This window comes from Panicum hallii, chromosome 8 (assembly GCF_002211085.1).
Source record: "Panicum hallii strain FIL2 chromosome 8, PHallii_v3.1, whole genome shotgun sequence".
Taxonomy (NCBI): Eukaryota; Viridiplantae; Streptophyta; class Magnoliopsida; order Poales; family Poaceae; genus Panicum; species Panicum hallii.
In genome coordinates, this window is record NC_038049.1 from 14,749,971 (window position 1) to 14,822,059 (window position 72,089).

At 44.9% G+C, this 72,089-nt stretch overlaps 3 protein-coding genes and 1 long non-coding RNA gene across 5 annotated transcripts; all 4 read left to right on the forward strand.

The window, feature by feature from the left end:
• The first annotated feature begins 13,355 nt into the window (after nucleotides 1-13,355).
• On the forward strand, nucleotides 13,356-14,351 carry LOC112903629 (ethylene-responsive transcription factor 15-like). The gene has a single exon (XM_025972872.1). It carries the CDS (start codon nucleotides 13,356-13,358, stop codon nucleotides 14,349-14,351), a length of 996 nt encoding a protein of 331 aa, XP_025828657.1.
• Nucleotides 14,352-30,775: 16,424 nt separating this feature from the next.
• LOC112903630 (ethylene-responsive transcription factor ERF094-like) lies at nucleotides 30,776-31,877 on the forward strand. The gene is made up of 2 exons (XM_025972873.1): nucleotides 30,776-30,836; nucleotides 31,057-31,877. The coding sequence occupies exons 1-2, from the start codon at nucleotides 30,776-30,778 to the stop codon at nucleotides 31,875-31,877; spliced, it is 882 nt and encodes a 293-aa protein (XP_025828658.1).
• Nucleotides 31,878-33,689: 1,812 nt separating this feature from the next.
• LOC112903631 (wiskott-Aldrich syndrome protein homolog) lies at nucleotides 33,690-34,085 on the forward strand. The gene has a single exon (XM_025972874.1). The coding sequence runs from the start codon at nucleotides 33,690-33,692 to the stop codon at nucleotides 34,083-34,085; it is 396 nt and encodes a 131-aa protein (XP_025828659.1).
• A 67-nt stretch (nucleotides 34,086-34,152) lies between these two features.
• LOC112903253 lies at nucleotides 34,153-36,663 on the forward strand. Of its 2 annotated transcripts, XR_003230768.1 has the most exons (5): nucleotides 34,153-34,340; nucleotides 34,433-34,575; nucleotides 34,789-35,399; nucleotides 35,974-36,048; nucleotides 36,193-36,663. It is a non-coding gene; the product is annotated as an uncharacterized LOC112903253 (long non-coding RNA). The 2 variants fall into 2 exon arrangements; XR_003230767.1 differs by having other exon boundaries at nucleotides 34,433-35,399.
• Nucleotides 36,664-72,089: the final 35,426 nt, after the last annotated feature.

Genomic DNA, 72,089 nt, shown 5'->3' on the forward strand with positions numbered 1-72,089 from the left:
CCCTGCTGCTCTTCTCTGCAGCCGGCGCAGAGCGCCACCCCTGCTGCCGCTGTGCCGCCCGCTGCAGCACCGCCCCTCGACATCTCCTGCTTCCCCTCACCTCCACGCGTCGCCCCGACATCTTCCCGCCGCTCGCTGTCTCTCTGTTGGCCGTCCTTGCGCGTGCCACGACCGCCAGAAGCACTGCCCGGCCGACAGCTCGCCGCCTCCGTGGCACGGACTGAGCGCTCTCTCTTGGCTTCCGTTCTCCTGTCCACGAGCTTCTCCAACCCGTGCCCATTCCATTTTCCTTCTTTTCCCTCTTGCCCAACGCCCCTTGAACCCGGACCCCCGCTGCTCCTGTTGTTCTGCTCCGGCGAGCTCAGCTCGCTATGGGCCGCTGCCATCGCCCCTTCCGCACCCACCGACCCCCTAGCGAGCTTCCCCACCACCTACTCCGTTTCTCCTAGAGCCAGGCCGAGCTCCTGCCCGCGCGCCAGTAGCGCCACCGCATGCCATGGCCGCTGCCGCCCCTTGCTCGCTGTGGAGCACCTATCCCCGACCTTCCTCGGCTCCAATTGACCCCGCAAATAGCTTCCCCACGGTGCACTGAAGCTTCCCGACCTCTTCCCCGCCGCTCACGACCGCCGGAGCGCCACCGCCGCCTGGAGCAGAGCTTCGTGGCCGACCCGCCTCCGACCACCCCAACTCCACCCGAATGCCACCTGAGGTCCCTCTCCACTTCCTTGTGCTCCTCCACCCCTAGCCCCTCGCCGCCGGCGACCGCCGCCGCCGGAAACATGGCCGCCGCCGCCTCCTCTGTTCCCAAATCCAGCCAAGGGCCCAATTGCGAGCCCCCAATTCTTTCCAGGGTCCCCGGTGCTAGTTTCCAGGGGCCTATCTGTAATATTTTGTTTCAGCTCTAGTTTTCAAATCAGTGAACTTCTAAATTTCATAGAAATTTGTAGGAAATTCATAAAAATTCAAAACCAGTTTTGTTTGAATCCATAAGTCAAAATCTAAATTTTTAATGTTGTGATCTTGAGCTGAATGTGTTTGGATTGTGATCTAGGTTAAATATTAGGAAATGAGTGTTTTATTTGTATCTCATGTTATATGCATGTGATGCAGTTGAAATTTGAATCATAGGATATGTGCCTCAAGTAGAGATTTATATAAAATTTTTAGATCTAGTGCTGATGCCTAGCTAAGGATTTTAAATACCTTTGTGATATGTTGCTTGAATCTCTAGTATTTATTCTAGAATGATCCTGTTAGAATTTATGGTTAAATCTTTTACAGTAATTTCTGCTAATGGAATATAATCCATGATAAAATTTTCAGAATCAGTAGTACTGTCTAACTTAAGCTATTAATTTATGATTTAGTTCTAAGGTTAACTAATTTGTGCTAAATCCTATTCATGAAAAATGATGAAAATATTCTGGGGAGTTAATCTAAGGTAGTATAGTATATCCATGAAGTTTCATAGATAAATCTTCTCTGAAACTCAAGTTATTAATACAGTTTGATGGGTTGTTTTCAGTTTTGTTTATTCTTGTGACTATGTTCTTTTAGAGATAAATTATGGAAACATTACATTAGCTTAGTTGTGGATCAATCAGTACCTAGTAAAACTTTCAACCCCAGTATTGCAGTAGTTTGATCTATAAAAATGAGTTATATTTTGCACATGATTTACTTACCATATTTACCCTAATTTAGTTGGTGCATAAAATATTCTGAAAAATTTAATATAAATTTGTTTCTAATAACCCCTTGTATCCTGAATTTGATGGTATTAGAATCCATTGCTAACTTGGGACTTATCTAATTAATCAAAAGCTATAATTCTTATTAGTAATAATCTAAATTATTTTAAAAAAAATTAGCGGGTTTTACAAAGTTAATAGTGATGTTTAATATAATTAGTCTGGTTGTGTAGGTGTGACGCCCTGAAAATTCACTAAATCACGCGCTAGAGTAATTCGTGTAAAAATTTTCCGACGTCAAAACCCTAACCCTAACTGGGTCGCTGCCCATCCTGCACCGCACAGTGGCCGGCGATCACGCGCGACCGCTTTTTCCGCAATCAGCGCCGGCGCGATTCCGTTCGTCTCGCGCAGCGCGCGGATGACACTCGCGCGTGGCCGACCGACCGCGGTCGCCGCCGCGATCGGCGCCGACGCGACCCCCCCCCCTTCTCTTTCTTTTCTCTCTTGCTCTCCCCTTTTTCCTTTCTTTCTCATTTCTTCTCTCTTCTTTCTTTCCTTTTTCCTTTCTTCCTTTTCTCCCTTTTTTCTCTTTTCCCTCCTCTCTTCTTCTCCCTCCTCTTCTCCCCTTCCCCTGCTCCCGAGCACCGCCGGCCTTTGGCTCTGGGGCCACGCCACCACACCCCCCCTCTCCCCTCACGCGCGCGCGCGCCTGCCCTCGGCCAAACGCACCGCGTCGCGCACGCGCCCTCGCGCCCCCGCCCCTGACCGCGCATGGCCCTGTCCGCGCCGCGCGCGGGCCTTGCCCGGCCGTGCCGCGGCGTACGCGCACGCGCGGCGCGTGGCCGTGTGCCGCGCCGAGCCGCCCGTCGCCTGCACCCTGCCCCGGGCCAGCACCTCGCCGTGCCGTGCGTGCACGCGCACGCCTTTCCCCACACGTGGCCGCGCTGCACGCCGAGCCGCGACGCCGCGCTGCCCGTCGTTAGCCGCGCCGCTCGCCGCTGCTCCCCTGCCGCACCCGCCCTGTGCCCGCACAGCGCCCGCCCCACGTGCCCGAGCCGTCACGTCCCCTCGGTCTTGCCGTCCGCGCCGCCGCTCCGCGACACGGGCGCCATTAAGGTGCTCCGCACCGCTCGCCGGCCCCCTCACCAGCCACCACCCTCCACCGCCTTTCCCCGGCCTATAAGTAGAACCCCGCGCAGCCCCGGCCACCACCACCGCCCTCGCCACCGCGCGCCTCCTCTCCTAGCCCGCAGCGCCGCCGCCGCCGTGGCACCGCCGCCGCCCGCCTGCTCCCGTGGGCGCGCCTCCTCGCTCCACCCCAGCCCAAGGTGAGGCCGGGGGTGGGATCCCCATGCTCCCCTTCCCCTTTTCCCCTCAACCCCGAGCCGCCCCCGGGCCCCGGCCGCCGGGATTTGGCCGGCGCCAAGCCTCCCCTCCCCCTCCCCTGTTTCCTGCTGGCAAGGGGAGGAAGAAGAGGGCAATTTTGCCCATGGCCCCCCCCTTTTCCCTGTATTACCCAAACCCCCCCCTTTCCATGAACACCTCTCTATTCACTCCCTTTTTGCAAAAGAGGCCTCGCTCTTTCTATTAATTTAAATTGAACCCTCTAATACGTAAAGCTAGATACACTCGACACCCTTTAGCGTGCCCTGAGTATTCCTAGAAATTGCAAATAGGTCCTTGCTCTTTCCAGATAGTTACGAATAAGCCCCTGGACCCCTGTTTAGCCCCTAAAACCCCCTTCGCCTCGTCATTTTATGCGCCAAACGACCTCCGATCGACCTGAAACTTTACCACGCTCTTTCTAGTATAGTTCTAGCCATGCCATTAAGAAACCACCCAAAAATATTAACCCTATCTCCATAACTAAATTATTTCCGATTCAAGCTTAACGATAAAAGCTTTTAGTTCGTCTGCTTGATTGTATGCCTGTTTGTTTGCGTCGTAGGACACGGAGTGAATGAGGAAGGTCCCGACCGTGACCAAGTGAACGAGGACCAGTTCTGCGACCCCGAACCCGAGGGACAGTGCTTCGATCAGGACCTCCCGCAAGGGTTTGATGATGGCAAGTTCAACTCCACCCTTTGATGCATGCTTCTGTCCTAGTTTTTACGAATACAACCCTGTGGCCTGTTTTATAAAATTGCATGGTTTTGCTTACTGAAAACAAGGTAGGGTAGCCACCCTTGTTGGTGATGTCCATACCTTGACCACCTGGTTTTATAAAGAAAGTGTGTGGGGGAAGGGATAAAATGTGGTTTTGCAAGATGAGTCAGACGGGATGGATGGCATTTCTATGTGATTTGCCGTTGGTGTGCTCGTACCTATGTGGTTGAGCGAGGAAGGGAGATATCCATCTTGTCACCTCTAAGGACCGAGTTGATGTGTCGTCTCACCTAGCTTCCTGTCGTGCAAACCACTTGACCGTTGTATGGGCAACGGCTTAGCCTAACTCCACTAGTTAGCCTGATAGCCATCAGGAGAGCTGGGAGCAACGGGTGATCAAGGAGACGGGATAAGCTCTGTGTGACTTATGCCCCAGTTAAACCTCGGTGATAGGTCGAATGACCTCTTGATAGATCCCGTGGTGGCTAGCCAGGTCTAGCTAAGGTGGGTAAGGGCTTTGATGGGATCTGCACCGGCACTAAGGTGTTCGTGCTGCGGTACCCCACCTGTGGGTAAAGTTGCACACCTCTGCAGAGTTAAAATCTATTCGAATAGCCGTGCCCATGGTATTGGACAAGTTACGGTGTGGTCACATAACTAGTATTTCTCTGGGATTGGTGTGTGTTTTATTTGGAAAATGTCCGGCAGTTGTGCCGTGGGCTACGATGGACGGGGAGCCCGGTAGTAGCTTAAAGTTCGGATCCTGTGTGGATCAACAGCACGTGCTCCTTGGTATTTTGAAAACTTGTTTTGAAAATGTTTTGAACGAACCCTTGCGTAAAACCGAGTTTTCCGCAAATAAAACCATAACCTTATCCTTGGATTAACCTGTGCATTTATTTCTGTTATACCCCCTCCGCAGGTGTGATTGGACTTGCTGAGTACGTTCGTACTCACCCCATTCTTACTTTTACAGTGGAAGATCCAGACTACATCCCCGAAGACGTCGAGTAGGGTTCCGTCCTGCACCCAGTCTTGCCTGTGGGTGAGGTCACCGTTGGAACTCCGCATGGCGCAAGACTCTGACGATCCCCTTTTCGTAGCTAGTATAGTAGTGTGGGTTTTAGTTGTAATCCTCGCGATAGTGGCGCTTCACTGCCCATTGCCGCGAAGAGTTATACGGTGATGTACCATCTGATGTAATAAAGTGTTATCAGCCTCCTGGGACTGATAAAGTAACACTTTTAAGTCTTCCCTGATGGGGGAGACGCTTCAGTAGGGTAAAATGATCTATGTTGAATCTGGGTAGCATAATAATTTTAATGCCAAACTTTGTCTGTAGATTAGTAGTTGTTAGTTATAAACCATAGTTATGAAGATAAAATAAAACTAACCCTAGTTGGTTTACGAAGTTAAACATGATGTTTGGTGTAACTAATTAAGTTAGTCTATACTCGATAAATGACTGCCCAGTAGAAGAGTGAATGATATGTTTGGTAAATAGAATGTTTTTCATTTTACATTGTTGATAAGTTTGATAGTCTTAGCTCATATTTTTGTAATAGACATGTATGATGTTTAGTTCAGTTAACCCTTTCACACGAATGCTCGTGCCCTACTATCACGACCTCATCCTTGTCTAGTTTGCAATCTTTTAGGGTCCCTTTCTGTATCAAAACCCTTAGTTTCCCCTCTCTGTCAGCACACTTCTATCGGCTGATTCATCGACTGAGATATTGGGCCACACACCCCTCAGCTATACACCCATAGAACACACCCATATCGGCCACATGCCTTTTGGCTACGCGTGTGTAAGACACCCATCGGCGATATGCCTACCCACCACATGCCCTTTTTAGCTACACAGCTATCGGCACAAGCCCCTCAGCCACATCCTCTTCAGTCTAGCTCCGCACTTGTGGTCTCATTAGCCTAGTCCGATATTAGTGTTCTGTTCCACCTGGTTCTTGTAGCGGGTCCGGTTTAGATGACCCCATCGGCTGTACGTCAATTGATTGTTGTACTGACATAATCAAGCCAATGCAACCACACCTAGTTACCTAGGATAACACTTAAGCACATTTCAGTTAGGCACAGTCAGTGCAAAGTAGGACAATCAGCTACACGGCTGATATGCCCCAGTAGATATCTCGCATTAAGGATGAAAACTGGCTACACAGCTGACCCACCAATCGGCTGAATATGCCAAGACACAGACCGTACGGATACATAGTTCGACTAGTCTACCAATGCACTATCGGCTAGTTACTCGCACTAATCAACTAGCTATGCCGATACATCACTCGACTAGTTCTACCCGATGTGTAAATCGGCTAATGTGCCGATTCACAGATCGACTGGTACACGTACACAAATCGGCTCAGCCGATGTTCACTAATTAGCTAATGTTGCTAAAGCATGGATTAGCTATGCCGATACGCATGCGATCGGCTAGATACACCGATACTCACACAGATTAGTTAAGACACAGCTGCTTTAGGAAACACCCCTCTGCTAAAATAATCGATGCCTTCGTCGATCAATTAGGAAGTCGATGCACCTATCAATCGGCTACACGGGCCAAAGTACACAACCCTAGATCAGTAAGATAGCACAGTTGACACGCCTCTGTTAGGCACAACCAAGGCACATCAATCGGTTAAACCTGATGCACCCTCATCGACTAAGGCAAGCCAATGCACCAACCAATCAGCTAAACAAAAACATGGTAATAACTAGATCCAATCAGCAAGATCCTTCCTTGTTCTATCCTTGAAGCATTGTACCTTTGACATTCCTATCCATATCAGCCAATTTGACCCCAGGTGAACTCAAATCGGCTAATCTCTTCTGCTCATATGCAGAGACCGCTCCTGCCGATTTCTCTTCCAAACAGAAATCAGCAGATTTTCTAAAACTGTGTAGATAGCTCCCTTCTTTACCAATCCTATCGACTGAACCCCTGTTGTTTCCAATTGGCTCTGTTGTAATCTTCAACAAATAGCCGATTTTAGTTAGTTGTCCACCTCAAGCTCTATCCAAATTTAGTTTCAGGTCTTTTTGGTTGTTATATAAGTAATATGTTAAATGAGTGTTGGATTGCAAGTTTACCGTGAATTAAGATAGTTTTATGTGCACACTTTGAATGTAATATTGCATTGCATGTAGATACGGCTACTTCCACAAACGGTACCTACAAGATCTCCCAGGAGTCTACAGAGGATGTTTCTAAAGACTAAATGAATGTCACCAAGGGATTATCTGAAGCCCCGAACCAAAGTTCGGAAGATAATAATACTAACATCCCTGAATCCAGCCCCACCAGTAAAGGCAAGCCCCGGACATAAACCCGCTACTTTATTTACACTGCAATCTACATTTATATATATATATATATGTACTTGTGCATTAAGTTCTTAGGAGTTGTCTGGAAACCCTAGTTGCATATTCCTAGGAACTGATGTACTGAATATTAGAACCCGAGTCCGACTAGTGCTATGCTAATAGGACCAGTAGAAGTCGAGTGATTTCCTGTCACTCGTGCGATATAGGAATTGGTTGTTTCCGATCCTGCAATCACTATAAGGATATGACGGATGGGGTTATGTGTAGTTTCATGGAAGAAATGATACCCTATCTGTGTTGATGAATTTGGTTAAGGTTGCAGTGTGTGGTAGTGGTAGTTAAGCGTTTGAAAGTACTAGCCACATACCATGAAATATGGTAAACGGTAAGCCTAGTAACCAATCGGCCCACGAAGTGGACTCGTCCCCCACCACTCGACTTTTATTTTATGTTTACACGCACCGACGTGTGGGAGTACGTTCTGCAGAGCAGATGGGAATACGATCATGCAGTCGCGCTGTAGACGTATGTCCTGCACATTGGATGTACGTATGGTCCTGCAGTCGCTTGTGGTGGTATTGTTCCACGACCTGGAATGAAAGGTAAACAGTTGCTTCGGAATGACCTATCGGTGTTCCAAGCGTGTGAGTTAGGTTTACCTTGCAAGGGTTGAAATTAGATTCAAAATTGTCCGTTTCTCGCGAAGATTGAGACTGCTTAATACTTCTGCCACATAGAGTAACAAGAGCAATCTTATGATGAGTAATACTGAGGTATGCTTTAAAAAGGCTCTACCTTGCTTGAGTAGTTACAGGTGCTTACCTAAACTGGTTAAAGGAACTAGAACCTGAAAAGCTAAAATATGAAATTAAGGACCTATTCTTTGTTGCTTTTCAGCTGAGACAAAACCCAAAACCCCACTAAAGCCTTCATGGTCTAGTTATGGGCTAAGTATACCTAATTCCGGGTAAGCCTTGCTGAGTATTAGAATACTCAGCCTTGCAATATGATTTTATTTCAGGTAATATCCTTGAAGACCCTACCCTTCCTATGCCTTGGCCCTATGCTCTGCTTGATGTTGGTCCGTGGAATGGGACCCGTCCCCGGCCAACACTGAACATACCGAGTGATGTCATGTTAGGGCTTAGCATGATATCCGTATTGGCGACGTGTATAGTTGTCGTATTAGAAATTCCGCTGCCGTGAACTTGAATCTTTAAACTGGTTTGTAATAATTTCGATCAGTTGGAACCTATGCTACTTCTGGAAACTCTTGTAATATAAGTGCCTGTGATGTAAAATATGATGGTGATTGTATCTCTGGACTCACCTTCGTGCGAGGTACCTTGTTTGATCCTGCTTTTGGTGGTTTATCGGGACGTTACCCGACAGGCCAAGGAGTTACGGTACGATTGAAGCCCTTGAAAGAGGACTTGCGTACTTGAGCCGGTGTAATTCAGGTTGGTTCTGCCACATCCAATCCATATACAAGATAGTCCAAATTGCTATCAAGGTGTCCAAGTTGTAGTCAAAATGCAGCCGAGATGATTTGGACAAGGTTCAGCATGAATACATGCGTTAGTTAAACCGACGGTATCATATTTGAACCGAAGGTGCATTGGACTCTGCAATGGCAATCAAGTGTAGAAGAACTGAGTACCACCGGTTGAACCGACGCTATAAGTATGGAGGCGTCAGTGTAATGAGGAGATAACATGGTAATCAAGTGAAGAAATAACAGAGGCACCGGTTAAACCAACGGTGCAAAAGAAGGCGTCGGTGCAAGTATCCAAATGATAGCGAGATGATTTGGACAGGGTTCAGCATGAATACATGCGTCGGTTAAACCGACGGCATGAACTTATAATGGGTCAAGGCTTTGGTGAGTTGATATGGCGATCAAGAAGGCGTCGGTGCAAGCGTGCTGTGGTCACTCATTACGCATGTTTTGGTCACTCATTACGCATGTTTTGGTTCCAAAAGGGTTTCCAAGCAAAGTCTTCAGCATCGGTTAAATCAATAGTCATCGGTGCATTGCATCCTTGCAATGATGTCAGTAGAAGATGGTAGTTAGAGTTCAACGGCTAGTAGGCAGGCTGAGTGTGACCAGTTAAAACTGACGGTGGTGACCGGTTTAACCGATACTTTATGCTTTCTGGGTAAAAGCAAGCAACGGATATGAGCTGCCCTCTAGCCTATATAAGACCTCACCCCGGGTCATTTGAGGCTGCTGGAGTTCATGAGAAGCTACCCGGACTCTGAAGAAGTTCTCCAAGCCACCCAAAAGCTCATTGGTCACATCCTTAGATTTAGCACAAGCTTTTAGAGTGTGAGTGCTAGGATTAGCTCTAGAGAGAGTGAGAGAGCAAAGTGTTACTGCCTTGTGTGTTGGTTCTTGAGTGAACCACAAGTTGTATCTCGGTGTGCCGGCCCCTTGAAGTCTTGGAGGCTCACTGGGAAGTCATCGAACCCTCCGGCTTGGTGTCGAGCGGCGATGACGGCTTTGTGCGGGGGACATGGAGATCCCCTTCCTTCGTGGAGAAGCTCCTTAGTGGAGACGGTATCAAGGTGACCGGGACTTGGCGAGAGCCTTGGTGGCGAGTCAAGATGAGTCCCGGAAGAGACTCGGTGACCGAAAAGCAATACTCTTAGTGAGTGCTTCAACAACGTGGATTAGGAGTTGCTTTGTGCCTACCGATACCACGGGATAAATCTTCGTGTTGATAGTTTGCTTCCCCTCATCCCCTTCTTTTAAGCTTCCGCATTTCTTATTGCAATCTTGTGTGCCTTTACATTCTTAGTGTAGTATCTTGTTAGGATTAGCTATAGATTGCAAAACTCTTTGGGATAAGGTTTTCATACTAGTTGAACCCTAGTTGCACATCTAGATAATATGTTTTAGCTTATGTTTTGTGCTAACTAGTTTGAGCCATAGGTTAAGGTTTTAGAATTGCCTAATTCACCCTCTCCCCCTCTTAGACTATGAGCACCGATTCCTTTCAAGTATTTTCTTAATCAACAATGCATATGAGGGGGTGATTATATTGCTATAAAACTGGGATATAATAACATGATATTCTCTTATAGTTGTAGCATCTTCAATAGATTACTAATTTCTCTTAAAAAAACATTTTCTCTCTCTATAACCAATAACTACTTTTGGGATTTTCACAGCAAACTATCAAAATCAAATCACCAATAATGGATGAAGTGGAGTAACCATTAATATGCTGGAGATGCTCTTAGCATCCAATTTTTTACCGAATTGAAATAAAAGAAAAGGTGCGGAAAAGATTAATTTCATTATTTTAGAAAAAAACTATTACATTGGCTTCGTTGTCATTTCCTTTTTACTACGTTAACTTTTGTAAGGATTTCCTTTTTACTGCGTTACCTAGAGAAGTACATGGTTGTCCTACTAGATTCTACACTAGTAAAGGAGCATGCATAACATCGGCCAAGATGATGAGGCTAACCACACCAGAAAATATCAAGTTGCTCATTGTCCAATACATCTCTCAAGTATTGTTGTCCAATACTCTTATTAATAAGAAAGTTGCTCATTGTCCAACAATATGTACCGGCCCACAATTAGATTGATCATTGTCTCCGTCCAAAAATATACGGCCTATTTGATCATTATCACTGGATTGAGTACGTGCTAGTATAACGTGGATTGAAAGAGACATAAACATCACCGGTCACTGCTAGACAAACTAGCTAGTACCGGTCACGGTCGCAGGGCTCGGTACTAAACGCGCCACCTAGGAAAAACAAAAAAATCAAGTCACAAGTCACGCGAATTTTTCACGCGTAAAAGTGTGTGTAAGGTCGTAAGGATCAGAACCCACGACCTCCGGCCTCACGCGTAGCTTTCTTACCATCCCATCTTTGCATCATATGTGACTAGGTGGAAGATGCATTCCTCTTAAATTAACCTATGGAGGACCATTTAGTACCCAGCCAAGACACCTGCCGGCATTAAACGTCACCATTTAGTACCGGAGGGTGTCATTGACCGGTACTAAATGGCCGCGCCATTTTAGTACCGGGCCAAAACACCAACCGGTACTAAAATGCGACATATAGTACCGGCCGGTATCTTAGTCCAGTCCTAAAATAGGTTTGGAGGCTAATGGCTCCGGAGCAACTTTAGTACTGGACTAAAAGTTAACCAGTACTGACCGAAGGGACTAATGCTCATTTTTCTAGCAGTATTATTCTAGCGGTGAGTTGTTTCTTCCAAGAAGCTGCACAGTTCAGATCGTGAGCCAATTAAATTCAAATTAAACAACGAATTTTTTTCTTTCTTATTCTCCATACGTACAATGGTATTTATGATATATATTCATTTAGGAAGAGGAGTGGTTCATGTTAACCTGAACTTGAACTTAATGTCTATCTCTTATCGGTAAAAGTCCAGTTTACACCTTCAAACTATCACAAAAGTTAGACTTTCAATCCTATAATTATAAAATTGGATAACAAAAGTCATTCAACTGTCAAAACCGGACAAATTTAACCTTTGGGTGGTTCGAAGGGTGATTTTCCATTTTTAAAAATTAAAAATATTCAAGTTTAAAATAAAAAAATTATAAGTAATTCATGTTAAAAAAAGATACGAAACGGGTGCCAGTATTTTTCTAAAAATATAACCTATCTATAGGTATTCTACTTGTCAGTTACTCGAATTCAATTTTTTCATGTTCCTATTATTTATTTGTTTTTATTTGTGCCTATTATTTTGAATAAATAAGATACAACTAGAACAACAATAGATAAGCTACATTTTTAGAAAAAATTTGGTACTAGTTTCATATTTTTCTGGTTTAAAATTAATTAGTTTTGACTTTTTATATCTAACTAGAACTTTTTAATATTTTTAAATACAAAAACACCCAAAGGGCGAAAGTTGCCCTGTAGACAGTTGGATATCTCTTGTTATCCAGTTTTATAGTTGAAGATTGAAAATTAAATTTTTATAATAGTTTAAGAGTATAAATTAGACTTATTCCTTTCTTGCCCCTTTGGAACTGAACACAGATTGCAAGTAGTACTGGATCCTCCGATACTAGGCTTTACACTGATTCCTTTTAAATAGCGATATAGCTATATAACTATATGCATAGTCTTATTCAATAAAAGTTGCTCATTGTGCAACAAAGTATACCCACTATTGGAGTGATCATTGCCGCCGTCCAAAAATATAGCACATATTTAATTATTATCACTGTACTGAGTGCTAGTACATCAGTGTTGAAAGAGACAGAGACATCACCAGTTGCTGCTTCGACGAAGCAGCAGTTTAGCACACCGTTCAGATTGTAAGCCAACTAAATTCAAGCAATCATTTTTTTTTCTCTCTCATTCTGCATTTACAGTGTTGTGTAAATATCTATGATTCATTTGGGAAGCAGAGGGGATCATGTTGTCTTTATCTTCAACTTTAGTGCCCTATATATTTTTCTTATTAGTGAAAAATCTAGCTTTCCCAAGATTATTAGGTCTTATGTTTCATTTGTTCTTCTTCCTCATGTTTGTATTTTGTACTACCAAAATATAGTACATATTTTTTCATTGGCTACACCACTTTTTCTGGAGAAAACTATGGTAATGACTGAGGGATAATAACAAGATTTATGAGGCATCAACAGCATCCTGCTTGACTGTGCAAGGATATTGAAATAATGTACCCATTGGCCATGGTGTCTCTCAAGCATTTTCATTTGAAACAAATAGAGGCAGCCTCCCATGTAAGAGGCAGCCTCTTTTATATTTTTATGATAGGCTAGAAGAGTGAAGTGAGGTTGGTTACAGAATCAGACAAAAAATGGTGTGCCTGCCGCCTGCTACTTGCTAGGATCAAGGAGGAAGGAAGAAGCATGGAAGGAGCGGTCCTGACGGCGCGGAGGCCAGTCCCATATCTGGCCGCCGGCTCCACGTCACCTTTGGAGCGCCACCACTCCTGCTAACCAATACAATCAAGAACTGACGGCTTCCATCCGTGGAGGTCACAGGTCAAATGGAGATATCCATGGATTAACCCATCCACTCCGCGAGGCCAGAAGCCTCATTCATGGCGTATTTATAGCCTATAAATACGCCACGATCGAGTTGTCTCACTGGCTCGATCAAACCGGCTGCTTCTTTCTTCCTCTCTTCTCTTCTTCTATCTCGAGCACCAGACACACACCAGTCACCACAATCGGAATGGAACAGGAGCTTTACACCTCCTCCGCCTCCTGCTGGTACCCTGCCGCGGAACCAGCCGCGTCGCCCACCTTCGACTCCGGCGCGACGGACGGCGGCGTGCTACTGCAGCTCGAAGCCTTCCTCCTCGACGGCATAGACGCCGAGCCAGCCGAGGTGTGCTCCGACTGGTTCTCTCCCTCGTCGTCCTCCACGGCCTCTAATTCCTCGGAGGTGGGAGCGGCAATGGGATCATCCGCGACCATTGGCGATTCTCAGCATTGGATGCCGGGTACGGATGACACCGACGACATGCTGCTGCAGCTCGACGCCTTCCTCCTTGGCACCGACGCCGACGCCGCGGAGGAGTGCTCCGACTGGCTCTCTCCCTCGTCCCCGTCCTCCTCTGAGGCGGCCACGGTATCGCGGAGCACGCCGGGACAGCACCAGCTGCCGAACGCGGACGCCTCGCCGGGCGAGAAGCGGCAGGCCTTCATCGGCGTGCGCAAGCGGCCGTGGGGCAAGTTCGCCGCCGAGATCCGGGACTCCACGCGGAAGGGCGCCCGCGTGTGGATCGGCACGTTCGACACCCCCGAGGCCGCCGCGCTCGCCTACGACCAGGCCGCCTTCTCCGCGCGCGGCGCCGGCGCCGTCCTCAACTTCCCCGTCGAGCGCGTGCGGGAGTCGCTGGGCGCGCTCGCGCTCCCCGGCGCGGGCGCGGGCTGCGGCGGTTCCCCCGTCCTCGCGCTGAAGCGGCGGCACTCCAAGCGCACGCGCAGGCGCAAGCTCTCACCAACCACCGACAACAGCAAGAATGCAATGGCACAGCAGCCGCTGGCGCATCAGAGCTCTGATGTGTCCGGTATGGCTGCGGCCGTGCCGCTGCAGCAGACGACGACGCCGCCCACGACCAGCGCCAGTCAGTGCCAATGCGGCACTGTGGAGCTTGATGACCTCGACGACGAATACTTGGAGGAGCTCCTCCTGGTAGTATCGTCCGAGTTGGGAGAGTACTAGATGACACTTGACAGGTTACCGTTACCCAGTCATTGTCTCGAGTGTCATCGCCATCGCGACGACACCACCACTGTCAAATCAGCGATCAGCATAAAACACTGATCCTCCAATTGACTAATTCTACTGTTTGCGCTCGATCGTGCGCATTGTCACCGATTTTTGTACATACATACCCCACGACTTTGTCTGACAGCAGGAAGTCAGGAACTATGAGACCAAAGCCTGGAATTGTCCTAGTCATCATTGAGTACCACCTGAAATTAACCAATAGATTGGATAATTAGCGGAGAGGTTGTGTGTGCGCATAAGGATTTGCATACACTAAGTTTTGCAAAAAAAAAGGAGAAGGGAACAAATTAGGGAAAAGTGATCATAGATAGCGGCTGGAAAGCTGCATTAGTGTGAATTTTTAAATTATTTTAACTGAGCTGTGGGCCTGTGGCCCGTGTGACTAACGGATATAATTCTTATACTGAAATCCTCCCTCCTCCCAAAGCTTTCCTGGATTAAGAAAGGGAGAGGTGCAACCCTCTGATTCCAAGCACCAAGTCACGAATTTTTCCTTTTCCTTTTGTTTCTGCAGATCTACCACAAACCTAAAGCCATGAGCACTATCCGGTTATTTTCAAATCAATTCTGTGACGCCAATATTTCTGTTTCTTTTCAGATAATTTAAACAAATAATCCATGAGTGGTTAATTTAGCCTTTTTCTCTCTCTGTTCTGTGGCTGCTGTACGTGTGACAGTAGTTTTTCGAAAGTTCAGCTTTTCAGTAGTTCTTTGAGAGACTTGTGATTGTTGTTTGACAAGAATGTGTTTTTTTTTCAATATTTGCAGTGTTATTCGTACCCGCATAAGGGAGAACAATAAAAGGAATCGGTGCTAGTAGCGAGAGGGTGAATTAGGTAATTTTAAAATTTTGATCTATGGCTCAAACTAGTTTGCACAAAATATAAAATAAAGCATGCTATCTAGATGTGCAACTATGGCTCATCCAGTGTGAAACCCTCATCCCAAGATAAGTTTTGCAACCTATAGCCAATTCTAGCAAAATACTACACTAAAAAAAGTAAAAGGCACACAAGTTGCAAGTATGAAATGCTGAAATGTAAAGGAAGGGATGAGAGGAAGCAAACTCTTGATGCAAAGATTTATCCCGTGGTATCGGTAGGCACTAAGCCAACCCTAGTTCACGTTGTTGAAGCACTCACTAGGAGTATTGCTTCCTAGTCACTAAGTGTCTTCCGCGACTCCTCTTGTCTTGCCACAAAGGCTCGGCCACTAAGGCTCACACCAAGTCCCCAGACACCTTGATGCTGCCTTCACTGTGGAGCTTCTCACGAAGGAGGGATCTCCTCGTCATCGCACAAAGCCATCGTCGCCACTCCACATCAAGCCGGAGGGTCGAAGACTGGCCGATGAACTACAAAAACTTCAAGGGGCCGGCACACCGAGAATACAACTGAGGTTCACTCAAAAACTAGCACAAGGCATCTGCACCTTGCTCTCACACTCTAACTAGAGCTAGTCTAGCACCATCACTCACAAAGCTTGCGCTAAAGCCTAAGGATTTGATCAATGAGCATTTGGATGGCTTGGAGAACTTCTTCAGAGTATGGGTGCTTCACACGATCTCCAACAACCTCAAATGACCCGGGGTGAGACCTTACATAGGATAGAGGGCAGCTCATAGCCGTTGCTTGCTTTTACCCAAAAATGCATAAAGTGTCGGTTAAACCGGCCGCCATCGTCGGTTTAACCGGTCACTTTGATCCTGCCTATTGAACTCTAACTATCTTCTTCTGTTGACGTCATTGCACCAACGTTTTGCACCGATGGGTGTCGGTTCAACCGGTGCTGCAGACTTTCAGGCTTCTCCAACTCCAAACGTTTCTGTATCAGTAAACTACCAATGCTCCGGCGCTTAACTCAAAGGCGTCGGTTCAACTGATGCCTTTGTCACTTTTCCACTTGATCGCCGTGCCTTCTTCTTATTGCACCGACACCTCCCTTCTTATAGCGTCGGTTCAACCGGTGCTACTGACTTGATCACAGTAGCAATTCTCCAATGCACCAGTCAGTTCAAAACTAGGGGCATCGATTAAACCGGTCGCCTATTTTATACTGCACCTTATCCAATTTATCTCTGCATTTTCACTACAACTTAAGCATCTTGACCGTGGTTTGGACTGTTTTGTATATAGATTGGACTCTATCTATAGGATCTAGAAATCCTACAAACTTGAGCTCACAAATTCGTTAGTCCCATTGACTATGTTGTCACACAATCACCAAAATTACAACCATAGTCTAATAAGGCTATGTTCCTTACAAAGAACAAGGAGCATTTTATTGTGATTATCTCTGGACAAAACTGTAGTGCTCATCGCTGAATAGTAATAAATATCATAACATTGATTAAAGATCGAACTAAAATGATAAGAATAATCACTCAAGAAAGCTAAGTATCGAAGTAAAGGTTACAGCTTAGTTGAGAACGTCAAAGGCAGAAATTTCAATGTGCCCAAAAACATCTCATTTAATTTCTAGAGCAAGATCCACCGGGGATCCACTCCACAATGGATCCATGGAAGAGCTAGAAAAAATGGCGTTCAGTGTTTGAGCCACTGCACTCTTGCTTATTTCAATGTCTTATATCTCTGAATCACAAAGAAAACATTGTGACTGATAAACACATACATGTGTGGTCCATTCCGTCCGCCAACAACCTAATAACCATGGATCCTACTCCTTTAAAATAAGCCATTCATAAAGACCTAGTTACGTACTCTCGCGATTTCCTAGGACCATATATCATTGTACATAGACTAAGAAAACTAAGCATAAGACATTTCAAACTGAAAAAATTAATCAAGTGTACTAGATGTACAGCTTTTATTTGAAATGACGTACAAATCTTTGCTAACTATTCTACATCATCAAGATCTACTACCCACACATTTCAATTAAGGTCTGTTGGAAACAACAGAGAAGCCACCATATGGCAAAATATTATGAAACAGATACTACTCCTTATGCCAACATATACATGAAACGGAGCTGGTAGCGCTCTAGAAAGCTTCAGCATGCATCTGGACTAGCAAAGTGACCACATTCGCGTTCGACCAGCCGGCTGGGCCGGTCTATACCTATACCAGACCAGACGTCATTAAGATGGAATTGAACAAAGCAATGTAAAGGAAAGAGGGAGGAAAGCTCCGAACCCCAGGCTTATTTCGTAGAAAAGGAAAAGGACGGTTGGATTAAGTACTGCAAGTATCAGAAGTTCGTATATTAATACTCTGCCGGTATCAAAATTTAAGCCGTTTCAGTTTCTTTCGAGTCAAACTTCTCAAGCTTTAACAAACTTTATAAAAAAATATATTAACGTCTACAATGCTAAATAAATGCACCATCAAGACATGTTTTATGGTGGATTTAAATGAAACTATAATTTGATGCTGAAGATGATGGTGTATTTTTTTCTCTAAACTTTGTCAAAGTTTGACTCAGGTAAAGTAAAAACTAAAACATCTTACATTTTGAAAATGGATTGAGCATATATTGAAGATTAGAATGGATGCACTACAGCTGTAGATGCACTCCAGACGCAGACATACACACACCATCCACGAACCTTCCTCTACCTTTTAGCTATAGGATTTTATTAATGCTTCTCTGTAAATGCACGTCAGATGGATGTTTGTAGCGGCGTCTGATAGTTTTTCCTTTTGAGTAACATAACTCAGGCCGGCCAGAATAGTTAAGAGGAGCAACGTTTTGCTGGGTAATCAAGTGAAATGGTGACAAAAATGGCCGTCAGACATAAATGGTTGTACATTTCGTATGAGAGCCATGGATAATTCAAACCAACGAGGCCTGGATAAGTAATGCTTAGGACAGAACAGGAAAGAAGAGCTACTATATTGTGCGTGCAAGGGACATGGGGCTGGACTGCATGCTTCTCAAGATCTCGCTCTAACTTTCAGTATCATTCGGTTTAACTACTCTCACATGAACGATACAGAGAAAAGCATTCTCCATTTGTAAGCAACTGACACACGCATGTCTTCCATGTACTCAATCCGGCAGATCGATATAATAAAAAGCCACGTAGGTCTTCATGGAACAAGTAAAATTTATTGTGGAGTTGTGTGAATACCGTGGATGAGAAAGAGTATAGTTAGTTTGAACTAAGAGTTGTCTCCTTCCGGAGAATGAAACTAGCTATCTCTATGCTGAATTGCTGATCATTAAGAATGGATAATTTAGAAGGAAGAACACGTTGCCTGTTCCAATGTTATGTAACCCGGCATATGCACGTGTTTGAATATGTATTTGTGCGGAGGTGTGCATTTATATTATTTTAGGCAAGAATATATGTACGAAACTATGAGGGTGTTTGGCTCCAAGTGCTAATGTCTAAAAGTGCTAAACTTTAGCACTAGCTACTCCAAACAAGAGTGCTAATAGGGTGTGCTAAACTTTAGCCAAGATTCAAAAACTTTAGCATAGGGTATGGCAGCTAATAGGTGCTAAAGTTTAGCATCCAATTTTACCTCCTCCAAACAGGCCTCAGTAAGAAATTGTATATATTGTATCGGTAATTACACAAGAATGAATATATATGATAAAAAATACATCAATATATATGTTTCCCAAAAAATAGAGAGAAACATATTTGTTTTAAGAAATGTAACCATGGAAAGGTCGCATATGCAAGTTAGGTCATTCAAATGTATGATATTGAAGCTAATATTGCCACAGAAATTATTAGCACTAATAGGACAATAGATGTAACTTGCACTACTAGAAAACAGACCCTTAGTACCCGTAAAAATCGATTTTGGTCCTAGTTCTTCAACCGGTACTAAGGAATTAAGACTGAAAGTCTCGATCTAAGACACCGGGTACTGTACCCGGTGCCTAAGGCCACCTTTGGTACTGATTGAAAAGACCAACCGGTTCCAGACAGACTGCCACGCTAACGCAAGCTGGCGGCCCCTTTGGTACTAGTTGGTCTTTCCAACCGGTACCAAAGGGTTTTCCCTCTTTTTTTCAAATCTTGTTTTATTTTAATTATTTATTACTATTTATGCTTGCAAAATTGTTTCACGTACTCGAGCTATACACTACTATGGGTGTGTTTGGTTGGGCTGTGGCTTTTGGAAATGCTGTTGTGAGTTGTGGGCTGTGGAAAAGCTGCTGTGAAAAACCTACTGTGGGAAAAGCAGAAGACTGTTTGGTTACAACAGCTGTGAGCTGTGGAAACAATATGCTGTGGATGAAATACCTGTAATACCCCTGAAGGTTTGTAGGACTGTCTATATACCAAAATACTCGTACAAATTTAATATATTCACTATTTTGCATGTAAATGTATGTTTTGAAAGGAAAATATTAAATTTTCTAAGTTTTTCATCCATATGGTCCATATAAATAGAACTGTAGCAATTGCATAAGGTAATTGGTTCATAAAATTATGATATATGTCAACATAACTATCCTCCTCTTGCACTAACCAAATCATCAGCGATCTTATCACGAATGGTATTCATGGTATCCTCATTCTCTACATCTTCACTCCTATCTTCTTGTGTTTGTGCCGTGCCTCTTATAGATGGTACCAAGTACTGCTCATCAGCATCACATCTCTCAAACTCCTTATCACGCACATTGCTATCACGGATAAAATTATGCAAAGCAAAACAAGCTATAATTATATGCTTCTGAGTACGAGGTAAGAAACTTGGCATGCTCTACAAAATACGCCACTTCTGCTTCAAGACTCCAAAAGACCTTTCAATCACATTTTGAAGGGACGAATGTAAGAAATTGAACACCTCATACTTTCCTTGAGGAGGGCCTGTACGATGCCAAAATTCGGATATGTGATATGTGCTTCCTTTGTAAGGTGCAAGATACCCTGTTCGGTTTGGATAACCCAAATCCACGAGATAATATTTTCCTATAAAAGTAAGCAAGCGTTATCGCCATAATTTAGGCGGGCCAGAAAGGTGGGCTGAGGAGCAAGATGGACTCGAAGGATAGCCATAATGGGCTTGCGAATCGGACCTTATGCAGGTGTTTGAGGTCAAGGTTGGCCGTGTATCTAGATAGGCATGTGTGTTTAAATAGTTTAGATAGAGATAGTTAAGATTTGTGTCGTGTTTAGTTAGGATTGGTTATGGAAGTCAAGTTTACGAACTATAAATATGTACCCTGGAAAAACAATGAATCAATCAATCATTCACCAACAATTCTCGGTGCATCGCCACCCCTGTTCTAGGGTTTCTCGGGTACGTGCCGTGCGGCCCCGATCACGTGCGTGATCGGGGCAGCATCGTTCTTGCTTATTTACCTTTCATGTTTCTCGTTCCGAAGTGTTGTTGATGGTGAGTAACACTAGTTATCTTAGCGTTTATAGAGTAGCATCGGCTCTTCCATGCTTTAATTATGCATTGCTTGTTACCTGTAAACGTCCGGCTACCCCTGTACTCGATTTTGGGTATAAGGGCAGCGCTTTGCTCCGTTCTTATTTAGTAGATCCAATCTGTTATGGTTAATCTTCGTCAATCGAGGATTTAGTTTAATATCTGCATGATTAGGCCCTTCAAACGGATTGAATGTTCCGGCAGTATCTTGGGTACTTTATAACAGCTTAAAAAGGGATCGTTTCGGGAATCAACTTTTGGTTAGTTTTTAGGCCTCTGTTTAGGTTGTTCTTTCGTCACCTTCCTTATCTGTTAGGCTCAATTACGTGTAGAATGTTTCGATTACGCAGTGAAAGCTTTAATCATCGTAGATTGGATTAGCTTGATGTTTATGGAGCAAGATTCATATCACCATTGGATATATTTGCTATATTTATAGATCCGATCCGGTACTGAACACAATCGGCTCTTTACAGCCGATACTGGGAATCATCCGATGAGCCGATCACGGCTCAGACTAATGTTTATATGTGTCTGTGCATGCAGGAAACTAACATATAACACCTTTCTGATCAGGTACAAGGCCAGGTGGCACGCCTAGCAACCCAGAAGCCAGGACGTGTGCCGGATCTCGAGCCGTTGACCGAGGGACCGGGGCCCACCAAAAGTCCCGGGAGCCTCCCGGCTCCTCGTGTTGCCTGTCGCTGCTCGCCGTCGGGTTTCGACCGACAACAGCAAGTGAGGCAAAATAAATAATACAAGGACAACTAACGTAAAATGAAGGAAATGATGTACCATACATACCTTTAGGAGGCACGGGAAATGAAAAAAATTTGCCAATGCCTGATTGAGGATACGCGTGTCATGTGCAGCACCTAGCCAACCAGCACAACAAAGGTAAACCTCATGTCAAAGTCACAAATTGCTAGCACATTCTGAGATGTATATCCGTGATGACATGTGTGGTTAACCACTTCATCCACTGGCACTACCACTTTCACATATGAACCATCTATTGCTCCAATTGCACCTTTGAAGTATGGCCAAAAACGGTTCTCTCTCACCCTTGCATGGTCTGTAGAAAAAGTAGGATCTCTCGGAATAATATTATTTTTACCTAACTTGCGCATGCACTTTAACACTTCATTAAACATCATGTGAACTATCCAAAGCGACCGAGTGAAACAATTTTTAGCTTGTGAAAATGATTGCGGTCCTCCGACAATCCACAAGAACATCACCAATGACTCAATAGATGAAACATTGTTGGTAGATACTAGCAAATCATGAAGTGCCATAAAAATCTTGACGCTCATCCGAAACATCTGATAAAAATACCTTGGATAACCCATGCACCTCATCACCCATTGAATTCTAGTTTTTATCGTTTCCCTGTAATCACCTTTGTGCAAATACCATTCACTGTACAACTCCCCCATTTCTCCCATAATAGCAGCATGTTGGGCTAGTTCAGCTAGCATCAACAATCCCTTTTGCCCTTCTTTGGCGACATCTGCTAATTTTGTATCCATCTACAAAAGAACAACAACATTTTTGTTCAACACAACATAATAATAAAATAATAATAAAAACTAGTATTTTACATGCCAAATGGTTCAGAACATGAAAACATTAAAATATGAAAACAAGAAATCACTGGCGTCCATCATTCTCCCTCTTAATCAAATCGAGCCTTCCCTCAAGTGTTTCTAGGGAGCTAAAAACCTCCCTAAAATCTAGCTTCACAATAAGTGAGGTGGTTGTATACATTAGAGCAGTTCCTTCTTCCACCCCATATTCTTTGACCATCTTCATAGTCATTGTTATGGTAAGAACATGGTTGATTGGAGGAGTGGATAATGCTTCAACACTTATGGAGATCTTCTCTGTAGCAGTTTCTACCTTCTGACAAGTGCTCTTATACAAACAAAAGAAAGGGCTCTTCTCATCCTTCTCCTTAGCACCAGTAGATGCCCCCTTCCGTTTCCTTTTTCTTGTGTTTCTTGTCTTCTCAGCATTCTCTACAAGTTTTGGTACCAGATCCTCATCCTCATCACTTTCATCATCAGACGATATATCTCCAGGATATGATGCGGAAGATCCACTAACATGTAAGGTTGCAAGATATTAGTAGAAAAATACTAAAGTCAGATTATTCCACCTACAGCAAGGTGTTCATTCCACCATTCATCCGAGCAGTTCACAGTTTGTTTACCCTCATCCCATTCAAGTCCAGTTGCAAGATTCTTGAACTCCATAAAAAATGTGTAATCCTTTTTCAAAGCATCTATCTTGTTCTTCAATTGTTTTTTGGTACGTTTATCACCAGATTTTTCTGCAAACTTTAATACAAGATTCTTCCAACCGGTAGTAGTGAAAATTCCCAACGGCCCATTCCCAGCTTCTATCTCTTCTTTGCATACATCATACAAGTGGCTCAGAAAAAAATCACCCCAATCTGCCTTGTCACCCATTCTTGAGCCAAACAAAAATTTTCTAATCAATTTGCATGCAGCATGATTAAAATGTACATGCTCAAATGCTTGTTCAAATATGATACAGATAAAATGTAGATGCTCAAATATGATATTATATCTAAACTCTTAATTTCACACCTAGACAACCGATAAGATTGGCCATAAGAATACTATGAAACTCCTAATCACGGATTTGTGTGAAATACTCACGTCGGGGCGGGTGCGGCGGCGCGGCGTCGGGGTGGCCGGGGAGGCGCGGTGTCGGGGCTTGCTAGCTCCAAAACAAACCGAACCTCAGCCAGAAATTCTTCTACCGACGCTGGGGGGCGAGGTGGGAGGCGGCCGGGCGCTGGGCATGTGGCAGAACCGTCTGAATTATTCCGGCTCAAGTGCGCTAGTCATCGCTATATAGCCGATACTAACTCAACGCACTTCAAACGGAACAACCCATTGGTCTGTCGGGTCTCCGCCCGATGTAACCACAGTTCAACAGGATCGAAGCAGGTTTACCTCGTACGAAGGCGAGTTTACAATCACATAACAGCTCACCAACTTTTAATTCACAGAATATTAAATATTATTACAAACCATATCAAAATTAAGTATACTTATTCAAACATTGTTTGAAAACCACAAGCTATGCAAGCTTATGTAGAGTCACAGCGGAAGAGATTAACACGCGACTACACATGTCGCGAAGGTTGACACCAAGTTCAGCTCGAAACATGGTGTCATTCCAGAGGGTCACTGCCAGCCGGGGACGGATCCCACTACACGGACCAGCCAAATGGAACAGAGGTTGGCCATGCTGGGACATCCGTGGGGTTTTCAAAGGTTATACCTGAAAAATAGACTAGCAAGACTGAGTATACTAATACTCAGCAAGACTTAACCGGAATTGGGTATACTTAGCCCATAACTAGACCATGGAGGATTCGAGAGGCTCTGGTTTTCTTTTGCTGAAAAGCAACAAAGAGTATGATCTAACTTCCATGTTTTAGCTTTCAAATTCTAGTTTCGTTAAACATTCTAGGTAAGCATCTATACTAGACACGCAATGTAGAGATTAGCATCCATCAAGATTATTCCAATAATGGTTACTATTCTTACTCTATGTGGCAGAAGGAATAAGCAGTCTCAATCTCCGTGAGAAACGGACGATTCTGAATCGAGTTTTCAAACCTTGCAAGGGTAAACCTAACTCACACGCTTTGGAACATTCAATGATCGTTCCGAAGCAACCGTTTGCCTTTCATTCTGACTCGTGGATCAGGACCACCACAAGCGATTGTAGAACCATACGCACATCCAATATGCAGGATATACGTCTGTAGCGCGACTACATCCTGTCCGCTGCACGGAACGTACTCCCGCACGTCGGTGCATGTGGTGAGAGGTATGTCCACTCCTCGGGCCGATTGGTTACTAGGCTTACCGCTTTCCATATTTCATGGCATGTGGCTAGTACTTTCAAACGCTTAGCCACCACTACCACACACTGCAATCTTATCAACTTTTATCAACACAGACGGGGTAACCTTTCAAGTTATGATACTGCACATGACCCCGTCCATCATCCTTATAGTGATTGCAGAATAGTAAACATTCAACTCCTATTTCGTGCGAGTGATAGAAAATCACTCGACTTCTGAGCATCTATCCAGTAAGGACTCAGGCTCAATGCATAGGTTCCTAGTATTCATGCATCTAGGATTTCATTTCAACTCTTAGACTTAATGCAAGATATAATATATATAAGTATAGAATTGTAAAAATGTAGTAATTTGAAATACTGGATTATGCACCGGGGCTTGCCTTCTTGAGCGGGGCTGGTGTCGGGGATGTCAAGGTCTTCCGAACTTTGGTTCGGGGCTTCAGTTAAAGTCTCGATGATGTTCACAGGATCTTCAGAAATCCTTTGCTCGGTTTCTGGGACTAGCTCGTAGTCTCCGTCGTCGAGTGTCGCTGGCTCTATATGATATGCAGTAATTTGACTTAGATGGCTCTTAAGTTAAGAGTTTTATTTCACAATAAAGTTGCAATCCAACCAATTGATAAATGCAACTTCATAAAATAGGAGATTTGAATTCAAATTTACTAAGTATACTTTAATTCAATATCAAATTACTTGATTTAATAGAATTAAGTTAATAAGTTTGATTTTATTTTGAAATCCAAAAAGGCTCTAGCCTTGAAATTTTGTAGATAAGCTCTCTTCTAGTAGATGAGCTTACTGTGAATTTTTTAAAATTTTCTGAAAACATAAACTAAAGCATTTGAATTAAGTTCAAATTTAAAGTTTAAATGCAAACCTTAAGCATAATAGTGTTTTAAATTCCTAAAATATTTACTATGGACTACTTTATTGCAAAACATCACAGGGTAAAAAGATCTAAGCATGGAAACCTTAGTAACATGCTTAAATAAACTTTATCCAATTCAAGCTTGATTTGTATAAATTCAAATTAGTTCAAGTTAGAGTGCATAAATTAAGGTTAAATTTTTACACAATCTTACATACACCTTAAACATGCTGCTTACCAAAACTCACATGAAAATAAGCTGAAATGCAAAAGTTACACACAAGATACCCTTTTATGAAGCTTTAAAATAACTCTAAAAATATTTGGTTTCAAACTGAACTTCATTAATAAAAGTTGTAGAGCTAGATCTCTGGAATACAACAAAATTGGTTTTGCAATTTTTGGAGATTTCTACAAATTCTTATAAATTTTACAAGTTGACAGCTTTTGCAAACAACACTAAATGAGAAACTTGCAGAGGGGCCCTCAGGTTTTTGCATATGAGACCCTAAAGTGAAAACCTAAATTACAATGTGGCCCTTGCCAGGTCAAGATGGCGGCCGTGGCGTCTGGTCGGCATGTTCTCGCCGGCGGCGAGGTTTTGGCGAGGGACTAACGGGTCCTACACGATCTACGGGACGAGGTGCACACATTGGTAGGTAATGGACACAAGGAAGGGCGGCGGAGCATGGTCGTCAGTGAGGAATTGCGGCGGCCGTGGCGGCGCGTCCGTGTTCCTGGTGTGGGGCCGGTGAACGTGGAAAGGTGAAGCGTGCACGAGCATCGTGAAGTCATGGGGATGCTATTTTAGTACCTGCTTCGGCCGGAGCTAGAGCGGAAGGGGGTCGTCGATGTGGAGGTGGCTCAGGTTTCACCGGCGGCAATGGCGGCACGGGATTTACTCGATTCCGATCAAGGAGAGGACAAAGCTTGGCTAGGGCGGGTCGAGGGGCAAGCAGGGGCGGTGAGGAAGCCTTAGGGTGCTGGAATTGGGATGGAATAGGATGGGGCGGCGTGGAATTCCGGCGGACGGCGCGGTGCTCGGCTTGTCGCTCGTGAGGAAGAAGAAAGGGAAGGGAAGAGAGAGAGAGAGGCTTCGGTCGGGGTTTTATAGGGTGGCGCAGTGCGGTAGAGGAGGGGAGAGAGTAGGCGCATGGCCGGCCACAGATCGACGGCGCCGTCGCCATGCCCCGTGGGTACCCTCGGCCGCGTGGGAGCCTCGGCACCGGCAGCACAACGTGGTGGGGCGGGGGAGAGCCAGCAGGGGCGGTGCGAGCGGCGGGCGGGCTAGCCAGGGGCCACGTGGTGTGGAGAAAAGCGGCGCGGGGTCGACGAGCAGCTGGGAAGATGGCCGGCAGCGGTGGAGTCACGGGCGCGAGCAGAAACAGAACAGGGGAGGGTCTGGAGGTGGAAGACAGGACTGATCTGCGAATTATCAAAAGTGCAGGGACTCTACTGTAAAACCAAAATAACTTTCAAACATAGCTCAAATGAAAATGTGCCCAAAAGCAAAAGTGTAGAGTTTAACAAGATCTACAACTTTGCTTTAAGGTTCAGTCACAAAAGAGATAAGGATTTGAAACTAACATAAAACTTAGCAAAGTTTTAAACTTTAAAGAAATCCTATTTAAAATCTACACTACATTTGCATCCTTTGAGTAGTTTCACCTCTATTTGCGGTTTAAAAGTAAGTTGTTGACTTTTGCAAAACAACCTTCATATGTTTTGATTTTACCTCCCATTCTCACCCATTTTGCACCAAAGTACCTAAATTTTTCACAATTATATAAAAATATCCTTTTCCCTTTTCATTTAAATTTTGGCACACATATACAAGATCAAACATGCACACTTTATACTAGAATCTAGTATGTTTTTAATCGTAAATACCTGAATATCACAGGGCGGGCGGCGGTGGGGGCGGGAGGCCGGGCAGGCGAGGCGGGAGGCGGCCGGGCGCCGGGCGAGTGGCGGGGGTCACGCAAGACGGGAGGCGGCTGGGCGCTAGCAGCGCGGGGGGGGGGGGGGGTGCGGGCTGCGAGCGGATGGGGATGGGAGGTCAATAGAACGAACCATTTTTCTCCATAACCAGTGGCAGGTGGGTAATTTTTTATCTCAAAAGCCGCTGAAAGCAGGGGGAGGTGCTTTTGCATTGGTACTAGGATGAAAGCTGTTTTTGGGCAAAAGCACCTAGGGCATTTAAGCCCTTTGGTTGGCTTTTGGCTTTTGCAAAAACAAAAGCAAGTGCAAAAGCCCAACCAAACACACCCTATACGTCCTTTTTAGTCGCGTTTGTGTAAAAATAATGTATGAAAATAACTAAATATCGTTGACAATCATGTAATTAAGTTATCTAGATATAATAATATTTATAAATATACAAATGTCTCTATTACAAGCACTTGAAATTATTGTAACGAGAAATCATTTTTATCTCGACTACAGGTTCTAAGCCCATCACAACATCGATACGGATGCTCTAGAGACCAGATGGCCATCATGGTAGAACTCGTCTTTAGAATCAATGATCTCCTTTAAAATAAATCGTATGAGCTGCTCCGACGCGGCCACAATCCTATCCACATGGAGAACTTCATCCTTAATTCACATCATCTAGCATTTTATAAAAATAAAGCTCAGTATATCAATTCTTCGCGATAGTATAATTAGAAACATAGTTATGAATGGTTTGTACGTCTCTTAGATACTTCGTCGTAGCCCTCCCAAAATGGGTTAGAGTGTGCACGTAGCTCTCGAGAATTAAAGATTCAATCAACACTGGCTGCAGCACATCCATAAATTGGAGAACCTCCCCTGAACCCTTCTTAGACAGAATAGAGGACACCAAATCAATGAAGGAGTCATGTACAAAATCTTTAGGAAGATACAACTTTATAACATCATTTATAAAGTTGGAGCTTAACAAAAATTATGCTCATGCCTAGTTTTCTGATTTGGTGTACTCTCTCTTTCTGAGAAGGATCCAGGAGAGGTTCTTCAGTTTCTTGATGTGCTGCAGCTATTGTTCATGAAATTTTTACTTCTCAAGGATTTTAGTGTAAGCCTGAAAGAGTTTAATGTTCCCAAGACTATGTTGGAAGAAACATAATTTTTTTCAGAAACATACCATACACACACCATTAAAGTATCGAAATAATTCATTTTAGAATACGTTATTACAACCTAAAATTCAATAGACTAAAACCAAATGCGTGTCTAAATAAATTAATTATAATATGTATAACAATTATTATAACTACATCTAAATCACATGGTATCTACATAAAAAATAATTATCACATTTATAACCATTATTATATCAATAATAAACTAAATCAATAGCTAAATACACCTAAATCACTTGCTAACTAGATCTAACAAATTAATTATGATATGTATAATAATTATTATATAAAAAATAAAGTAAATCATTAGCTAACTACATCTAAATCACTTTTAATTGCTAGCTCAAGGAGAAAATTTCTAACTTTTAAGAAAAAAATTGTAAAAATTCCCATCGCTTGCCCTCACTTGGCTGCTCAAAAGGGGGAGGGGGCCTACTACATATAGGCAGCGGCATTAGTACCGGGTCGTGGCATGTCCCGGTACTAATGGTCAATCATTAGCACCGGGTCATGCCACGACCCGGCACTAATGCCACGACCCGGCACTAACGCCGCTGGAGGTATCAGCACCGGGCCGTGGCACGATCCGGTGTCAAAGGTCCTCTCTTGGCATCAGCAAGTACTTTTGGTCTTAGCCTATTTTCTAGTAGTGTTGTAACACATTTGGTATGAACATAGCAGTAGATCCTAAAATTGGACTTTGATAAAATCGTATAAAAACAGATACCAACGACCATGGACAATCTGAAACTCGTGCCCACACAAGAAATAACAAAACTTTGCTACAACGACTATGCATCCAATGTTTTTCATTTCCACAGTTATAATGAAATAATGGTCAACAGTGTAGTACACATTTGATTTTTTGTTCTCGTGTTAGTCTTGTCAACGATTTTTTAGGCATTTTCCAGTTTTTGCAGAACCATAACTGTCGGCTACTTGCAAAACAGCTATATAAAACCTTGTATGTTGCATAAAAAATATATTAGGACAAAGTTTAGTGTGAGATTAGGAACAACTATAGTTCAATCGGTCTCGGTTAACACAGTCCGACGGGCACGAAAGATGCTAGTCATTTAACGGAAAGAACTGGTATATAGGTACTCCCTTAGTTTTAAAATATGGGTCGTTTTGAGTTTTTCTAAATTTATAAATTTTATTATGCATCTAGACATATATTATATTTAGATACATAACAAATACAATGAATCTAAAAATTCTAAATCGACCAATATTTTCTCTCAGTCCAAACACGTAGGACCAACCACCTGCGGCTTCCCCGAAGGAGCACACGCTCCACGCTCCAATATTCAAAACGTAATTGATGTCATGGTTTGTTCGTCCTTAAAATTTATCCTTTTATCTTTGCTTCATATACTATTTGAAGATAATCTGCTAGTCTGTCAATACATTAGCCGCCTTCCGCCATTGTCTCCACTTCCTCATATCTGGTGGTACCAGTAAATGGTCTATCTTTTTAGTGTTAACTTTAGTGATTAGGGCTGCTGGTTTTGTTCTCAGGGTTACTGGGACGAGGCAAAGCTCATCTAAACACGTAGGACCAACCAGCTGCTGGTTCCCCGAAGGAGCACACGCTTCACGCTCCAAAAATCAAATCGTAACTGAAGTCATCGTACGTTCGTCCTTTGAATTTTTTCCTTTTATTTTTGCTCCATATACTATTTGAAGATGGTCTGCTACATTAGCCGGCTTCGTCAATTAGCATCGTTTTCTTACTAAATGATCGATCTTTTAAGTGTTAACTGTAGTGATTAGGGTTGCTAGTTTTGTTCTCCGGGTTATCGGGACGATGCAATGCTCATTCAAAGAAAAGAAAGAAAATAACCAAAAATTCACTAGCGAACTGGCAGCATAACTATCTACCGGTGCCACCACTTTCACCACCCCTTGTAACGATGGAAGCCGGTAAAGGCTACTTCGTCAATTAGCATCGTTTTCTATCCAAATTGCTCTCTTTTCTGTGACAAAAACGAGCATGTCTATCGTAAATCGTAATACACTGGAAGTTAGGAGATATATTTCTTTTCCAGTATGTTTAAGCAATGGTGCTCAGCTCAGTGAGTCATGCCCAGAGAGATGCACGCTGCTTCCAGGAAGGAAGATCAGAGGGCTGCTATTAATGAAGGTAGCCCATGCACTTCGGCTCCACATTCTTCGATCTGTAAACTAGTCAATTTAAGCTGTCCAACAAATCCAGTCCAGTCCATGAGAACGGCCACGCTTAGAAAAATGAAAAAAATAAAAATAAAACAAATTCCGGAAGGCTATATATAAAAAACTCCAGTGCCATACCATGCTGCCATCGTCTAATTCTTCTCCCTCTCGCTTAACTCCTAAATTTGCAGCAGCACTGCGGCACCAGCAGCATCTTGCACATTCACCATCCATTGTAATGGAGCACGTGCATTGCACCTCCTACTCCTATTCCTACTGCTATCCTGCTGAGGCGCCAGCCGCGACGGCGTCGCTCCCCTTCGACACGGCCGACGGCGACGAAATGTACATGCAGCTTAACGCTCTTCTCCTCCAGATGGAGGCCGACGACGAGAGCTCCGACTCGTTCTCCTCCTCGTCCCCGGCCTCTTCCTCGGAGGCGGGAACGGCGTCAGCGACCACGAGCGACGAACAGCCGTGGCGGGAATCCTCGTCGACGGCCGAGGAGCGGTGGCGGCCGGAGGCCTTCATCGGGGTGCGCAAGCGGCCGTGGGGCAAGTTCGCCGCCGAGATCCGGGACTCCACGCGCCGGGGCGCCCGCGTGTGGCTCGGCACCTTCGACACCCCCGAGGCCGCCGCGCTCGCCTACGACCACGCCGCCTACGCCGCGCGCGGCGCCGCCGCGGTGCTCAACTTTCCCGTGGAGCGCGTGCGGGAGTCTCTCGGGGCGCTCGCGCTCTCCGTCTCCGCCGGGAACTCCCCCGTGCTGGCGCTGAAGCGCCGCCACTCCAAGCGCACGCGCAGGAGCAAGCTCTCTGCCGCAAGCAGCAGCCTCAAGACGCAGCGGCAGCCGACGACGACGTTACATTTCTCCGGCGTGTCCGTCATGGACGTGGTTGTTCCGCAGCGTCACGAGGCGTCGCCGTGCTCCTACGGCACGGTGGAGCTTGAGGACCTCGGCGCCGATTCCTTGGAGGAGCTCCTCCGGGTATCCTCCGAGTTGCAGTTCTAGCTAACCGATTACGCCATTGTCATCATTGCCAGTTGCCACCATCGCCGTCGAGCACAACGCCACGGCAACGCGAGCCATCGAGTAGAATTTAGAAGTAGAATGGCTCATTTGCGAAAGACTGCAAAAGAACTGATCATGCTACTCTATCATTCCTGATATTCTCTTGTTTGTAGTTTCCTCTCCTCTTTTTTTGTTCTTTTTTGAAAAAGTCAATCATTCTTTTGTTGCTGCATCGGTTTCAACTTTCAACACCATTCCTTTGAGAACAAAAGGGCAAAATCACTACCTTAAGATGCGTGCAGCCGGCAAGGTCTCGTTCCTAGCTAAACGAGACAAGAAAAGAAAAAAAACAGAGAGGCAAAATCCACAGGAGCAATCTGGTGTGTGGTGGCATGCACATCAGGACATTTCTTCTTCTTTTTACATGGAAAGTGGCCAAAGAACATGTCCAGGGGCCATTCAGCTTCAATTTTCAACTCGTCCGTTTCAAAGTTCTGAAATTTCTTGATCATCGATCTCAATCCAGAAGAAGTAGCTAGCATAACCTAGCATGGAATCCCGCTCAATTCTGAAATGAAACGAGACTGCCCAACAATCATTTGTTCATTTGTGCGCCTGTTGTTGTGTGGACTAAAAATGCCGCCACTCGTATAAGCCTGTACGAAACCAGGAAGAAACCAAAATGCTTGCTATAATTCACCTTGACCATTGATTTAATAAAAGCCAAGTACTAATTATGTAAGACCTCACATGTGAAAAGTCATGAGCAATATCATTTTGCGTTTTTGCCATAGAAGTTTGCTTCTTTTGCTTTTGCTACAACTTGTCACTTTAGTTTGGTTCTAAATCAAACTTGTCTAACATTTAAAAATTAGAAAATAGTACTCTATTGATGAGGGCCTGACATTGTGGCCCTGAACAAGTGTATTTTGGTCCTTCTATTGTTAAAAGTCCAGCACCTTAGTCACTATTTTGGCCCGGAACAAGTGTGTTCTGTGACAGAAGCGTGAAAAACGAAATGAACCCACAATTTTGGAATGGCTGAAAGGAAAGGAACAAACTTCTGAAGCTCAAAAACAGTTTTTTTTAACATTGGAAGTGATAAAAAAGCTTCCATTCCCACGGTATTGTGTACCCGTAAAATATACCAGCTTTTTCTCTACTACTAAAAAGAGTTTAGGAGGGACCAAACCTTCCATGGTGTGTCACCTCTGTGCGATCGGCCCACTAATCCCTCTTCGTACAGCCGCTAAGCACCGTGGCTCGTTTGATCCGTTTTGTCCAGCCGCTAAGCTCCGTGGGTCGTCTGATGTGCCCATCGTCGCCATCAGGGATCGCGCTCGCGGAGCCTTCCATCGTTTGCCTCCCCTCTCTCTCCCCCCGCTTGCTGCCGCCGTCGCCCCGCTCTCGCCCCGCGACTCGCGCCGTGCGGATCAACGGGCTGGCGCACTGCCACTCGTAGTGCATGGATCTCGAATCTCTCTCCGCTCCTGGCCGACCACCCAACGATGCCGCCCTGCGAACCCGAAATATCGCCAACCTCCAGCCGCACGGATCGGAGGGCAGCCGCTCACCGCGGATCTCTGCGCTATCTCCGCCCACGGCCGTCAACGTTCCGCACCCCGATGACCTCATCTTCAACTTCCCGCAGGGCCACATCGAGCAGGTACTCGCTTCTGCTTCAACCCTCTTCCTCTGCTCGCTCCTCTGCTTGCGCTGGTGCTGGTTAGCTCCGTGCCTCCGTTCCGGGTGCAATGCTTCAATCCATGGACCAAGATTCTGTCGGCCCTGCGCACCGCCGTTGATCGCGGAATGGGGGCCAAGCTGGTGGCGTTGACGGCGGGGACGGCAGCGCTGGTCTACGTCGCGCTCTCGGGGCGGCTCTCCTCGACATCCGGCGACGCGGCTGGGGCGGCGTTGAGGCGGCAATGGAGACCGGGTGAAGAGGACGAAGCCAACAAGGGGGGAGGAGAGGAGGCCGGAGCGGGCGCCGCCGACCTGGAGGGAGGCCGCGGCGGTGACGCGAGGACGGCAGGGTTCGCGTCGACGGGGAGCAGCTCGTCAATGGGGAACCCAGCAAGAGCGCGAGGAGCGCCTCCATCTCCGTCTCCCGCTGCCACTCCTCGATTTCCATCTCCCGCTGCCACTCCTCCGCCGCCGTCGACGCCACCGCCGGCGTCAGGGTCAAGGTTAGCGACCGACATGTGAGTCCCCATATCCGGCTGCGCCTAATCCAATTGGTTTTATTATTGCAGGATTGGAGTCCCGTGTGATGGGAATGTGTTGATTTGGCTGTGCAGGTTGAGATAAAAAATGGCATCTTTGAGCTGACCCTGTCCAACCTCGACGGGATCGTGACCGGCGTGCTCTACAATGGTGGTGTGGATAACCTCTGGATCCACTCAGGACTATCAAGTCGTGTTTGGGCTGCTCAGGAGCGTCTGGGAGCAGCATGTCGATGAGGTCAGAAGGAGATTCTGCTTTGGAGTAATTCAGCTCATGTCAGTGCTTGTGCTAATTGTTTTTTTCAAATTGTGATTGTGGTGATGACACAGCTGCAATTGGGGTTTGAGTGGAAGGTGGAGTGCTTTTTTTTTTTGGAGCAGAGAGAGGGAATGTGGTGGTGAGCGCTGCTCCAAGTGGCCGATCCAGTCGAACACATAGTGTTGAGCTTCATGTGGAGCTGCAGGCACTGAAGGTGAGATTTACTGAGAAAAAATTGTTCGGTGCTACTGCATCAGGGCTTGAGAGCTCCACTAAATTTAGCCATATAAACTTGTAAACAATTAATGTAATTGGCAATGGAACTTAGGTGGGAGCTTTTGATGGACATAGAGCGGAACATACATTGTACATTAGCTTAAGCTGCATTGCTGTGGAAATAATTAATACAATTTTTGTTAAAATATAGGCCAAGGATTAGGCTGTTGTTTTGGACATTTCAAACACTGATCTCATCCTTCGGCGGCTAAATTCACAACAGCTTTGGGAGGAAAAGCACACCTCCTGCCGTAGAAGCTCCGCCGGCCCCCTGTGTTCATATGTCAATTCTACCGCCCTTCAGAATTCTCTGTCTATATGTGGAGAACTTTAATGTCTACTTCTCAGGAACAATCACAGATATATAGTGGTTCTTTCATTTTGCAGTGATCAAGGCATGCTTAATTCTTGAAACTGGATAGCTGCATGTATTAACCAGCTAATATTTGCTTTTTTAGGTCCCAGGTGAACTTAATAAACATATGATCCATTGTGGAGGGATCTTGTTTTGCAGCAAGATAACTTCTATATTATGCTATTTTTCTAATGCTCTGTGAACAAATGCTCTTTGAACAGAGATAAGCTCGGTGATGGACCGATGGATGCTTGTTTTAGATCTTTGCTTGTGTTTGTAATAGCTTCTTCACCTAGCTGTTTGCCTGTTTCAGTGGCCATTACAAAGAGTTATACTGAGTGTCATTCTTGATTTTTGAAGTTGACAGAAGCCATGGCTCAAAATTTCAAGCTCCCGTGGCAACGCAGGTCAGCACATTTCCCTCCTATTCTTTTGTGTTTGAATTTTTTTTTGTTTCTGTAAGTCCTATACACATGATCAAATAACATGCATTGAGGATTGCAGAATTACTGAAAAGTAAAACCAAATGTGTGAACAAAGAGCAAATCAACAAAGAATAGGTAACACCTTTTCAAGTAAAATTGATCTGGCAGGAAAATGATGTGTAATCTTAATAGCTTAAAAAATACATGTACCCATTTAGATACAACCCTTCAGGAAGTTAACCAGTTTATAGACCAACCCTGACTATTTCAAAAGTTATGCAAACTCTGAACTTTATCAATGCTTGCCTATATTCTTTCACGAAGCTGTCTTTTTCCTATTTTGAGTAATCATCAGAATATAAACCGATGAGTTACATTCTGATAAAGTTTGTCTGTGTTACTCCTCAATAGCATTAAAAGTGTTAAATGAATCTGTTGCATGTCTTCGTCAGTATAAAAAAATAAATCATGAATCAATGTAATCATCCCTGAAAAAACAAATGAGTGAATCTCACATATTTGAGATACTTGGATCCACCACTGCGGCAACCGGCAGGTCAAGTGCGCTGGCCTGCGCACCCTCACCGTCATTTCCCTACAGCAGAGAAATTGGGCATTCGCGTGACCCCAGGTTCCTTCTACTTTCATATGACTCGTAGTGATTAGCTTTTAATTTTTCATCTCTGCTATTTTTCTTGAGCTTTTTTTCCCGTGGAATACGGTTAAACTGATGTGTCTTTTGTTTTTTATTGAAACTTTTAATGTTCTGCTCCAGATTGTGGAGCTGATAACACCTTGAAGCCAGGAGCAATGCCCTGGAAGTTGCTATTGCGTCCTCTACAGGAAGCGGACCCGCTGCAGTAAGACCGCATCATCCCTTTTCTCTTCAGCTCCAGTATATATGATAAAGGCCATATTCTGTTTTGAGAGGTGATGATCTGTTTTGAGACCTGCAAGAGATTTGCTCGGAGATGCACTCAATATAGATGTGCGGGAGTAGAGAGTGAAGGAGCCAGAGGAAAAGGAGAGAGTATTTGAGTTCACCAGAGATATGGTCGAGCCGGCACCAAGCAGAGCCGTTGGCTCATCCTAGTACCTTAGCTCTCATGCGTCGGCACAGAAGAGAGTGCGAAAGAGCAGTGGCTGATGGACTCTAGGAAGGAGTGAGAGCTACATCGGAGAGATTAGAGTGCCTGGCCAGGCCTAGAGCTTTCAGCTTTGGTCAGTAGGGAAATAGAAAGATCAGAGAGGGAGGGAGCGAGGGAGGGAGGGAGGGAGAGCAATTACCCGTTCACTCTAATTTAATTAGTACAGCTCCTGGATAGCCAAGTGATCAAAATTGTGTACGCTTAGCCTTCTTGTTCTTTCTAAATTATGTAGCTAACTAGCTCTAGAATTGTAGTCTGCTTGTAGGGCTAAACGGAAATATGATATACAGCCCAGTTCCTACTGAATTGAAAGGAGATTGTCCAATGATTCTACAAAACAAAAGTTTGTACCTCATTAAGTGGAATATAATTGGATAGTAAAGTAGTAATATCTATGATTATCTATAGAGTTAGACGATTCCTTGAGCTCATACGAAGTACCATTGCACAAAGTAATAATATCTATATTCGAGCTCAGATCGAAATCAGGTACAGCTCGCAATATTGGATTAACAACTTAAGTTGTGTAGGTACAGCTTTCATCGACTTTTTTACTTGTGGTTTCTGCTAGCATTTGATGTCTTATGAGCTGTGTTCAGTGTGATAGCGTTCAGTTTTAGAGTTGATCAAATCGATTTCAGAGATAAACATATATGGTGTATGCAAAATACTTTTATTCATAGAATGATATCATTTTCAATAAATAGTTTGTAGCTGGTTCCTTATTTTCTTCTTCGACAGATTATTGTTCGTTGTATTTCTTGTATCCAGTTCAGATCTATCGATGGCGAGGAGGTGAAGGAGGAGAGTTCTCTAATGTAGTAAGAGGGTATCTTTCCTTTGTTGATTTGTGAGTTCATATAAGAAATTTTGTAAAGCGATTTTCGTTTGTTTTCCTGAGCTCTATTTGGATAATAATTTGAGCTGTCATTTTTTAAAAGAGTTTACTTATATACTAGAGATATATATGTAACTAGAATAGAGTTTAATTAATTTACATTGAGATTCAACTGTCAGAACAGTTTGTTATTTGATTTTTCGTTCCCATCTCTGATGGTAGTCCTCTTCGTGCATGAACTTTGATGCCAACAACATGTAGTTCACTGTAATGTTGCTGACATTGACAAATGGTTTCGAAGTTGAAGGTAGTTACAAATATTTCATGATGAAGACTATTGACGTGAGAGAGAATTTGTTTCACCCGTAGCAACGCACGGGGCACACATCTTGTTTTAAAAAAATTCTAAATGCATTCCGACTTTTAGGTACCACATTTAACCTAGCCTCTGCTTAGCACTATGTTAATAGTGGATCAACTGTTGTATATCGGTGTTACATGTTTTACTGGCTGTTGTTGCCATAAAAATTGGACGGTGAATCTTGCGGAGCACGACACGCTAAGTTCTGGGAGCTCTGCTTATCTCTAGTGCAGGTCCCGCAAATTGGGTTTAGGGTGTGCCGGTCAATTTGACCTAAATTGACAAGGGAAAAGAAATTTAATCAGAAAAACAACGGGGAATGTATCGGCTAGAGTTCTGAATGGTTCTAAGGAGCATATCAGCCAAAACATCCGATACATGTAACCACACATCGGGCAGTGAAGCTGATTCTGTGACGAAGCAAAATTAAGAAATAAAAACCTCATAATACACACGTTTAATTAGACTAAATCTATCATTATCATTAGTCGGATCAGACTTAACCGAGACAGCGCAACATCTAAACGACAAACTGAGCATAACTAACTAATGCATTAAATTATACCAGGATTTATTCTTAGCGTTAAGCTCTTGATCAGCCCTGAGGCCGATTGAAACCACCAACCCATCTTGATCATATCATCATTGACCAATAAACAGATCTGACAGGTAGGACTTGACCCGGCATCATTACTTAAGGATCGGACTTAACCGAGACAGCTTGTGATAACAATAACCAGCCAATATGATCGTCGCAACGAATCCAAGATCGTGTACAACTTGTTGATAGTAGTGATAATTAAAGGATAGATTGACTATTAAATCTCTGCAAGAAAAGATTAAGTAAAACCAATAATCCAATAATTATCACTGGATAAATTGTGAAATTTATTAAGAACTAGCAAGATATCAAACTATTATGCAGCCTTACAAGAACTTGATAAAAATCGATAACCTGTAGTTTAAACTAGACGAAACTACAGCGATGCACTGGTAGTTAAAGCCTAGAGAATCTGATAAACGCGAACTTACCAACAAGCCGAAGAGATCGATCCAATGCAGCCTCACTTGCTGAAGAATTCGGCGTGAAAGTACTTTACTCCTACTCCTAGGGTTTTCGCGAAGTGCCGAGAAAAATTGTATTGAATGGTGATTGTTTTTTATAAAACCCTAACTGCTATTATTTATAGCCTAAGAGCTAGACTCCTGATTGAACACGATCTGTTACAAACTTGACTTGAAAACAAAAGGAAACCGGACTTACGCAAAATCTTCCGCTGATTTCATTTTTCTAGTCCGATTCAAACTCCCTCTGATTACTCCTTGACTGAGTCTGCATTAGCTTCGACTAACCGTCATGTCACCTTTGACCGGGACAAGTTTTAACCCAAATAAACCTTCCCATAATCCTATCAGTTTCCATAAATAACTCTTTAAATTTTTAGCATCAACACTAGCATTCCACTAAACTGATCCGATATGACAACTATTTCCCCATCAGAAAACATGAAACTGAAGAAAACCCCTCCTCTCCCGGATTAAAACGAAATATTCGATTTTCTTGTAGTTAATAACCGACAGATAAGAAAGAAAAGGGGAAGTTCTTGAGGAGCAAGGTAGGAGCCTCAGGTGCAGGCCACTGCAGCTGATGGCAGTATGCAACTGCATCCCTGCAGTTGTGTGCTTCAACCACACCATCATCACCCTCCAGTTTCTTGTTGCTGCAATCCATATAGTGATACAGAGCCCTGCAGCTGCAGCTGTATGGTAAATTGGTGTTAGTCGAAAATGAATCGATAATTTTTCTCTGCCTCCGATTTCAGCAGAGGTAGTCTGATCCAGGCTACCCACATCTTACTTTGTAGAGGCCACAGTTTGTTCTTGTTTGTCTTTGTTTAAAGCAGAGATACTCAATTTTCTGCTTTTTTATAACAGAGTGTCCACTGCTCTTGCAGAAAGCACATTGCGTTTGTAGAAGCACAAAGTGCTGGGAATAATGCACAATATAACCCATTTACGTAGTATTATATATCGCATTCATACCATGGATAATATCCACGTCTGCCTGGTAAGAGATAAGAAAAGATGATTGATACCAACAAAAAAATTATGGTTAATTTGAAGCACTCATGTTCATTGATCGAACTTCAAAACATTCGTAAATAGAAATCTAGGTGGTCGCCGATAGAACATCTAACTGTTTTTATTTCTCTGATTTCTCGGTTTTCCCAAGCACGGAACTTTCAGAAAATTGTATTTTTGAGCACAAATCTGAATAAAATTTGAATTCAACCGCCCCGTGCTCGATCTTCCCTCTGGTTACGGCATCATCTAGTGGCGTGTCATGGACTCCAGGTATGCAGCTCCTTCCATTTCTTACCCGACGAAGTTCTCCCATGAATGGCAGTCGATGTCATCAGCCACCTCCTCGACGTGCTGTGTGGCCATATCGGGTACATAGGCTCCAGGATTAGCGGTGCCTTCGCCAAGCGTAAAGAGCAGGTTGCCACTCTTCTCGCAGAACCACCGAAGGTTAATCTTCGTCTCCGCAACCGGCAGCACCTTCTCTTCTCGAGAACCTTGGTACCGTACCTTGAGTTGTTTCAATCTGATGCATCCTTTTGTCCGCTCCCATTCACCGGAGCACCCGTCATCCCTACTGCTGGGACAGAAGACTGCCCATGTCGCCACGGTAAGGTGATGTGAGCAAACTGCAGCGTTGTTGTAATCTGCACCAAGCGCAGGGTCGATATCTGCACCAAGCGCAGCATCGATGAACATGAGCTTCCCGTCGGCAGCCCAGCCAGGGGGCGGGTCCGCGGGGATGCCCGACCGCGGCATGCGCACCTCCGCTGGCTTCAGGGTGTCCAGCCGCACCGCGAACGCCGTGCGCCTCAGGTGCCAGTAGGCCACGCCGCCGACCACGATGCTCTGGCCGAGCTGACGCAGTCTATGGCTCGCGATCTTTGGGCCGCCGGACCTTGTAGTCTCCCTGCTCCAGCGGCTGTCCGACGAGTAGGAGCACAGCGCCGTGAAGCCACGACGGTTGTAGACTAGCAGCAGGCGGAAGAAGGCCGAGAATGGCTGCGGCGGGTCGAGGTCGTGGCCGGTGTACAGCGCGCACGCGTAATCCCCCGGGTTGTCCGCGCCGGCGAGAGGCGGGAGCAGGGCCACGCTCCCTCTCGTGGGGTTGCACACGCAGAGCTTCACCCCGTCGGTGTAGCGCTCCTGGCTGAGCTCGAGCACGAGCCAGCCGTTGCGGCCCGCGACGGGGCGGGCGTGCTCGAACAGCCCGCGGCGATCGCCAGCAGCAAGCACGGCGTCCGCCAGCGCGGTCCAGGACGGGCCCCGCAGGCCGATCAGCCTCGCGGCGGCGGCCGTCGGGACGAAGCGAGGCTGCGCGGCGTCAAAGGAGGAGGTCCGCCGCCTGCGCGCTATGGCTCCGGCGTGCTCCTGGTGGAGGAAGCCCAGCGTGAGGCAGGGCAGGGGTGGCACGGCGCGGGAGAGCACGTCGGCGTCCTTGGCCACGAGGCAGGACCAGCGCCGGCACGTGGCGGCGCAGCGGACCACGTCGGCCGCGGTGGAGAGCCTGGCGAAGACCGGCGAGAGTGCGTCGTCCGGGACGAGGAGGGCCGCGCCGCCGCCGTCGTTGCTGCCACGGGCAGCGTCATCGCTGCAGGAGCACCGCGGGAGCCAGCCTCTGCGGTAGCCTGTAGGGCGCGGCACGGTGGGCGCATCGGGCACGGCGCGCCGGCGGCATGGTTCGGGTAATCGAATGGGATTTTTTGGTAGATCAGCAACGATGGATGAGTTGGGTTGCAAATTCATCTGGGTGCAAAGAGCACAGATTTTATAGCCGCCCGCCCGCGCCTGCTTTGGATTTGGGCCTGCGGCCGTCTGCTGGGCCGACGACGAGCCTGTATCGTCTTCCAGCCCTGTTGGCCATGTTACTCTAGCTAGTATACTTCGGAAAGAAATGCTGCTCAATTCTGAAATAAAATGAGACTTGTCACACCCCAACATTCTGAATTTTAAGATGTGAATAACTTTTCAAATACTTTATTTCATTCGTCGGTCATGTTTTCGGAAAAAATTAGATTTTTCTAGAACCTGTTCGGCCAACAGTAGCAGCCGACCACCATGACTGTGCTCCCTGAGCTTTTGCGATCTAGCCCCTGAAAAATAGTGTAATTCTGCTGTTTGGTTCATGTCTCTTGCGCTTTTTGCAGACAAACCCTTGTGTAGATTAGATTCTGGCGGCCAGCTCTAGGCCCGCTCTTTTTGCAGATCAAACTCTGGTGAATGACCAATTTGCGAACTCATTTGACTGAGTCCCTCGAATCTTCTCGGATAGCCCTCCAAGTTTCCAGTTAACCACGTTGTAGCCCCTGAAACCACGTTTAGATCGCTGTTTTAGCTCCGTTCCATTAGGTTCGTTTTAGCGTAAGCTACCGTTTTAGCGTGAGCTATCATTTATCCTTTTTTAGTGTAGTTCATATTTTTATAATTAATTTAAAATCAATTTGATTAATACTTATTTAAACTAGCTTTTCTTACTAAAAGCAAATTAATGTTATACTACAGTTTCCGTAATAATGTTAATGTTAACATGATTAATACCAATATAAATATTTCTTTTAATGTAATTTGTTTAGTTCAAACATAAATTATAAATTTACGCTTAGAATGCTCTCATCTGTATTTCATTTTTTAGTTAAAATAATTAATTGGTATAACCTATAAGTAAATTTAGTAAATAAAATTTGATTAAATTTTACCTTATCGTTACAAATATAAATTAAAATGAGTTGATTATAATCTTGGATGTTTCTTTCAAATATCCTTTATATGTATTTTTTATAATTAAAATAAATTCAGCTTATAGTTTTCTTTTCTGCTATAACATAAATCTTCCAATAGGTTTAACTGTAGCTCCGTTTTCAGCTTTTCTCACGCTCTCGCGATCTTAGCTTCGGGCCCTATCTTTTAGTGTGCTCTTTTAGTGATTTTTTTTGTTTTGTATTATTCTTGGTTGTGCTTGTGTTTATTTGTTTTCGCCTATGTTCGTAACCGATGCTTGTTGCAAGTTGTAAATAATGATGTTCAACAAGTATGGAAGATTTTGAGCAGCTATTCTTTGGAATATACTATAAGCTAATTATAAAAACTAACTACGTAAGCTTAGGCTTAATCCATAATTAGCACATGTTTACTGTAGCATCATATGGCCTAATTACGAACTAATTAGTTTTTATAGATTCGCCTCTCGAATAAGCCTAGGGTTTTGGAATTTATTTTATCATTAGTCTATGTTTAATACTCCTAATTAGCATCCAAACATCCAATGTGACAGGGGTTTAAGCCTCAGGGGAACCAACACCCACTTATGCTGGCAATTCAACAGACAAATATTCCAGTCTTGCTGAATTTTCTCAACATCCTTCACCTTGGGAAGTATGGTTATGATCCAATAGTTTAAGTTTACACAGATGCAAAATCGAAACATTAAATTTAATGTTCCACTACTTGGGGGCACTTTACGCACCTTTCGTGGTAAAATTAGTTTATCTTGCTCTTCCAATTTTGTTTATGTGTGTGAGATATCAATATAAATATTTTTTCATATTTGTAAACTAAAGAAGATCAAATAGATATGGGCAAGTGCCCATTCAACGCCATGTAGCCCCTCGTTAGTTTCTTTATGCTAGTGCACTCATATTTTTTTATCTTCTTATGCCATCCTTCTCTTTCCCCACTACACACACAGGCACATACACGGACGGCTCCAAGTGCACTGCTTGTATCCAAATTAATTTTTAGCATTTGGTTTGGAAAATAAATCATGACTAGATAAATTTCTAGCATTTTTTAATACTCTGCTTTTTAGCCAGTTTTGTTCTCTTTGCCTCTTCGGCAGACTTCACATTTTCAAGCCTGCTTATCTCCAAGAAAGTTGGATGTTTATCCTCGAGCTCACAAAGATTGCGCTGGATTCGCCATCACCACCATGGACCACGAAATGTGGTAACAAGGCTGTTGTACTATTCTTGTTCTGGGGCAGAGTGGACTTATCTAACCGTCGGCAACCAGTTACATGTAGAAACTTCAGGCTATCGATTGCAGATACGCTAGCTGGCAGCTTCTCTAGATTTTGGCAATTTGAGAGCCCTAGTGTATTTTGCTTTCTGAGGTTCCCAATGTTTTTAGGTATGGTACGCAGACGCCAACTTGAACGTAAAATGAGGTACTCTAGATTGGAAAGGGTACTGACGCACTCAAGTAGACTGCGAAACGCAGTTTCAGCTCGCAGGCTAGCATTTAAATTTAAATACCTGAGTTTAGCGAGATTGACCAGGGCTTGCTGTAATCCAACACAGGAGACATGTGATAAATTCAAATATTGCAGTCCTGGTAGGCCGCCCATTGCTTTTGTCGGGTCTCCAATCTTTTAACAATTTTTTAAGTTCAAATGCTCCAATCGGCTCAACCTCAGCAACGATTCTGATACACCTGTAATACAAGAGCAATTTGACAAATCCAGATGCGCCATTTTTTCTAGATTCTTGAATGAGACTGGCAACTCATGTATTCCTCGACAGTTTTATAAATTAAGGGTGTGTCCGTTTCCTACTCTCTAAATTTTAGACCCATCATATCAAAAAGAATCTTGTCATTTAGAAGTATTAAATAAAGTATAAATACAAAACTTTTTGCACAGATGGATGCTAATTCACGAGATAAATTTAATGAGCCTAATTAATCCGTAATTTGCCACAGTGATGCTACAGTAGTTATCCGCTAATTATGGACTAATACACCTCATTAGATTCGTCTCGCGAATTAGCCCTCGGGTTCTGTAATTAGTTTTGTAATTAGACTTTATTTAATACTTCTAAATAACAAGATTCTCTTTGATGTGACCTATCTAAACTTTAGACTCCAGAAAACGAATACACCCTAAGATGCATCAAGTTTTCCAGTTCTCCAATTGACTTTGGCAGGGCGCTAATACTAGATCCATGAAGATCGAGACAAATCAAATTCTAGAGCTTCGCGATACATTCTGGAACATTTTTATCCCTGATCTCCAGAGCATCGAGATATTTCAACTGCTTCAGTTGGCCAATGGAATTTGGCAACCTCTCTATGGAGCACTCAGCTTAAATCCAATGCTAGCAGGGACCTAGCAGGTGCAAAAGCAGCACCGCTTAGTTTGTTTGCGCAACCTTCCAGAGAACGCAGTGCTATTAGCCTTGCACGTGAACTCCAGCGGCCTGCTACAATCCCTGAGCAATGCATATTAGCAGCTGCTTGCTCTAGTATTGCCTTGTTTGCTCTGATCAAGAATTTGATTGCCAAGGAGTGAAATTGCCAAGTCATGCACCAGATCATGCATTGTGAAAAACGTAGCTTGTTTATAGTACGCTTCGAAAGTCTGCATCAAAAGTACATCCTAGCAAGTATTAGGATTTCTTGATTCTACTTAAATTATATAACAACACAATATACATGAAAAGATATGAGTATACCAAGACCAATCCATAATCTTTTTCAAGTGAACCATACATTGAATAAAAAAGAAACAATTCTATTACACTACTAGAAAACACGCGAAAGATCCACCTCAAAAGTACCGGTAGGAAGACGACCTGGTACTGATTCTAGCATTAGTACCGGATCATTTTCCTCCCGGTACTTTTGAGGTGGATGGAAAAATTTAGAAACCTTTTAGTACCGGGTGGTAACACCACCCGGTGGTAATGTCTCCAGCCATAATGGTGTGACAGTTCAAATACTTGTAAGCTAGACACATTACTTGTTAGTGTGAAATACGTGCTTGATAGTGTAAAGCTTGTGTGTGTTTATGTGAAGCTTTTCAAAAGTTAAATGCAAGTAAAAAGGGTATTTTTGTAATTATGGAAAACTAGGGTTGTTCTTGCAAAATGTATTTGGGTAGGAGGTAACTTCAAGTAGGTGAAGGGTTGTTTTGCAAACACAATTTTTCTTTCTTTACCCCCTGTAAAAAAGAAATGTGAATTTACCCAAAAAGTCTCATTTAAAATGCATGTGTTGATTTGTGTGAAATGGAGTGAAGTTTGTGAAAATAAGGACCAACGTGTAATTATTCAAAAGTATGAGCTCTTTTACGCAAATAATTGAATTACACAAGTAACTCTTAAAGTTACTAGGGGTTAAAGTGTAATAATGTAAGTCATCATGACATTATATGGAAACTTGCAAATAGGTCCTGAACTTTATGAATTTTACACTCATGATGATAAGAAAGCTTTATAGTTTGGAATTTAGTCCAAGGTTCAAAAAAACACCTAATACTTTGAGTTTTTGAATTTGAACCTTAAATAAAAGTTGTAGCTTTTGAAAAGTACTGCAACTTTTGTTTTTACAATTTTCTCATTTGACCCCTAGATTTATGGGAAATTATGGTTTACCGATAAACCCCTAGGATTTCTGTATTTTACAAACCAGTCCCTGGATTCATCCCCCTTTTCTTCCTCCTCTGCTTCTTCTCTGCGGGCTCAGCGCCGCCCCTGCCACCGCCGTGCCGCTGCTCTGCCTCGCCTGTGCCAAGCCTCTCCGCAGTTCCACGCGTCGCCCCGGCACTAGGTCACCGCCTTAGCCTCTCCCCTCTGGTTTCCTTCACGGCCGCCACGCGGTCTTGCGGCTCGGCCGTACCCTGCCCGGCCGACAGCTCGCCGCCACTGTGGCACAAGCCGAGTGCTTCCTCTTAGCTTCCGCCCTCCTGTCCACGAGCTTGTCCAACCCGTGCCGTTCCATTTCCCTTCTTCTCCCTCCTGCCCAACGCCCCAAGCACGGACCTCTCGGCCGTTTCTGTTCTTCTTCTTCGGTGAGCCCAGCTCACCGTGGGCAGTCGTTCCCCAGCCACGCCCCACCCCAGTTAACCCCTGCCGAACATCTGCACCACCTGCTGATGCTCCTCAGCCTCATCCCGACACAAACCCCTCATCGGACCATCCCAACGACGCTCGCCGTCGAGGTGCTCCTCCGCCGCCGCTTCGGGCTCCCATGGAGATCCTTGTTCCAGCCATCCTCCGCCGCCCCGCTGCAATTCTTTGTGTTCCAGGCCGCCTCGCCTCGCTCCGCATCTGCCCCACTTCTCTTAGAGCTAATCCGAGCCCCTGCCCGCGTGCCAGTGGCGCCACCGCGTGCCATGGCCGCCGTCGCCCCTGTTCGCCATGGGCAGCCATCATCAGCCCCTCCCCGCTCTCCTCGACCCCCTGCCAAGCTTCTCCACCCCCTAGCGGTGCTCCCCGACCCCACCCTGGTGCAAACCCCTCACCAGACCGTCCCACTGACGTTCACCGTCGACCTTCCTCCGCCGCTGCTTCGGCCTCCCCGTCGACCCGGCCGTCCAGCAGCTCACACCCCTCGCCGATCACTCTAGCAGGACCACATCACCTCGAGGAAGCCCCTGGACCACCTCACCGAGCCTCTTCGACCCCTAGCATCCCGGAACATCGCCGCCGTGACCAAGCCCGACTGCCGTCGCTGCCAGGAGCAGAGCTCCGTGGCCGGCCCGCCTCCGACCACCCCAGCTCCACCCGAACACTGCCCGAGGTCCATCTCCACTTCTTTGTGCTCCTCCACCCCTAGCCCCTCGCCGCCGGTGACCCCTTTCACCGGAACACCGCCGCCTTCTTCGTGCCCTCTGTTCCCCCGACCAGGGACCTGATTGCTTCGATTTAGAAAGTTCTGGGGTGTTCTCTGTAAAATTTCCAGAGCCTTCTCTATTTCAAGTCAGTGAACTTCTAAATTCCATAGAAATTTGTAGGAAATTCATAAAAATACAAAACCAGTTTTGTTTGAATCCTTAAGTCAAAATCTATAAGTTTTATGTTGTGATCTTGAGTTGAATGTATTTGAATTGTGATCTAAGTTAAATATTAGGAAATGAGTGTTTTATTTGTACCTCATGTTATATGCATGTGTTGTAGCTGAAATTTGAATCATAGCATGTGTGTCTCAATAGAGATTTATGTAAAATTTGCAGATCTAGTGTTGATGCCTAACTAAGGATTTTAAATACCTTGATGATATGTTGCTTGAATCTCTAATATTTATTCTAGAATGATCCTGTTAGAATTTATGGTTAAATCTTTTACAGTAATTTCTGCTAGTGGAGTATAATCTATGATAAAATTTTCAGAATTAGTAGTACTGTCTAACTTAAGCAAGGAATCTATGATTTAGTTCTAAGGTTAATTAATTTATACTAGAGCCTATTCATGTAAAATGATGAAGATATTCTGGGAAGTTAATCTAAGGTAGTATAGTATATCCATGAGGTTTCATAGATAAATCTTCTCTAAAAATTAAGTTATTAATATAATTTGATAGGTTGTTTTCAGTTTTGTTTATTCTTGTGACTATATTTCTTTTAGAAATGAATTAACTGGTTTTGCAAAGTTAATAGTGATGTTAATATACTTAGTCTGGTTGTATAGAATAGATTGGTCTCTGTTGAATCTGTATAGCATAATAAGTTTAATGCCAAACATATCTATAGATTAATGGTTGTTAGTTATAAACCCTAATTATGAAGATTCAATCAATCTAACCCTAGTTATTTTACGCAGTTAAACATGTTGTTTAGTATAGCTAATTAAGTTAATCTATACTCGATAAATGACTACCCAGTAGAAGAGTGAAAGATATGTTGGTGTATAGCATGTTTTTCATTTTACAGTCTTAGCTCATATTTTTGTGATAGACATGTATGATGTTTGGTTAACCCTTTCACACGAGTGCTCGTGCTCTTCTATCACGACCTTGTCCTTGTCTAGTTTGCAATCTTTAAGGGCCCCTTTCTGTATCAAATTCCTTCGTTACCCCTCTCTGCAACACATTTCTATCGGCCGGTTTATCGGCTAAGATATTTGGCCACACACCCCTCAGCTATACATCCATAAAACACATCCCTATCGGCCACATGCCTTTTGGCTGCACATCTGTAGGACACCCATCGACTGTATGCTTACCCACCACACACCCTTTTAGCTGTACATCTATCGGCACAAGCCCATCAGCCACATCCTCCTTAATCTAGTTCCGCGCTTGTAGTTTCATTAGCCTAGCCCGATATTAGTGTTCTATTCCACCTAGCACTACACCAAAATAGGTCAATTTCGTCGGCCAAATTTATTTTCGTCGGTTTTTGAAAGCCGACGAAATTACCTTATTTTCGTCGGCCTAAAAACGACCGATGAAATAAACATCTTATTTTCATCGGCTTAACCTAGGCCGACGAAAATAAGATCCTATTTTCGTCGGTCTGCTCAAACCCACGAAATTAAGCTTCTTATTTTCGTCGGTCCGCTCAGGCCCACGAAATTAGCATCTTTATTTTCCTCGGCCCATTGGACCGACGAAGCTACTTGTGCCCTAATAAATCGCTGCGCGACCCAGCCGCTAGCCGCCACACTTATCCACTCGATCCCGCCCGCCCCCGGAACCCTCGCCCCGGCCGCCCGCCGCCCCCGCCGCTCCCGCACGCCGCCGCCGCCCCCCGCCGTGCCGCGCGCACCCCCGCGCCCCGCCGCCCCTCACCCCGGCTGCCCCCGCCGCCCCGCCGCCCCCCAGTGGCCCCCGCGCGCCGGCTGCCCCCGCCGCCCCCGCGCCCTGCTGCCCCCGCTGCCCGCGCGGCCCACCGCGCCGCGCCCCCCCTGCGCCCCGGCCGGCCCCGCGCCCGGCCGCCCCCGCCGCGCCCCCCCCTGCGTCCCCCGCACGCCGGCTGCCCCCGCCACCCCCGCGCCCGCGAGCGCCGCCACCCGCGAGGCCAGCCGCGGCTGCCCGCGCCGCCCTCTCACCCCGCGCCCACTGCCCCCCGCGCCCCCCGGGGATGAGCAGGATTCACGGGGAAGAAGGAACAGCAAAAAAGCAACAAGGTACCCATCCAAGATCTAAGCTCTTCTTCCTGTTTCAATTCGATCCAATTCCTTCCTAGTTCCTACAATTGGGAACATACTTGGTAAGTTTACTTGATTAACTCACTGCTAACGCCCTTTAAGCCTGAAATCGATTTTGGTTCCCTGGTGAATGCACTGATGTACTCCTTTTCATCTTTGGTGAATGATGATAGGGTCATTGTGGCTCCTGTTGGGCATTTGGTGCCGTGGAGTGCCTCCAAGATCGTTTTTGCATTCATATGAACATGGTGACTGAATATAACCGCCATGGATATACTCATACTGTTTTTAAACTGGCATTGTTGGTCCTTTTCTTGCATGAATAAACTATTGTTTCTTTTCCTTGCAGAACACTTCACTACCCGTCAATGACCTACTGGCATTCTGCGGTTTTATGTGCGGTGATGGTTGTGATGGAGGCTATCCTATCATGGCACGGCGCTACTTTGTTCAGAATGGTGTTGTCACAGAGGAGGTATTAGCATACTTTGTACAACTTGACTGCCCCTGAATGCTCCATTAGTAATCCAACTGTGATAACCCTTTTCCTCCCAAGACAGCAAAGGTGGTAGTTTAAGCAGATTGTCATCCTCCATTGTCCATGCTTAATTTAAAATTTTCCCTACATGGTAGAGGCACAGCATGTTTCTTTGTTGAGTCCAGAACAGTTACTCCCTTTGAGTTCAAAAACATGATTTCATTTTAAATTCATAGCATCGCATATTGATATATACACAGAGAAGACCAACAATTACACTCTTTTGCAGTGCGATCCATATTTCGATCAGGTTGGTTGCAAGCATCCTGGATGCGAACCTGCTTATCCTACACCAGTGTGTGAAAAGAAATGCAAGGTGCAGAACCAAGTTTATAATTAGTGTTCGACGAATACTCGAGGACTATGGATTTGTTTATAGTTGTGATGTTAGATTTGTTTGACATATATATTAGACTATGGATTTCATAATTGCACTTATGAGATGTATTTCATGATTGTGTGATGATGTATGAATATTGTGGTATGTTCTAGTTATTGATGACTATTTTTATGTTAATTAACTGCTTGGATTTCTGGAAGAAATCTGCTGCTATTTAAAATCCTGCTGCTAATTAACTGCTTGGATCTCTATGGCAGCCGTTCTTTCTATTTGAAAAGAAACAAGTTCTGGAAGGCAATTTTGAGGATACAAAGGCTGAACACAGACCCCGCATGTCATGGATGAGTGACTTTCGTAACAGCATAAATGCTGTTTTTTTGCAGGAGTCCAGGTATTTTCCTTGGCTAGGTGGCCGATGAAAATACTGTTCATTGCCGACGAAAATATTTACCTATTTTCGTCGGCTGTTGTGGCCGACGAAAATACTGTGTTATTTTCGTCGGCTCACGTGGCCGACGAAAATACGTGTATTTTCGTCGGCAGCCGACGAAAATAAGCCTATTTCGTCGACTTTATTTCGTCGGCCTATTTTCGTCGCGGGGCCGACGAAAATAGCTATTTTCGCCGGCATTTGGCCTATTTTCGTCGGCTTCTGGCCGACGAAAATAGCCTATTTTCCTGTAGTGTAGTTCTTGTAGCAGGTCCGGTTTAGATAACTTCATCGGCTATACGTCACTCGATTGTTGTACTGACGTAATCAAGTCGATGCAACCGCACCTAGTTACCTAGGATAACACTTAAGCACATCTCAGTTAGGCACAGTTAGTACAGAGTAGGACAATCAGCTACACGGCTGATATGCCCCCAGTAGATACAGGAGAACATTAAGGATGGAAACCGGCTACACAGCCGATCCACCAATCGGCTGAACACGTCGAGGCTCAGACCATACGGATACATAGTTTGACTAGTCTACCAATACACCATCGGCTAGTTACTTGCACTAATCAACTAGTTATACCGATACATCACTCGACTAGTTCTAACCGATGTGTAAACCGACTAATATGCTGATGCACTAAATCGACTAGTATGCCGATTCACCGATCGACTAGTACATGTACACAAATCGGCTCAGCCGATGTTCACTAATCAACTAGTTTGCAAATGCACTGATCGACTACTTGTACCGATTCACAAATCTAGTACATGCACACATATCAGCTTGGCTGATGTTCACACTCTCGACTAGTTTACCAATGCGCAATCGGATAGTTACATGCTACGCGAGTCGAGTAGTTGTTTGCACAATTGGCTACTTCCAATATTGAATAATTACAAACACTGATCGACTAGCGTGCCGATATTCACAGATCGACTAGTTGCTAAAAACACAAATCGGCTAAGCCGATACGCGCAGTGATAAGCTAGACATCCGATTTAGATGACATATCAGCTGCACCTGCCGAAACACACCACCACAGATCGGCAAGTTAGCACAGTAAGAGTCTCTGTTAGGCACGGCCGATACAGCTTTGGCCAATCAGCTAGCACCAGTAGACATCCAATCAGCTAGACCTAATGCACATGAATCAGTTAAGGCCAAGGCCAATGCACCAACCAATCGAATAGACCAAAAACATGCTGATAATCCAATCGGCAAGATCTTTCCTTGTTCTATTCTTAAAGTACTGTACCTTTAACGTTCCTATCCATATCAGCCAATTTGACCCTAGGCGAACTCAAATCGGCTAATCTCTTTTGCTTAAATACAGAGACCACTCCTGCCAATTTCTCTTCCAAACAGAAATCAGCAGATTTCCTAAAAACTGTGTAGATAGCTCCCTCCTCTACCAATTCTATCAGCTGAACCCCTGTTATTTCCAATTGGCTCTATTGTAATCTTCAACAAATAGCCGACTTTAGTTAGTTCTCCACCTAAAGCTCTATCCCAAGTTTAGTTTCAGGTCTTTATGGTTGTCATATGAGTAATATGTTAAATGAGTGTTGGATTGCAACTTTATTGTGAAGTAAGATAGTTTTATGTGCACACTTTGAATGTAACGTTGCATTGCATGCAGATACGACTACTTCCGTAGACTGTACCTACGAGATCTCCCAGGAGTCTGCAGAGGATGTTTCCGAAGACCAAGTGAACGTCACCAAGGGATTATCTGAAGCCCCAAACCAAAGTTCAGAAGATAATAATACTAACATCCCTGACTCTAGCCCCACCAACGAAGGCAAGCCCCGGACATAACCTACTACTTTATTTACACTGCAATCTATATTTGTTTATACCTATCTATGCATTAAGTTCTTAGGAGTTGTATGGGAAACCCTAGTTGCATTTTCCTAGGAACCAATGTATTGAATACTAGAACTTGAGTTCGAATAGCTGCTACACTAATAGGACCTGTAGAAGTTGGGTGATTTCCTGTCACTCGCGCAATATAGGAGTTGCAATGTTTACATTCCTGTAATCACTAAAAGAATGATGGACAGGATTTATGTGATGTATCATGATTGAGATGATACCCCGTCTATGTTGGTGAATTTGATTAAGATCGCAGTGTGTGGTAGCGGTGGTTAAGCGTTTGAAAGTACTAGCCACATGCCGCGAAATATGGTAAGCGGTAAACCTAATAACCAATCAGCCCGAGGAGTGGACATACCTCCCACCACTCGTATTTGGTTTTTCCTGTTTCTCGCTTCGATGTGTGGGAATACGTGTTGCAGGGCAACCAGGAGTACGGTCATGTAGTTGCACTACAGACGTACGTCCTGCACATTGGATGTGCGTATGGTCCTGCAGTCGCTTGTGGTGGATCTGATCCACGAGTCAGAATGAAAGGCAAATGGTTACTTCGGAACAATCTCTGGATGTTCCAAGCGTGTGAGTTAGGTTTACCCTTGCAAGGTTGAAATTCGATTCAGGAATCGTCCGTTTCTCACGGAGATTGAGACTGCTTGATCCCTTTGCCACATAGAGTAATAAGAGCAACTTTATGGTTATCAAAGATGATGTTTGGCTAAAGATTCTACCATGCTTGAATAGTTATAGGTGCTTATCTAGAATGGATAATCACATAGAATTTGAAAGCTAAAATTTAAAATTAAGGATCTACTCTTTGTTGCTTTTCAGCTGAAAACTTTACCCATAACCATCAAAGCCTTCATAAGTCTAGTTACATGGCTAAAGTATACCATGAAACGGGTAAGCCTTGCTGAGTATTAGAATACTCAGGCTTGCATTGTGACTTTTATTCAGGTAATCTCCCTGAGGACTCTACTCTGCCTGTGCCATGGCCTTACTCTCTACCCGATGGTTGGTCCGTGGAGTGGGATCCGTCCCTGGCCAACACTGAACCTACCGAGTGATGTTATGCCAGGGCTTAGCATGATGTCCGTACTGGCGACGTGTATAGTTGTTGCGTTTTCAATTCCGCTGCCGTAGTCTTGAAACCTTAAATTGGTTTGTAATAATTTCCATCAGTTGGAACTTATAATACTTTTGACAACTCTTGTAATATAAATGCCTGTGATGTAAAATATGATAGCGATTGTATCTCTGGACTCGCCTTCGTGCGAGGTACCTTGTTTGATCCTGCTTTCGGTGGTTTATCAGGACGTTACCCGACAGGCCAAGGGGTTACACCGTTTGAAGTACGATTGGAGCCCTAGAGAGAGGACTTGAGTACTTGAGCCAGTGTAATTCAGGTTGGTTCTGCCACAAATGGTACCGGTTGGTAAGACCACCCGGTACTAACGTGGTCCTTTTAGTACCGGGGTGGTGTTACCACTCGGCACTAAAGGGTTCTCCACGGGTTACTTCAAAGGAAACTATCTCCCATTCAATCACAATTGTTGTATCAATTGTTGTATAGGTGAGATGGTAAGGGAGGTACGCACGAGGCAAGAGGTTGCAGGTTCGAATTCCGGCCTCTTTCCAGGTTTGATATATTTTTTGACCTAAAATACTTTGGTACCGGGTGGAACCTTCACCTGGTACTAAAGAGGGACTTTGTACTAGGTGTTTTACCCGGTAACGAAGACCGTGACTTTTAATCTCGGTTTCGTAGTACCAGTTCTAGAACCGGTACCTAATCCCCTTTCTACCCGGTATTGAAGGCCCGTTACTAGTAGTGTTAGGCTCTGTTTGGAACCATGGAATTGAATTTCATTCTAATAATTATAATTTAGACACAAATCTATTAAGCTAATATGATTATATGTGGAATATATTTGTATACTATTGTTGGCCATATGAGAGAGATACTTATGTGCTATATTTCTACTATAGAGGAGTGAGCCAAAGAGCGTGCTATAAGTTACGGAATAGAATCATAACTTACGGAATAAAATCATAGCTTGGGGGTGTAAAATCAGTTTCCATCTCCCACTCTATGAATTTAGTATAGGCTTATTTCTAAATTTTAGAAAGTGGTGGATTGTCAAATTGTAAGCCAAGTAGCCTAGTTTATTAAGACTCCCTTTAGTTCAGCTTTTTCCAACAGATTCTCTATCAAAAATCTAAAATCCAAACCAAAGGGCTAACTGCCAGTCATAGATTATCAAAAATCTCCAGATTCTTGTAGTTCAAAAGAAAATCTAGCTCTACCCCAGATTTTCCATATTCCCACCTCTCCTAACTTGCTAGTAATGAACCACCATGCCACTGGTTACACAATCGAAACACTTTTTTTCCTTTTCTTTCTCATTTCCCACGCGAGCTCGACGAGAAGACCAAGGGCGCGGCTAGGGTTCCCGGCGGCGCCAGCGGCCCCAGATCGTCGTCCGGCCGGCCGTGCGCCTCCATTCCCCTCCAAATCATCGTCTGCTCGGCCGTCGGGACGCTCCTCCGCCTCTCCGCTACCTCCGTGACCCGCGGCTTCTCCGGCAGCCAGATAGGGTGCCCGCAACGCGCAGGTCCTCCGGCCGCCAGGAAAGGCGCTGCGATGCGCAGCTCATCCGGCCGCCAGGCACGGCGCCCGCGACCCGCAGCATGCTCCATGGATCCAAACAGCCCCTTACTATAATTGAAGCCTCCATTTTCTTGATTAGCTTAGTTAGTTATGTTCCATGCGTTCCAACCTCTCTAGTTGGGTATGAGTTCTTGACTCGGTATGATTAATCTCCTGGAGGTGCTCAGAGAGGTTGGAACGCATACGTGTATCTATAGTTGTCAGTGTGCATGTGTGTATATATCCGAATTAATCCTCGTGAGGCGCTAGAGAAAGAATAAATTCAAGAAATTCTCATATGAAAAAACATAACCTCCGGCAAACAATATGATATATTGTAATCGTGAATATATAACAATCATTCGATCAATTTTTTTAAAAAACTCTCCCACCTCTTTCATTATTAAAAAATAATTAAAGTAATCCTTAATACTTGCTTGTAAATTACCCATTTCTAGCACTATGAAAAATAGACATACTACACAAACATAGAAATCTATGAAACTAGAGAAAATAAAACAAAACATATAATCACTACCATGGTCCCCACTTAATATTAGGAAGGTATTCTCATCTTGTTGCTGCACAAGGCGTGCAGGCTACAGCACAGCCATCTCTGGCCTCCTCCTCCTCCATGGTGCGCCACGTGCTCATGGGTAAACCCTCAAACCCTAACACTAGCTTCCTGCCATTGCTGGGATTAACCCTAACCCTGGCCCCTCTTGCTTTGTAGGGACGAGATCCTGGTGAATCCCTGGCACCGCTGGTGGAGTTGAAGCAGCTACCATCCTTCTCGCAGATCGGTGTGGGGAGCGGCCTCGAGCTCTCGTCAACGAGTACCTCCTCAACCCACCTCGCGCCAGGCGCCACCCAAGTGCAGTCAGGTCCTTTCCTCCCTCTCCTCGCTATTCATGTGCGCAGATTGGGGATTCCACAAGTGTCGTTAGGATATTTGGGTCGCTCTCCAGGGTGTGTGGCTGCTGAGTAGTATTGTCGGATGGAGTAGAACAATTTACTGATATCATGCTGTTGCTATTTGATTAACAAAGATATGATGCTATTGCTAGTTGGTTAACAATTCAGACAGATGTTGACATGATTATAGCCTTGTATCCCTTCTATTTTGCATCACATTTGGTCAGTACAGACTCTTGAGACACTACCGAGCTGTTGAAAACATTATTTAATATCATCACTCAATTAAGCCATTCATTGTGTTATTAATTTTGCCCAATGTGCATTCTAAGCTTTGCAAGAGTTGATCCCTTGGCATGTATTTTGCTTGTAGAAGCCTTGTCTTGTAGATCCTTTTTTCACCGACATGATGTAATCTAACTCTAATTTCTATTCTAGGTACATACTCCCTCCGTCCCAAAAAAATAAGTCATCCTAAAAATTTTAGGATAAATTAACAAGAAGGTAAATAACCATGTTTGCTCCTATTTATTACCCATATTTGGCACTAATTGATTCTTGCATGCACATGCACTTTCTAAATAGGGTAAGATGACTTATTTTTTGGATAAATTTTGAATCCGAGAATAACTTGTTTTTTGGACGGAGGGAGTATATGTATGTATTTAGTGTGGCATCTGTTCTAGTCCTCAGATTATTTTTGCAGGTCACATATCCTGGTGCAGGAAACAGAAGGTAACTACTTGCAGCTCAATCATCCACAAAATGGTTTTCTTTAGGGCTAGCTGTTCAACAGTCACTGAAGCACATGTGAAGTTCTTCAATAGTCATTCAAGCACAATTTCCTGGAAATAAGGCTGTAGATTAGATAATATTAGCTTTAGAGATAATAGTTGATATAAATGACTTCAATTGATTCACCTGTGTATGTGTAATGTAATCAATGTATTGAACATGTGTATTTGTGATGGATATAAGATCTATTTCATGTCCTCTTTTCTTTCTTTTTAATTCATCATGACAGACGCATTTTAGCAATCGGCGTCTTTGATGAGACCTCACCACAGACGTATTTTTCTACGTCTATGATGTGTTCACATCACAGATGCAATATAAGTGACGTATTTTTTCACGTCACTAATAATTGTCTCTACGCGTCACTAATATGCTTTTCTAGCATAGTGTCTACAGCCAAACTACAAGAGCTCTTAGGCTCGAAACCTCAAAATGAGGGATTAAAAGGCATAAGAAAGAAAGCTCTAAAAACAAAAAAAAAGAAAGCTAGAAGACTACACTTCTATCTTCTTCGTTTATGTTTCAATCCTGCAAAAGCTTTCTGCTGCACCAATCCAACACATCTCTCGTCTACTTAGAAATTTGATATTTGAATCTTCAGTTGCTCACAAAATCCTTCCACGTAGAAACCACATAAATAAATAAATAAACAATGCTTAGGCAATGAGTTTAGGGACACAGAACTCCAGCGCGACGCCTCCAAGGGGAACACGACAGTCGCCCATCCGACAAGCTGGAGTTAGGTTTTCACCCAGAGAACTGCTGACCTTTGCAGAAAGCATGACAACAATGCATCAAAGGACGGAAAACGACGCGTAGACAGCGCCACCGGTGTTGTCCCAATGCATGCGTCAGGTAGAGCTTTCGCCTGAAACTCCTGCAAGAAAACATCATCACCACGGTGAGCAATCAAGCCATACGACGGCCACCAAAGTCCCACCGGCCGAACTGAGTCAGGGAGTGGAGCATGCCGCTGGCCTCTCCCATGGCCACCACACAAGGGAGCCACGGGAGGCAATGACGACCACCAGCTCCGCGCTACGTGACCGGCGGCGGCGTGCTCCCCCTACACCCTTGTTATGGCGGCGGTAGCCGTTCTCAACTCCGTGGAGAGGACGGGCCTGGAGGGCGCAGATCTGGGTCAAAACACCGGTGGCCACGGCAGCGAACGTGGGCCCAAGCTATGGGGTTGTACTCCTTCAGCGCCGACCAGATGCCCGACTTAGCAAGCACGTTGGCGGCGGAAGGGAAGGTAGCCACTAGGCCGAGGAATGCATGAATCGGGGCTGGGGGAAGGCAGATCGGGGGCCGCACTAGGAGCGTCGTTAGAGGGCAGGAGCACCCCTGCGTCGGGCTGCAGCCACCAAGCCGCCTCCCACCTCGAACGCTAGATCCGCCCACGACTCCCTGGATCTGACCACCGTGAAGAACCACAGCCTATCACTCACTTGCGGCCCTGGAGCTCGAATCGCGGAGTGGAAAGGAGAGGCCCCGCCCCTGCCATTCTGGCATCTGCGCGGGCCCTAGGCAGCGTGCCTCGACAGTGGCGGGGTGGTGGGATGGGATGGGGAAGGTGGGTGGCGACCGGAGGAGGCCAAGACAGCGAGAAGCCAAAGGGCAAGGCCCCACCGCCGCCTTCCTCGCGGCTGCACGGACATCTGGCAGCCTGCTCCGGTGGTGGCATTCCATGCAGCTGCGAGGAAAGCAGCGAGGTGGTGGGACGGGAGGAGGGAGGTGGGTGGGGGGAGGGGGGTGGGGGAGGAGGCGGCCTAATGCCTTCCATGATATTGATACCTCTGCTGGTTCCTTCAACTACTATGGTGGAACTGTGCGGTCCACCTAGCGTATGAGATCTGAACAATTTGGACCCTTTGCAAATGGTGTCTGAGCTAACCTCCATGCATACTCGGGCATTGTGGGCTAGGTGTTCAAACATCCAATGTGCATGGCGTGTGTGGTCCTTGCGAGGCGCATGATATTAGCACTTGATGTTTTATTTAGAGCGATAAAGATTATAAGCTGACTGGAGCCTATATAACTTATAAAAAGGTTCTGTTTGGTAGAGTCCAGTTCAAAAAAAATTGGATCACTTGAAACTAAATATTAGTAACTCCCTAAATAATCCTGGATCTGGAACTTTTAAATCACTTTATTTTGGCCCTCCAACTACAAATCCAATGTGGATCTCAGATGAGGAGTTGTGGCAATGCGGGATAAATTCCACCAAAACGGAACATACCCTACTACAGAACCTACCATTGCAAACGTCCCATCACCGTCGGTTCCTTTTAAAACCGGGGTGATAGTGGACATCACCGCCGGGAAATAGCGGTGATAGGTTCAATGGGCATCACCGCCGGATCGTAATATGAAAAGGTGGTGATAGGTTTTCCCGCCATGCGCGGCGCCCCTCCTCTCCCCTCCACTCTCTTTCCCCGCTGCCCCTCCCCTCGCTTCTCTCGCTGGACCTCCCCTGCCACGGCGGCACGCGGGGCCACGGCAGCACCCGAGGAAGCGGACGCGGCGATGCGTGGGGCCCCTACCCTCCCGGCTGCCTCTCCCCTGCCACGCGGCGCGTAGGGATGGGGGCTGCAGCGGCGCATGGGCCCCTCCCCGCTGCCTCTCCCTTGCTGTGCGACGCGTGGGGAAGCATGGGGAAGTTGACGCGGATGCGGCAGCCTGTAATGGCGGGATTTTTTTGTTTGTTTTTATGAAATGGGCATCACTGCCGGTTCTAGTCTCGATGATGATGGGTTGAGCTACCACCGTCGATCCTAATCTAATGGGTCTCTGAACCTGCGGTAATACCGTTTTCGATCCGGCGGTGATGATGTACTCCATACTAGTGATATGGACCGAGATGGGGCGAAAACCAAACGTTATTTGGCCATGGTTTTACTCAACAATATTTTATATTTTTAGCCTATCTTTCTATCTATTGTAATCTTTATCTCTCGAAATTAGATCTTTTAAGGTTTGAATTTTTTTATATTAGAGGGTTCCAACAAAAAACTATGTGAGACATGAGACTTAGTTTATATCCGAGGGAAACAATAGATCCATCTCTTATTCAATAACTGGAACGCCGAGGGTTTGCAAGATGTTTGAGATGACCCTCTTTGCAATAGCGACATATTGGTGCCTATGGGTAAAATAGAAAATCTTATGTTCCTTCACACTGTTTACATATAAAAAGAGTATAGATCTGTACATTGTATTCTAAAGGGAAACATAAATGAATCCACACATTACACTCACTACCGGAGATGGCACCTTTCTCGAGTGCAAAAATGTTTGCCGAGAGCATTTGTCGGGCACTCGGTGAATAAGACGTTTGCCGAGTGCCGCACTTGGCAAAAACAAACACTCGGCGAACAATAGATTTGCCGAGTGTCAAGCGCTCAGCAAACAATAACACTCGGCAAAATCTGTTTTGCCTAGTGCCCTACACTCGGCAAAGATAGACACTCGGCAAAGCTCCGTCAGCTGCGAACGATAGCAAACGGCCGTTAGCTTTGCCGAGTGTCAGTATTGCAGACACTCGGCAAATGTGTGATTTGCCGAGCGCTTTTTTTGGGCACCCGGCAAAACATATTTATTTTTTTCTTTTTCCACCCAAACTTTTTCTGTTGTGATTCTAGATTATCTTGAACTACATATGCAAGTTTGGCACATTACTCGAATTGTTTGCTATATTTAGTCAATTTATTTCATTATATTGAATTTCTTAGAATAATTCAAATTTGAATTGCAAGGCATTCAAAGAGTGGAAAAAATGAATCGAGAAATGATATTCATATTATTGAGCCTAGTTCGACACCTTATCCATGAACATACAAGAATTTCAAACATCTCATGTTCACGAAGCATGACCACCACTACCGGAAAAAAGATCTTTGCCGAGTGTCAAGTGTTTTGCCGAGAGCATTTTGTTGGGCACTCGGCGAATAACAACTTTGCCGAGTGCAGTGCTCGGCAAAAAGAAACACTCGGCGAATAATAGATTTGCCGAGTGTCAAGCACTCGGCAAACAATAACACTCGGCAAATCATGTTTTGCTTAGTGCCCTACACTCGGCAAAGACAGACACTCGGCAAAGCTCCATCAAATGCGAACGACAGCAAACAGCCGTTAGCTTTATCGAGTGTCCGTGATCTGGCTCTCGGCAAAGTTCCCTTTGCCAAGTGCCAGTGATCTGGCGCTCGGCAAAGAGACCATTTGCCGAGTGCCAGATCACGGGCACTCGCCAAAGGGTCTCTTTTATTTCTTCGCACGCACCCCGAACACTTGTGCACTTGTACACTTCTGCCCCCGCCGCGCCCCAGCCGCCCCGGCCCCCGCTGCGCCCCACCCGCCGCGCCCCACCAGCCGCGCCCCGCCGGCCCCGCCCACCGCCCCCGCCGCTCCCCCGCTGCCTCGGCCCGGCCGCACCCGTGCCGCCCCCGCCACGCCCCGCCAGCCGCGCCCCGCCGGCCCCGCCCGCCGCGCCCCGGCCGCCCCGGCCCGGCTGCACCCCCGCCGCCCCCGCCACGGCCCGCCCCCGCCCAGCCGCGCCCCTGCCGCCCCAGCCCATGCCGCCCCTGCTGCCCCCGCCCGCCGTGCCCGCCGCGCCCTGCCCGCCGCGGCCCCGCCGCCCCGCCACACCCCTGCCGCGCCCCGCCCCCGCCCGGCCGCGCCCCCGTCGCCCCGGCCCATGCCGCCCCTGCCGCCCCCGCCCGCCCCGGCCCCCGCCGCGCTCCCGCCGCCCCGGCCCCCGCCGCGGCCCCGCCGCCCGGCCCCTGCTGCCCCGCCACCGCCGCCACCGCCGCACAATGGACCCCGCATGATCATGATACCTTGCAAGTAGGAAAAGATGAAACTAGTTTGTTCATAGAAAACTGACATAGGAGTATTACAATTACCTGATGCTTTTTTCCTATACGAGAAAATAGTTCTAACCAAGTGTAGCCTACAATTATAGCAAACTTTCAATATTATTGAACCACAATAATAGTTATCTGTAAGTTAAGTCCATAAAACTTAAAGCAGTACCACCGCATCACATTTTGTTCCTTACTGATAATTTCACAAACTCGTCACAAAAAAGACAACAATTTTCAATAAAATGATGAATCATGCTTCAGTAGCAACAGATTGCTGAATATCTGATTTGTTTGCTAAGCTTACAGTGGCTATCATCATCCAGGACAATATAAGATTAAAGCACTAGGAAATATGAAATTGGAGCATCAATGATAGTTCGATAATACCAGATCAGACAAATCTCTACAATTTCTAAAGCAAGCATTGATTCCCTGTCCGTCAATTGGAGTTTTAATCAGAATTTGGATGATCGTATGTTGAGTTAAGGGTCTGAAACCATTTAGAATTAAGTTTGGCGAGTAAAATAGTAAAAAACTAAAGTTCTCGACCGACACGTACTATGTTATGATAAAATACGTACGGTGTATAATTTATACATTTTATATGCTAATCAATTCATTTATATGGATTTCTGTAGTAACGCACGGGCATATTTGCTAGTACATCTTAATTATATTACAGTTTTACCTTGCTGCCTATGCTTGGATTTTCTGTAACTGAAAATTCATTTTTGTTCACATATCATTTGATAACTATTTACTATCTTATCAGCAGCATCACCCTCCGCGACGCATCCTCCGATACCACCGGCAGATCTGCGGCACCTCCTCCGAGACCGCCACCAGTGAGCTTCTCCCGAAACATGCCGACACGGGGACCACAGCGCCCATCACCAGCAACATCCCCCGCACATCAGGATTGGGTACCCCCGATTGTTACATGCATTTGCTGGAATCATTGCATTCTTTCTGTATCTGCATCAGCAAACCAGGCGTATTCACGGACGAAGTTTCTCTTTGTTTGTTTTAGTGGTAGGGTTCTATCGATTTCTTTTTTCTCACAAAACCCGAGCTGGTCAACAAAGATGAAATTTCCGAGGTGGTCGAAGCTGTTTAGCTGCTTCGGCGGCTGCCTCCCCTGCAGCAACTGCTCAACCAATGTGCTGTGGCTCGATAACCAATAACAATTACGGGGGGCAGGAATCAGAAAGGCAAGCCAGCGCTAGTAATCAAGCTCCATTGCCTGATTTAATATCTATGTAATAATTAATATTGATGTAATGTAATGTTTGCGAACTTTGTGAATTTGTCCGTTGAACTCTTGTAAAACTATTTTGCATTGCTTGTTAACTTCATCATTAAACTCTTGTAAAATTTATGGTCGATCAGCTTGTTTGATGCATCTGTTTAGAAATATTACCTCCATTTTGAAATTATAAGGTGTATTTCATTTTGTGAGGACAAGGCTTTGACCAAGAGTTACTCTATTAATATTTCATTTATGTGATGCAAAAGTATCTTTAAATATGAATCTAATGCATCAGCTTTGTGTCACAAAAATTATGTACTACAATAGAGTAATTGTTGGTCAAAGGATTATCCTCAATGAATTAGAAATTAAAATTTCAAAAGGAAGGAGTAGCTTGTTCCACAGAGGAATGCGTGATCCCGAAAGCTTTATTTTCTCATATGGGCAGGGGCAGATGATTTACTTCTGTGTCTGTGATCAACCAGGTCTAACATAATGGTATTTTTGTTAAAATGAGGAATACATGAATTTGCGTTTATTTATTAGAACAAAGTGTGCATGACAAGAATTCATGTAGTGGAGATTTTATTTCTTATCAGAGTTTGTAGATTTTCATTGCCCACTCATATTGTGTCAGTTCAGGACATACATTGTTATATCCGTTCCACACACAATGGTATTGAAGTCTATTACAACCTGTGTTTCTGAACGTGCCATATGGGCATGATCTTTTAGAGTTCGTGAAAGGTAATGTACTAGTTGGAAGAGAGTTCAAACTGGGTTATGTACCGGGGCTTGCCTTCTTGGGTGGGGTTTGGGTCAGGAATGTCAACAACTTTCGAACTTTGGTGCGGGGCTTCAGTAAGATCCTCGGCGACGTTCACTTGGTCTTCAGATATACCCTGCTCGGGTTCCGGGACCAATTCGTAGGTTCCGTTTTCAAGCGTCGTCGATTCTACATGATATGCAATGATTTGAATTAAGTGATTATTAAGTCAATAACTTTCTTTCACGATAAGGTTGCAATCCTACAATTCACATTCAAAACACCACAAAGCAAAGGATTTGAATTCTAAGAATTCAAATTTATTTACTATACATTAATCTAATTAAGTCTACTAATATCATAAATAATTTCTATAACTTCAAACATAAGAAAATTGAGGTTATGAATTTAGCTTCACACACTTGAAGTTGATACAAAGCTTCTGTTAATTTCTTATTTTTAAACCTAGCAGGTTAGTGGTACAAAAATGAACAAATTAAAACTTAAGTTAACAAGTTTTATTTTTAGTTTGAAATCTATAGGGGTTCTGGCTTTGAATTTTGGTGAGTGTGTTTATTTCTATCAGATGAGCTTGACATTAATTTTTCATAAATTTTTGAAAGAAGAAACTAAGTTATTTGAATTAAATTCAAATTTCAAGTTTAAATCAAAACCTTATGTTAAACAGTGCTATGAAATTATGAAAAATTTACTATGAATTACTCTACATCAGAACAACACATGGTAAAAAAAGTCTAAACATGATGGCATCAGTAACATGCTTGAATAAATTTACTTCATTTCAAGCTTACTTTGCACAAATTTAAATGAGTTCAAGTTAGAGTGCAGTACTTGTTCGGAATTTTTCAAAAGTTCAAGGGTTCACTGTAAAGTAAGATTTTCTTTCAAACCATATCCCAAATGAAAATATGCCTAAAAGTAAAAGTGTAGAGTTTAAAAAGAACTACAACTTTGATTTAAGGGTCAGCTTCAAAAGAGTTAGGGTTTTGAAACTATTTCAAAATCCGACAAACTATCCAATTTCAAATAAAATCTATTTAAAATTCACATTCCAATTGAAACTTTAGGGTAAATCTACTTCATACAGTGGTCTAAAAGTAAATACTTTCTTTTTCAAAACTACCCTTCATACAATTTGAAATTACCTTTCATTCAAACACATTTAGCAAAAGAACCCTAAATTTCCCATAAATAAAAAACACCCTTTACCAAGTGCCCGTGATCTGGCACTCGGCAAAGAAATCTTTGCCGAGTGCTCGTATTTTGGCACTCGGCAAAGAGGTCTTTGCCGAGTGTCCGTGATCTGGCGCTCGGCAAAAGGTAAGTTATTCCTTAATTCACAGCCTACACATCACACTTGTGCACTTCCTTCTCAGCCTTAACACTCGCGACTTTGCCGCCGCGCCCCTACCCCCGCCGCCCGGCCCCCGCCGCCGCCCGCCCACTGCCCGCTCGGCCACCGCCATCGCCCGGCCCCCGCTGCACCCGGCCCCAGCCGCGCCCGGCCCCCGCCGCGCCAGATCACCTTCAACCTGTACAAATTTAAAGTAAGTGTTTCTCAGAGGTCTCAGTAATCATCAAGAAATATCCTCATGAATTTTATAGACATATGGGCAATATAACCAACTACAATTTACCCGAACTAGCTGATAGACCACAGGATTAGAACTGCATTTCTATTTTATGCTGTAGTTAATCCAGGGCCCCCACCGCCTCGGCCGCCGCCACCGCCCGGCTGTATATGTTTAGAGTATGGAAGACCGTGAGTGGATGTATAGTGGCCGCATAGGTCAGGGTCAGGTCACCTATGAATGGATCGACAAGACCGATGCTTTCTTGGAACGGGCGTTTGGCGAAGCTGCTAAAGGAGTGAGTAAATTAGTCTGTCCATGCAGCAATTGTGTAAACAGGAAGAGACAAACAAAGAAGGTCATGGGGGAACATCTTTGGAGGAATGGATTTACGGCAGGCTATACCCGGTGGGTCTACCATGGTGAAGACGGTCGTATGAGAGAGGAGATGGTGAGACCGCGCATGGAGGATTATGATGCCGATGCTGGGGTAGCGGACATGCTAAATGACTGTCACGAGGCACAGTTCGCTGAAGGACGTACGAAGGAGCCAGAGGCAACCGCAAAGGCATTCTATGACATGTTTGCCATGGCACAGAAACCCCTTCACGGACAGACAAAGGTTTCTCAACTGGATGCCATTGGACGCATAATGGCGTTAAAGTCGCAGTATAGCTTGAGTTGAGACGCCTTCGATGGCATGTTGATAGTTATTGGCAGCCTGCTTCCGGAGGATCACATTCTGCCAAAGAGCATGTACGAGGCATAGAAACTCCTTCGTGCACTCAAGATGCCGTATGACCAAATACATGCTTGTCCGAAGTGGTGGAAAGAATACGCGGAATTAAAGTACCGTCCAAAGTGTAAATCCTCTAGGTTCATGGATGTAGCCTCTAGTGATGGCTGCAAGAGGCAGCTTGACATCCCCGTTACAATCCTACATCACCTTCCGTTCATACCAAGGATCCAGCGGTTATACATAACTGAGTAATACGCGAAACAGATGACATGGCACAAAAATGGAAAACGATACAAGCCGGACAATATGGTTCATGCGTCTGATGGTGAAGCATGGACCCACTTTGACAACATTCATCATGAGAAAGCCAGAGAGGCTCGTAATGTATGCGTTGCGTTGGTAACAGATGGGTTCAATCCTTATGGAATGATGGCTGCCATGTACACATGTTGGCCTGTATTCGTTATCCCCCTCAATCTCCCACCAGGCGTATGCTTTCAATGACAGAACATATTATTATCGTTGATTATTCCAGGACATCCGGGGAATAATATGGGTGTGTTCATGGAGCTTCTAATTGATGAATTGGTCCGTGCTTGGGAGGAAGGGGTATGGACGTACGATCGGGCCACGAAGACAAACTTCAAAATGCATGTTTGGTACCAATACTCCCTGCATGACTTGCTGGCCTATGGGATATTCAGTGCCTGGTGTGTTCACGGGAGGTTCCCATGCCCAGTATGCAAGGAAAGTCTTAGGTTCATTTGGTTGCAGAAGGGTGGCAAGTATTCGGCGTTCGACAAACATCGGCAATTCCTCCCTCGTGACCATGCATTCAGACGAGACCAAAAGAACTTCATGAAAGATGTCGCGGTGATAGACCTTGCACCTTCGATGAAGACTAGTGCCGCGGTCCGTCAGTAGATAGATGGTCTCGTGGTCAATCCAGAAGGTGGCTTTGTGGGATATAGCCAGCACCATATGTGGACTCATAAGTCAGGCTTGACTCGGCTCCCCTATTATGATGATCTTCTCCTTCCACACAACATTGATGTGATGCACACTGAAAAGAATGTCGCTGAGGCACTTTGGGCAACAATCATGGACATTCCCGGTAAGACAAAGGACAACGTTAAGGCTAGAGTGGATCTGGCAACGTTGTGTGATAGACCAAACCTACAGATGAAGCCTCCTGGTCGCGGTAAGACATGGAGAAAACCTAAGGCTGATTTCATCTTGACCAAGCCCCAAAGGAGGGAAGTACTAGAATTGATCAAGACGTTGATGTTCCCTGATGGGTATGCAGCTAATCTGAGTAGGGGGGTCAACTTATCTACTATGCGAGTCTTAGGGATGAAGAGTCATGACTATCACATATGGATTGAGCAGCTTCTTCCGGCGATGGTTCGAGGGTATGTCCATGAGAATGTCTGGCTAGTGCTTGCAGAGTTGAGCTATTTCTTCCGCCAGCTTTGTGCCAAGGAGTTATCTAGGACTGTGGTTGAAGACTTGGAAATAATGGCACCGGTGTTGCTCTGTAAGTTGGAGATGATCTTTCCACCCGGCTTCTTCAATCTGATGGAGCATATGATTTTGCACCTCTCGTATGAGGCACGAATGGGGGGTCCCGTGTAGGGTCATTGGTGCTATCCAATCGAGAGATGTCTAAAGGTTCTTTGGAAGAAATGTGGAAATAAATGCAAAATTGAGGCTTCCATTGCAGAGGCATACATTTTGGAGGAGGTGTCGAACTTCACAACAACATACTATGGTGACAACCTCCCTAGCATGCATAATCCACCCCCTCATTACAATGCTTGCGGAAATGAATCGAACCTCAGCCTTTTCCGAGGGCAACTCGGAAGTGCAAGTGGTTCGACCACCAAGACATTGAGACATCAAGAATGGCGCCAGATCATGCTATATGTGTTGACCAACCTTGACGAGGTGGTGCCGTACATGGAGCAATTTGTTCATGAATTCTGGCGTCGATTAAGGGATCCTACCCAGCAGGAATGTGATACCCTTCTTAGACAGGGTGCGGGAAATGGATTGCCCGATTTCATTTCTTGGTTCAAACAGCAGGGCCATAGGGTGAGTGCCAAGTTGAGACAGGTTGCCGATGGCTTTGCCTATAGGGTCAGGTCATATTCTGTTTATGACGTGAATGGATATCATTTTTCTACGACAAGGTACAAGGCAAGTCGACCCAATCGAAAGACCACAAATACTGGAGTTTTTACTCCTGGCCTTGATGGGGTCGAGTATTATGGAAGAATTGAAGAAATATACGAACTCAGTTTTCATGGTTCCAAACCTCTTAATCCTGTCATATTCAAATGTCATTGGTTTGATCCTGAAGTAACGAGATGGACATATTTTAATCTTGGGCTAGTCGAAATTCGACAGGATTCCGTCTTACCAGGAGATGATGTCTATATTGTGGCCCAACAGGCCATACAAGTTTATTATCTCCCATATGCGTGCCAAACCAAAGAGCATCTTAAGGGTTGGTATGTTGTGCACAAGGTGTTACCGCACGGTAAAGTACCTGTCCCAAACGATGAAGATTATAACTTAGACCCCAACACATATGACGGAGAGTTCTTTCAAGAAGAGGGATTAGAAGGACAATTTGAGATAGACGTAACCAAAGCAGACGGAATGGAAGTTGAAACGGTTGTTGGTGAGGAGGAGGAGGATGAGGAGGATGAGGTGCAGAATGCGAAGGACTTACAAATGCTACAACGATTACATTTAGGCAATTCCAATGACGACATTGATTCTTCAGATAGTGTTGATTATGACATGGTTGATAGTGATGATGAGACTTATGATCCAGCTGCTCCCGATTATGAAGATTATTTTTAATCAATGTTATACTAAATTATTATGTAATTATGTTTAATTTATTTTGCATCTCTTTCTAAGTACATCTTGTTTATCTGTACTTATTGCTTTACTCTTCTTAATTGCAGGTGATTGAACAAAGATGGTGGGCAGTGGGATGAGGAGCGTTAGGTCACTTAACCAGAGGGCTAGGTCCGCTGAAGCTGGGTCATCTGAGAGGAGGAGGGGGACGACGTAGGTGCCCCTGCAGGAGGCCATGGAGGAGGAGGCGCAGGTGGCGTCGCAGGACGACACGGAGGAGGAGGCGCATGTGGCGCAGGAGGAGGATGAGGAGGCGCAGGAGGAGGACGAGGCGTAGCAGACGGCCTCTAGTTCCGCTGCCTCTGGTTCGTCTCGCGTCTACTCGCGAGGTAAGTAACTTTATATGTTTTTATGGCTTCTTCATGTTATATGTTCAAATTCAAAGTATAAACTAATAATTTTTATTAATCACTTGTGCAGGTCCCGCAAGTCTGCCTAATCGACCGATACCTCGTGAGAAACACCCGTTGATTTGACCCGAGGGGGAAAAGTAAGTAAATTTTTGTGTTTTCATTGCCTCTTAATGTTATATGTTCAAATTCAAATTAGAAACTAAAAGTGATGGCTAATCATTTGTAAAGGTCCTGGAGGAATGTGGAGAGTGCAGGTGCTGCTCACAGACGCTCCGTCAATGGCATCCTCGGTCTTCTGTGCAAGGATCACTTCCCTAACTTGGTTGAGTACGATGGAGTTGTGGGGCCGGCCTATACGTTCGACCAATACGCCGCCGGCCCCGATACTGAAGATCAGGATGGCAGGGTATTCAACAATAAGGCGGAGCGGGTCAAGCAGGAGCTATGGGTAAGTGCTAAATACATCGCATTCATTGCAAATTCTTGAAATAATGAATGGTATACATCGTGTTTGCATGCAGGATTTCTTCAAATGCTAGGATGGGTTTGAGGCCAAGGCTGATGTGGTGGCTACCAGATGCTGTAAGAAACTTCTCGTGGACATGCACTATGAGGCGCATCTCCAGGCCATTATAAGTTTCCACACCACCGTCCTTGGAGAGAAGGTTACCAAAACGGATGCAAGAACCATGTCATTGACTGAGGAGCAGTACTTGCAGGTAAATATAGAATATTAATGTTTATTCTTTTTCCATTAAGTATACATTCCTTTTTACATTACGATTAATGTAATCTTCTAATATGTCATCTACTTATTGTCCTGTAGATGATTCCTTATTGGTGCGCTGCGCATGCCGAGTGCTGGCAACAGATGGTGCAAAAGTGGTGCTCCAACGAGTGGGAGGAGTCGCACAACGCTTGCTGGGAGCGGCGTTTGATGATGCTTGGTGTACCACACCATCAAGGCAGCCGCAGCCTCAGCGGATATGTAGAAGCATGGGTACGTGAATTCATTTATTTAATCCAACACTCAATTATGCATGATTTCTAATTGTCTTGCTAGTTTTCTCCCAGTCGTCATCACATGGTGGCCAGCCTTGCTCCCTCTTCAAGGCATTTGCTATGGCCCACAAGGGCAAGGCGACGTCCGATGTCAACTACAACCCGGAGGATGGGCCCGAGGCATACAGTAACGCGACCGCCCACAGCTGCCTCAGTGAGTACACATTGATGGCAAGGGAGGTCCATGGTCCAGATTATGATCCGACCCCCGAGGACCTTGACGGTGAAGTCGTCATGAGGGTCGGAGGAGGTAAGAAGCATGGGCGGTACTGGATTGCCGACAGGGCAATCGACTCGTCCTCTACTCCTACTCTATCTCAGATTAGAGCAAGGAGCACCAGCGCGAGCCTAGCCTTACGACCTCGGCAGGACACTTCACAGTACCGGATATAGGAACTCCAGGTTATTATTTCTTTATATGTCATTTATTGATTATTATAGATCTTTTCTTTGCATTATTGTAACATTGGGGTGAAAATTTTGCAGGACTAGCTAGAAGAAGAGAGGAGGCTACGTGTGGACTTGGAGGCGAGGATGAGCGCCGAGCGTGAGGCCTTGGAGGCAAGGATGAGCACCGAGTGTGAGGCCAAGCGGCTGAGTATGAGGGTGATTCTTGCTTACTTGCAGAGCCTTGGCGTCGCAATGGGTGTTGCTCCGCCAGCTTCGTTGTTTTCTCCACCTCCACCTCCACCTCCACCTCCTGATCCGTTTTCTACTCCTGTGAGTATGGATAAGTTTTAGTCATGTATGATCGTCATTTTTCTTGTCTCACATGTAATCTCTTCTACTTTGTGCAGAATCAATCGGCGGCCTCAAATGACCCTCATGTATCTCCAAATCAAAGTAATTAACCAACTTGGTGATGTTTTCCGAAATTAGTCAAATGATCCTTTGTTGTGAACTTGTTTAGAACTTGTTGTAATAAGTGGTTTTGAGAACTGTTTGTGAATTTGTGAATTTGTCCGTTGAACTCTTGTAAAACTATTTTTTATTGCTTATTAATTTCATCATTAATCTCTTGTAAAACTTGTGGTCGATCAGCTTGTTTGATGCATCTGTGTAGCTATTGTAAACTTGTAAAACTGTGTGAGGCTTCGGGGATAAAGAAAACAGGCGTTTCCAAAAAAAACCTTTGCCGAGGTGCATAAGATTTGCCGAGGGTCTCTGCTCCAGCACTCGGCAAAGTGCATAAGATTTGCCGAGCGTCTCTACACCAGCACTCGGCAAAGTGTATACACTTTGCCGAGTGCTGGACCAGGACACTCGGCAAAGCG

Excerpts from the sequence above, each read along its gene's own strand:
- LOC112903629 (XM_025972872.1), top strand. The coding sequence starts at position 13,356 with ATGGAACAGGAGCTTTACACCTCCTCCGCCTCCTGCTGGTACCCTGCC.
- LOC112903630 (XM_025972873.1), top strand. The coding sequence starts at position 30,776 with ATGCCCAGAGAGATGCACGCTGCTTCCAGGAAGGAAGATCAGAGGGCT. Across the intron at positions 30,837-31,056 it reads GAGGGCTGCTATTAATGAAG|CAGCACTGCGGCACCAGCAG; the intron begins GTAGCCCATGCA and ends CTAAATTTGCAG.
- LOC112903631 (XM_025972874.1), top strand. The coding sequence starts at position 33,690 with ATGGGGGCCAAGCTGGTGGCGTTGACGGCGGGGACGGCAGCGCTGGTC.